Here is a 54,589-nt window from a genome sequence, read left to right on the forward strand (position 1 = left end):
GAAACTCACAATCATGGCAGAAGGGGAAGCAAATATATCCTTCTTCACATGGTGGCAGGAAGAAGTGCTTAGGAAAGGGTGAAAACTCCTTATCAAATCATCATATCTCATGAGAACTCGCTATCATGAGAACAGCATGGAGGTAACTGCCCCCATGATTCAATCACTTCCCACTGGGTCCCTCCCATGACATATGGGGATTATGGGAACTACAATTTAAGATTAGGTTTGGATGGAGACACAGCCAAACCATATTACCCTATCCCTGGCCCCTCCCAAATCTCATGTATTCACATTTTAGAATACAATCATGCTTTTCCAACAGTCCCCCAAAGTCTTAGCTCATTCCAGCATTAACCCAAAAGTCCAAATCCAAAGTCTCATCTGAGACAAGACAAGTCCCTTTTGCCTATGAGCCTGCAAAATCAAAAGCAAGTTAGTTACTTCCTAGATACAATGGAGGTACAGGCATTAGATAAATACACCCATTCCAAATGGGAGAAATTGGCCAAAACGAAGGTGCTACAGGCCCCATGCAAGTCCAAAATCCAATAGGACAGAGATTAAACCTTAAAGTTCCCAAATGATCTCATTTGACTCTATGTCTGACATCCATGTCACGCTGATCCAAGAGGTAAGCTCCCATAACCTTGGGTGGCTCCACCCCTGTGGCTTTGCAGGGTACAGCCCCCCTCCCAGCTGCTTTCATGGCTGGCACTGAGTGTTTGTGGCTTTTCCACTCATGTGTTGCAAGCTGTCAGTGGATCTACCATTCTGGGTCTGAAGGACGGTGGCCCTCTTCTCACAATTCTACTAGACAGTGCCCCAGTGGGGACTTTGTGTGGGGGCTCCAACCCCAAATTTCCCTTCTGCACTGCCCTAGCAGAGGTTCTCCATGAGGGCTCCTCCCCTGCAGCAAACTTCTGCCTGGACATCCAGGCATTTCTATACATCCTGTGAAATCTAAACAGAGGTTCCCAAACCTCAATTCTTGATTTCTACGCACATGCAGGCTCAACACCACATGGAAGCTGCCAAGGCTTGGGGCTTGCACCCTCTGAAACCACAGCCTAAGCTGTACCTTTACCCCATTTAGTCATAGTTGGAACAGCTGGGACATAGGGCACCAGATGCCAAGGCTGCACATAGCAGAGGGGCCCTAGAGACATTTTCCCCATTGTTCTGGTAATTAACATTTGGCTCCTCATTACTTATGCAAATTTCTGCAATAGGCTTGAATTTCTCCTCAGGAAGGGGGTTTTTCTTTTCTACTGCATCATCATGCCACAAATTTTCCAAACATTTATGCTCTGCTTCTGCTTGAACCCTTTGCTGCTTAGAAATTTCTTCCACCAGGCTGGGCACAGTGGCTCATGCCTGTAATCCCAACACTTTGGAAAGCCAAGGTAGGTGGATCACGTGAGGTCAGGAGTTTGATACCAGCCTGACCGACATGGTGAAATCCTATCTCTACTAAAAATACAAAATGGTGGCATATACCTGTAATCTCAGCTACTAGGGAGGCTAAGGCAGGAGAATCGCTTGAACCCGAGAGGTGGAGGTTGCAGTGAGCCAAGATCATGCGATTGCACTCCAGTCTGGGCAATAGAGTGAGACTCTGTCTCAAAAAAAAAAGGAAAAAAAGAAATTTGTTTCACCAGATATCCTAAATAATCTCTCTCAACTTCAAAGTAGTTCCACAGATCTCTAGGGCAGGGGCAAAATGCCACCAGTCTTATTATTAAAGCATAGCAAGAATCACTTTGTTCTGGTTCCAACAAATTCCTCATCTCCATCTGAGACAACCTCAACCGGGACTTTATTGTTCATATCTCTATCAGCATTTTGGTAAAAGCCATTCAACAAGTCTCTAGGAAGTTCCAAACTTTCCCACATCTTCCTGTCTTCTGAGCCCTCCAAGTCTCCAGGAAGTTCCAAATTTTCTCACATTTTTCTGTCTTCTTCTGAGCCCTCCAAACTGTTCCAATCTCTGCCTGTTATCCAGTTCTAAAGTTGCTTCCACATTTTGGGGTATCCTTATAGCAGCATTCCAATCTCTGCAGTACCAATTTACTGTATTAGTCCATTCTCACACTGCTATGCAGAAATACCCAAAACTGGGTGATTTATAAAGAAAATAGGTTTAATAGACTCACAGTTCAGCATGGCTGGGATGCCTAAGGAAACTTACAGTCATGGTGGAATGGGAAGCAAACATGTCCTTCATATGGCAGCAGCAAGGAGAATTGCTGAGCAAAAGGGGAAAAGTCCCTTATAAAACCATCAGATCTTGTGAGAACTCATTATCAAGCGAACAGCATGGAGGTCAGCATCCCTGTGATTAAATTACCTCTCACTGGGTCCCTCCCATGACATTTGGGGATTATGGGAACTACCATTCAAGGTGAGATTTGGGTGGGGACACAGCCAAAGAATATAAGTGTCCAAACTGAGACAGTCCAGGTGCTTCCTTTCTCCATCAGTTGGGCTTGATCAACCTGCAAACAAAAATTTCTTAGGAATTTCCCAAATTGAAAGGAGCCAGTCCCACTGTCTGGGACCCACAAAAGACACTCACTTGCCTGGACACACACACAACATGCAGTTACAAACAAGTCCCCAAGAGTTTTTATACTGAAACAGTCAGGGTGCATCCCTCTCTTAGTCAGTTGGATTAGTTCAGCCTACAAATGGAAATTCCTTTAAAAATGTCCCTAATTGAGTGGAGCAGATCCTGCTGTCTGGGTCCACAGAGGACATTCATCTATCCAGATGCAGATGTCATATTTCGAGGGTGGTCTTTCCTAGGCAATCAGGAACATGGTTGGGGCCAGCAATAGTGAAGCCAGAGAAAAATGGGAAGTTATCACCAGCCAAAATTGAGCAGACAGCTGCTTAAAAAGCCTTCTGAGACTGCTGACACACAGCAGCCCAGTCATGAGCAACACGGTCATGGTCAGGGAATTAAAATCTGTTACCAAAGCACCAGGGGTTCACTTAAGGTACTGTTCTCATTACACAGAAAGCCAATTACTGAGACAACAATTATTGCCAAGGAAGAAGGCTTTAATCGGGTGCGCCAAATGAGGAGATGGAAAATCAGTCTCAAGTCCATCTCCCTGACTGACTAAAATTAGGGGGCTATGCAGCAGGGAAGAAATGTAACTATGTATGGGAAAACAGGAGCCCAGGAGGGCTAAGGAAGCAATCATGATGTATGAGGGACCGTTATCTGGTGGGTTTCAGGTCTTTGATACCTTTTGAGAGGCCTAAACTCACTGTCTGGCTCTGCTTCAGAAGAAAAGCATCAATTTCTATGTTTATAAAAAGAAATAATAACTGACTATGGCAGATGTCCCAGACTTTTTGGCACCAGGGACTAGTTTCGTGGACTACAATTTTTCCACAAAGTGGGAGCAGGGGATGATATTGGGATGAAACTGTTCCACTTCAGATCATCAGACATTAGTTAGATTCTCACAGGGAGCACGTAACCTAGATCCCTCGCATGTGCAGTTCACAATAGGGTTCACACTCCTATAAGAATCTAAGGCTGCCGCTGATCTGACAGGAGTCAGATCACTTGCCCACTGCTCACGTCCTACTGTGTGTCCTGGCTCCTAACAGGTCACAGAGCAGTACCAGTCTGTGTCCCAGGGCATGGGGACCCCGGTCTATGGCACTATTAAAGCATGCGACAAAAGGATAGGAAGGAAATTCTTTAACCTGATAAAGGACGTCTAAGAAAACCCCATAGCTAAGGGTATGTTTAATGGCAAAAAAAATAAATAAATACTTTGTCACTGAAATCAGGAAAAAGACTCTGACAAATTATATTCTACATTGTCCTTGAGAGTCTAACCAGGACAATTAGCCAAGTGAAAGAAGTAAAAAGCCTCCAGACTGGAAGAAAGAAGTAAAACTATCACCATATACATAAACACGATTCTAGATATAGAAAATTGTCTACATTCACAAGAATCCACAAGGAAAAAAAAAAAAAGAAATCCACAAGAAAAAACACTATTAGAACAAATAAATTTGTTCAGAAAAATTGTAGGATATAAGATAAATATACTAAAAGCAACTGTATTTTTATAACAAGCAACTGACAGTATGAAAAGGAAATTCAGAAAACAAATCCATTTGCAATAGCATTCAAAAGAAAAATAAATACTTAGGATTACATTTAACAAAAGAAGTGAGAACTATGAAACACTATTGAAAGAAATGTTTTAAAACTTTAAGAATGGAAAAATATCCTGTGCTAATGAATTAGGAGGTTTGATATTATAATGGCAATGCTCTCTAAATTAACCTTCAGATTTAATGGAGTTCTGTCAAATTCCAGCAGCCTTTTTTTGGAAATTAGTAAATTAATCCTAAAATTTATATGAAAATGCAATAGACCTAAAATATGTAAAATAACCTTGAAAAAAAGGAAAAATAAAATTGGAGATCTTAATTTCCCAATTTCAGAACTTACTACAAAGTTATAGTAATGAGGACAGCTTAATGCCACAAAAAGAATAGATATATAGATGAATGGAATAGAATTGCAAATCTAAAAAAAAAAAAATCTGTATAATATGGTTAATTGATTTCAGACAAGAGTGGCAAGACAGCTGAAAGGAGAAAGAACTTCAATAAGTAGCTTTTCCATCAACTGGATGTACATATCCAAAATAATTAAGTTCCTATATAATTTTTTTTTGAGGTGAAGTATCACTCTGTAGCCCATGCTGGAGTGCAGTGGCATGATCTCCGTTCACTGCAACCTCCACCGCCCAGGTTGAAGAGATTCTTCTGACTCAGCCTCATGAGTAGCTAGGATTACAGGCGCCCACCACTATGCCTGGCTAATTTTTGTATTTTTAGTAGAGATGGGGTTTCACCATGTTGGCCAGGCTGGTCTTTATCTCCTGACCTCAAGTGATCCACCTGCCTTGGCCTCCCAAACTGCTGGGATTATAGGCGTGAGCCACTGCACCCAACCCAGCTCTATGTAATTTGTACATGATGTGATTCTTTCTAGAGAAATCATTAGGAGAACCTTGGGACTGCTGGTATGCTTCAGGTCTCCAGCAATAAGATTTTTCAGTAAGAAAGCCAAAGGCTGCCACCCGCCAGGCCTCAAATGAGGGTACAGCTGGTGAGAAGGCAATGGAAGGGGATGGATCAGCTACACAGCCAGGCAGTTGTTCTTAACATCTTGGAGGTCACAGACACATGAGAATTAGGAAAAGCTACAGATCTCTCTAGAAAAATGGACAGCAAGTTTTGCACACCACTGTGAGGGGTTTCCTGCCCCTCCTGCCCCAATCTGTGTTTAGGACCCAAGTTAGAGCACAGATGGACATGCCAGTAAGAACAACGCTCTGATCTGGTCTGGCTTCTACAGCAACAGAGCTTCAGGTAATTGCTAAGTCCTGAAGAAGAAATATATGCCTTTGACCATTCATATGGGGCTGGAAATAAAAAAAAAAAAAAAAAAAGAAGAAGAAGAAAATCTTTTCTCTTATCCTCACCACAAATTTGTACCTGAGGGGCTGAGGGAATCAACATGAGAGTGTTCAGTGAGGGGAATGGCAACCTCCCTCTGCTTAAATCTGTTTTATGTTGTGGTTCTCTGCATGGAATTTTGTTTGGAAAGAAAATGAGTTCTACTGCTTAAAAAACTCTGAATTCTAATAAATAGGGCATGAACTTAGAATTGTACTTGGGTTCCAATTCTATTCCTGCAAATGCGTCTCACCTACACTGTCCTAATCTGCAAAATGGGAGAATAACATTTACTTCAGAGAGTTACTCTGTGACCAATGAACATGGTTCAGTGCCTGTCACACAGGTATTGGGTGCATGTGAGTTTTCTTCACTGTCTGCTTTAATCAAGAAGATAGCAAATATGGCAAGTGATATTAGAAAATATTAAACCATGTTTCTCCTTCTCCCATTAAATTCACCCTTTGACCCTCTCCCACCAGTTACCTATTGCTCCAAGCAAAAATTGTCATACTGGAATACAGACTTTAAATTCCTGCCCATGGTCTTTGAGATGCATGCGTCTGCATAACCACTAAATATACAACCCTTTCAAGGGCTGCTGCTTCTCTCACCATCCATTCTCTCCTTCTTTCTTTAACTAATAGTACCTCCAATTTTAGTTGGGCATATAGCAACCCCCTCTTCAGACTCATTACCTTTTGTCCATTGCAGCTAAAGTGCCCACGGTGACTACTTTCTGGCCAAAATGTTATCAGCAGAAGTAACTTTCAGATCATGTCCTTAAAAAGGAACCCCGTCACTTTCTCCTTTTTATCTACTCTCCCAGAGATGAAATGGGATCATAGTGCTGGTAAGCTAACATCAAATACAATAGGTAGACATGGGCAGCCACCTAGGAAATGAAAGATAGACCGGGTACTTAATTGTATGAGTTCACAGAGCTGCCTGCCTACTGTGGATAATCCACTAATTGAGAGAGCAATAAATTTTCAGCCTTGCTAGAACCACTGTGTTTCTGGGTCTCCCTGTTTTGGCAGCATAGCTCAACTAACACATGTAACAAAAAAAAAAAATCCTTTATTGAATTCCAGAGTTTCCTAAGACCTACGATAAAGTGAAAGCAAAAGTTGGCAGTACATTACCATTTTCTTGGAAAGTATCTGGAAAGAATGATTGTATCTTAATCACTTAGCCCAGGGGTATGCAGTGTGACCAAAGACAGAGCCCTTGTTCCTGCTTTTTTAGGAACACCTGCTAATTCTCTGTGACAATTCCATGAGCAGTATCACTCAGGGTCACTTTTAAGGTTGACTGTACTTTCTTTTTTCTTGAGACAGGGTCTCACTCTGTCACACAGGCTGGAGTGCAGTGGTGCTATCTTGGCTCACTGCAGCCTCAACCTCCCAGACTCAGGTGATCCTCCCACCTCAGCCTCCTGAGTAGCTTACAGGTGCATGCCACCACACTTGATTAATTTTTTGTATTTTTGGTAGAGAAAGGGTTTCACCATATTGCCCAGGCTTGGACTTTGCACATTAAGTTTGGGAAATGATAGGCTAGCAGAGTTGTTCTTGGGGACTCAATTTGCACAGAGGACTGCATTCTAATAGAGCAGAGGAAGCTTCAGAGTAGAATTCAGGGCTCTTGCCAGCTTTCCCAGTGGTCTGGGTTTGGAAATGACCTGCAGGGTGTGGCCACCAACTGTGGTCCCTCAGGAACCACTCTGCAGGATAGGAGCTTACCCTGAGGCAAGTACTGTGTGCAGGGGCAAAGTCTGGATCTGCTTGATCCAGACTTTTCTCAGAAACACAGTGGGGCACTGTGTCTGACACTGAAGTGGGCAGCATGAGCTGCGTGAACTGTCTGTCTGCTGGGAAGGCCTGAGAGAGAGACACTGAGCTGCAGGGACACCACACTGGCTCCCCTGCCCAAAGGGGCGCCTTGACTCAGTCTTTGCCAGAAGGCATACCACTCTCCCCACTCTTCCCAGGGTCAGCCCTCTTGTTCACGGTTTTATCAAAATGTGGACATGTCCTGAATTTGAAATACCACTCCCTTTCTGGCAGAAATGTCATCAGCAAAGAGTGAAAGGTTGGTGCTCAAAGTTTCCATTTTTATTGCACCCAGAGACAGAGGCTAAAATCTCATAAAAGTGAAAAAAGTGTGACATTTCAAACTCTGCCCAGAAAGAACACAAATGGCAGCAAGACATGAGGCTGAAGACGTGGGGGAAGGAGGAAAGGGAAATGAAAGAAGAGCCACAACAAGGAAAATGTCATGCTCCTGGAAATGAAACTTCAAGATACTGGGACTCCCCCTCTGAACCCTAGGGACTGACTCAGCATATGTTGATCAAATGCTAGAAACTATTCTTTTAGGACTAGAGTGGCATTAGCTTTCCCTACAGCCATCTGCACCTTCTTGACACCCTTGGATGTTTTTATTTTTATTTTTATTTTTTATTTTTTTGTCCACAGCTCTTGGGGTCCCCAGCCTCTCTCTTGTGCAGGACTGGATTTTTTTTAAATAAGAAAACTGGTCCCCAGGATTGTTTTCCACCTTAAGGATAAAACCTGTTAAGAAAGGTAAGTTGACAGTAGATGGGGGCAGTTCATACAGATTTTATAGAATGTGTCATAGAATGTGTTTTCAATACTTTTCAAATATCAGATTTTGCCCAGGATATTCCTGTTGCAACATTTACTGCCTGTTATTATTGCTCTTTCACTTTATTGTCCTTCAATATACAGTCCCAAGGTGAGTGACTTTTAAATCATCCTTATTTAGGACAATTTACTAAATGCTTAAGGACTGTTTTATAAGCTTCATCTAAAAACTGAGTCAGAGGAATGCTTCTGTCCTTGAAACAGTTTGTTTCCCGGGGTTCTCATGATACACTGGTATCTGTCCATAAATAGAGTCAAAATTTCTGTTCCTTATAGATGGATCCAGATACTAAACATTAGCAATAAGACAAGATGCTCAGCCTGAATAATTTTCCCAGGAAAATCTTTGTCCTTACTAATTAGAAAATAAAAAAAGGAAGACCTGGGCTAGAATTTTATCCAGTTAACAAACAACAAACAACCAAATAATGCATACACCCCTCTAACAATTTAGGATCTCAATCTCACTGAAAGATCGGTTCTTTGAACTTGCTAGGACTCTACCGGTTGTATAGGAATACCACAGAACTTATTGCAATCTGAAGATAAAAGAAAGTCTTTTTGTGTTTTGCCTGTTGGGCAAATGGCCTGAACAATCACGAAAAAGGAAGAAAGGGAAACTTGGCCAATTGGTATCGGGAGTCTTAACAAGGTTAATGTATTCTGCTTGTGCATGAGAAAGAATCAAATGGCTTTTTTTTTTCTTTTTTTTTTTTTTCTTTTTTTTTTGAGACAGAGTGCTGCTCTGTCACCCAGGATAGAGTGCAGTAGCGCAATCTCAGTTCACTGCGCAATCTCGGTTTACTTACTGCAGCCCTAAGTAGCTGGGACTACAGGTGGGCCCCACCATGCCTGGCTAAGTTTTCTATTTTCTGTAGAGTCAGAGTCTCACTGTGTTTACCAGGGCTGGTCTTGAACTCCTGAGCTCAAGTGATCTGCCCACCTCAGCTTCCCAAGGTGTTGGGATTACAGGCATGAGCTGCTGAACCCAGCTGGCTTTCCTTTTTAATGATTCACTACATCATACAAACTCATTAAACGAAAGGAAGACAATGTACAAAACAGAGATGAGAAAATGTAGCCATGAAAGGAAGTGATGGATGAAGAGGAGGAAAAGAAATACGTCCAAGCCAGTTGCCACGCCAAACTGCTTGCTTTACCACAGCCCAATGCTTGCATCCTGATTTCACATTTGGAGGCTTGAGCGCCCCCAAATAGTCTTTCTCATCCTCTTCTTTCTGTGCTTGTCTCACGAAAGTAATGACAAAGTAATATAGTAAATGTGTGTTACCTGGGGGATAGGGTGAGCTAGGTGGTTCTTCCTCAGCTTTTCTAAGTCTCCAAAGGACTAGCAAGACCTGAGTGAGGAAAGAGAGAAGGCACTGTTGTTCCCCAACAATCTCTAGAAGGACTGGTGATGCATGTCATTTTTCTTTGAGCTCCCCACACTTTAGGCTTCTCTCTGAGGTCTTTTCAGCATCTCCTGCCCCACCCAGAAAGTAAGCACCCCTGTGGAAATCCCCAGAACAAACCAGCACATGCTGTACCAAAATATTGTGTCTTGGCTTTGTTCTTTTACATCTTCACAACTAAAGGAAAGAGATACAATCAAAATGATAGTCCACTTAAATGATAAACAAGAGAATTTAAAGAGACATGACCCAGTTACTCACCCATGAAGTGACAATCTGTTAGCCGTTTAGGAGATCTGTGTTGGTAGATAGATATAATTTGGGATTTTTCCTTGAACACTTGCTTAATTCATGGGAATTTATAATTATAGCTTTCTTGAACGGGTATTGAGCTCAGTGCACAAACCATACCAATTTTTGTGAATCAGGCTTACAATTTTCTAACCAAGCTTTCAAAACAAGATTAGAAATGAGGACACAAATTATTATCAATGCACAAAATTTTCACTCTTTATTTGACTTGGAAACTGCTTTCAAATGCCCAGAGAAGGCCCTGAAAAATGGAGAAGATGGGATATGTCCCCTTCAGTTGGATTCTTGCTCCGAAGTATTCCTTGAGCCTATAGTCCAAAGTGTGGCATTATAACTGGTGCAGACCGAGTGTCTTAACACTGAAAAGGAGAATCCAGAGACTGGTACAAATGTCCCACCGCCTTTTTTTCTTACTTCATTATTGTCAGATAATTGTAATGATGGGACAAGCTAAATCACATGTCTTTTTTTTTTTTTTTTTTTTTTTTTTGAGACTGAGTCTCGCTCTGTTGCCCAGGTTGGAGTGCAGTGGCGTGATCTTGGCTCACTGCAAGCTCCGCCTCCCAGGTTCACGCCATTCTCCTGCCTCAGCCTCCTGAGTAGCTGGGACTACAGGTGCCTGCCACCACGCCCGGCTAATTTTTTGTATTTTCAGTAGAGACGGGGTTTCACCGTGTTCGCCAGGATGGCCTCGATCTCCTGACCTTGTGATCCGCCTGCCTCGGCCTCCCACAGTGCTAGGATTAGAGGCGTGAGCCACCGCGCCTGGCCAGTTACGTGTCTTTTAAAGTCTCTCCGATTTGTTTTGCACCTGGGGGGATGTTGCTTTTCTCCGCTAATTTTAGCCATTTCACAAGCCCATAGGTGCAATTCTACCTAATGACAGTGAATCCAACAGAAGTTCATAACTCTGATCGCTTAGTTTCTCTGCACTCCTCACCTTATGATTGCAGTCTTATGGTGTCTTTCCAAAAGAGAGCCACTGTGAATCAAACATAGAGGTTTATGGCCTGAATCCAGGTTAGATTATTTTTTTCAAGAAAAAGAAAAAACAAAAATCCAACAGTTACCAAGAAGCAGTCAGGCTTTACAAATACCACCACTTTAACCATGAGGCCATATTAAGAAGGTTTTTGACTGGCATACAGGTTCGGGGGAGTCTGAGTTGTCTGTGCCATGGTCTCAGACTTCTGCCCTGTATACCTAGGCAGTAATATAGTTCATGTGTACTATATGTACCTGAAAAGTTGTGTGGCAATCAAATTTTCACAAATAGAATCCTGTTTTACATACACTAAGAAAGGACCTACTTTATTCTTTAAACAAGAGGTCAGCAGACTTTTTCTACAAAGGGATAGTAAAGATTTTATACCTTTTGTACCATACAATCTCTAACCCATCTACTCAGCTCTGCCATTGTAGCATAAAAGCAGCTGTAGATGATACACAGATGGGTGAGGCTATATTCCAATGAAACATTATTTGCAAAAACAGGTGGTAGACTAAATTTGGTCCCAAGGCTTACTTGGGGAAAAAATGATCTTTTGAAAAAGAAAAAAATAAATAAATAATTTTTAAAAAATTGGTCCCTAGGTCATAGTTTGCCAACTTCTGCATTACATTAAACAAATAATTCTTGAATGTCTACTATGATGCATAAGATATGAGTAAATACCAGGGATACACAGAGAACAAAAGAGAAAAACTGCTATTCTTGTGAAACTTGGAAGTTGGAGGTAAGCTATTTAAAATAGACCTACGATAAAGTACTTCATATAGTGCAGACTGTTTCTTTAAAGCAAAACTCACTCCAAACAACCAATTGATTCACTTTGTAAGTTTGAGTTTTTGTCTTCAGATTCTTTTAAAGTGGGCCCTTAGGCACGGTGGCTCACGCCTGTAATCCTAGCACTTTGGGAGACTGGGACAGGCAGATCACTTGAGGTCAGGAGTTCGAGACAAGCCGGCCAACATGGCGAAACCCCATCTCCATTGAAAATCCAAAAATTAGCCCAGCATGGTGGCATTTGCCTGTAGTCCCAGCTACTCAGGAGGCTGAGGCAGGAGAATTGCTTGAACCTGGGAGGTGGAGATTGCGGTGAGCCAAGATCATGCAGTTGTACCCCAGCCTGGGCAACAGAGCAAGACTCTGTCTCAAAAAAATAAAAATTAAAAAAATAAATAAAGTAGCCTCTAGCCTAAGATAGCTTGAGCCTAGGTGTGAATCTACTGCCTTACTTTAAAGTAAGCGCAGTAAGTGTGGGGGCTGCAGGGAATATCCAGGAGGAACAATAATTTCAGGGGCTCTCTCTCTTCATGTCCTTTACCTCTGCTTACAGCAGCAATATTTTTACTCAGACTTCCTGTTTCTGGAACTTGCCTTCTTTTTTGCTGTGTTTATACTTCCCTTGTCTGTGGTTAGATAAGTATAAAGCCCTAGATCTAAGCTTCTCTGTCTTCCTCCCTCCCTCCCTTCCTCTTCCTCTCATTCATTTCATACACACTGGCTCACACATCTCTCTCTCTCTTTCTCTCTCAGAATGACAATTCTAGGTACAACTTTTGGCATGGTTTTTTCTTTACTTCAAGTCGTTTCTGGAGAAAGTGGCTATGCGCAAAATGGTGAGTCATTTCTTACTTTTCTTATGGATTTTGGATTATCTGTAGCATGGTTTCAGGCTACTCAGTTCCGTAACAGACCTGAGTCAGGCACTGGGTTGGAGTGGAGTTTGAGAATTGACTACATATTCAGTCATTTTTTTAGATGTTCTAACCACCATGACAGGGGGCAGGGGGTCAATACTATGGGTGGTTTATAAGACCTCAGAATTCTCAAGAAGGAATGCATTTCACTCCCAAGTGTAGATCTTAAATGTTGAATGATTCCTCTGCTCTTACAAAAGGAACACTCATGTAGATGCTATGACTGTGCTTATAGGAAAATGTCCAAAGTCATTTTACTTTGTCAGGAGATCAAATTGGATTCATTTTGTTTGACTTTTTAAGAAATCCTGAAAGCATAACTTTCAGGATGAGATAATGTCCAGAAGCAATCAATAGCTTTGTCTGCATTGACCAGTGCTATATCCTCAACACCTAAATCAGTGGCTAGAATATAGTAGACATCCAATAACTTTTGAAAGTGTTTTCAAAGTACTTTAGTTTTGAGAGATTTATGTGAGATTTTAAGTAAATAACTGACTAGAGAAAGATCTAAATAAGTTTACTCATTGCAATACACTGAATTGCCTCTACACCAACAAATTGGCCATATGTAATGATTCTCTTTGGGATCTAAAAAACTTAGTACCGAGAAGCCAACCCTGCCCATATATAAACACATTGTAATTATAACAAAACTAGACAGAAGTGTCTAACAGCAGCAGGAGACATGTGGGAATTTAGACAATCAACTTGCTCCTGCAAATTAAGCCCTTTCACTTCAAGAGTTAAAGAGTATTTGCCTGTAGACAATATCAAACACATCAGCCTAATGACTCAGCTTATATATTTTGAGTCATGTTATTACGAAGGATGGAAATCCCTAGAATTTTCTCATTAAGGGAATTGTCAAAGAATTTGACATTTTTTACAGTGTATGACTCACTTTATGGGGGATGATCATTATTCTATGCTAAACATTGCCTTGGATTTCCACAAAGACTGATGTGTGGCAGGAAACATAAATCTTACTCTCTTTGGTGTCATCTATACTCACTATTTCACCATGGTGATCATACTATTTTTAAAATATATAAGAATTCTAGTTGAAAGCTGAGTTTCACTTCAACTTTTTAAGTTTCAGATTTTTTAGAAGATGTATAATTACCCTATTCACATGATTACATCAAAATACTTCCCAGTTTGGGGTATAAGGAATTCACATTCAGTTGCTGCTTGTCGAAAGCTGTCAATTTTCTGATCATCACAAGGATGATCAAGAGAAGAAAGGTACACTTTTTAAAAATCCAAATCATTTACACTATTAATCAACTAACTCCATTTCAGTAGGAAGAAGACTTCTAAATGACACTGGCTTGCCTATGATACATATTCCACAAAATTTAAATTTTTATGGATAAATATGTCTAGATACCTATTTAAATATGAATAATATTAATTATTGAGCATTTAAAGAATAATAGATTAACTCATTATTCAAAAGCTCCATGTAATTTCAAAACCATAGTGATTATAACACCTTCAATTGACATAAACTTTTTAAAGAGAAGCTCAAATGTTTCATGTACATTTTCAGAATTAGAATTCTTATTTTACCTTTTCATTACTTATTTCTCAGAAAATATTATACTCATAGCTAATCTCTATTAAATCCTTACTGTGTTCTAAGCTGCCTTTTTGTATATATCCATTCAGTGATTGCTCATAGCATGAGTTTACATATTAGAACACATGTTTTAGAGAAGTTGCCTACCTGACAGAGGACCACAGGTAGACTACACAGACTGAATTTAAATGCACATCTGTCCAGCTCTGACACCAGAGGTCTTAACCACTGTGTACATTAACTACTCTTAGCCAAGAATTTTTCAGCTCATGTCATGCAGAATATTCTCTTTGTAAAATGCCATCACATTTTATAAGTCATTGAAGGGAATTTTTCTGGGTTACAAAGGAACTCTGCCCAGTAATATCTACTGAAAAGTCAGTGAGCTGCTTCCTAAAACACAGCCATTTTAGGTGCAGGAAACAGGGTATAAATGGCTCTTTGTATATTGTATGCTTTGCCAGACTGAGTGGAAGTGGGAGTCCTTTGTTTTGTGATGTGGGTGCCGGCATCTGCTAGAGCGTGCCATCTCTATTGAACAATCGTGAAGACAAAGATGGCCCACAGGATGTCTGAATCCAAATAATAATCTATGTTCTGTGTATAGGATTGGTGGAAGAGAAAATGTCAGGACAGTGTGAGGAGTGCCATGTAAAGTCAGAACCACTGCGTTTAGAAAGCTATCACTGCACAGGGAAGAAATCTAAGTCTACAAAATTAGCGGGCTGCCTCTCATTATTTCATGCTGTCATCAGAAGGAGGGCCATACCCTGCTGAAATTACATAAAGAGTTTCGTTGGTGGCAGAGCTGTGAGCTGGATGGATTCTGGGAATGGCCAGAAAGATAAATGCCTGTGGCTGTGAGCAGCGCCCACACCTATGGTCTAGCTAGGACTGTTTGAGATTTGTTGCTTTGACTGAGCCAATCTGTCATTCAACTGGTTGGTCCATTCACAATCAGCTTTACTAACTTTCCCATTTTCCCTACTGAGTTATTTAAGTAAAGAAAGTGCTGTTCCAACAGCCCTTGGTCTCTGGGACACTCAACTGGGATTCGATTTTAGTATATTCTGTTTCCAGTGTAAAGCCTTGGAAGCATCTAATTTCTAGTACCAGTGAACCAAAAATACATGGACGCAGTCCTAGGCTCACACTTGAGCACTCTGAGAATGGCTTTGCTTGCTCTGGATTTTCTCAGGTCCCAGTGGTTGTACACTTTCTGACATATTTATTCCAGCCTCACTTTGCTATCATGTAAAACATACATACAAAACGCAGATTTCATTATAGGGTCTACAACTCAGCTTAAGAAACCAAATACTATGTGTGACAGATTACACTTTCCAAAAGTAATAGCAAAAAAAAAAGAAAATTTTTGGTTCCCCACTTTCTTCCAGAATCCTGCTAGAATCTATAAGATACTGTGTCTATAGAAGAATCTATAAGAGGAGAAGCAGTATGTACAATATTCACAGGAAGTTTCACCAAATCTGAGTCCTGCCAGATCTAATTTTTTTCCTAACCATATTTGTCTCAGTCAGTAGCTTAAGACAATGGAGATAATCAGTGCCACTTTTAGTTGGGATGCCTTTTTAGGCAAGGGAAAGTGATCTCTTAAAAAAGCAAAATTCTGACTGCAAGATAGCTATCATTGTCCTTCATTTAAGAAAAAAAGATACTAGGGAGGGAATAAATTATGATTTGTAATAAAGTCAAAAGTGAGATTAGGTAGCATGGGGATAATGGAAATAAAGTGTCTCTTCTTTGAAATATAGGGACAATCAATGTAACAAATGTAGTAGAAGAAACTCCAGTTTAAATACAGAAAAAAAATGTGTTCAGTGCCTCTGGTTCTTTAACTCAGAAATATTTGGAGGTTATTTACTCATTATGATGGATTTTTTTTCTATTGGGAAACTCTGTTAGCATTGAGCATTTTTGTTTTTTGTTTTTTGTTGGTTGGTTGGTTTTGAAGCATTTTTCTTGTCTTCACCCTTGGGCTTTCCTTCCTTAGATAATACATAATCCATTACTACTGCATGTCTGCCACGGAGTCTGCTATTTTATTAAGGTCATGCCATATTTCAAAAGGATGCATTTATTTGTTTCATTAACAGCTGCATGTTTGTTCCTCCCCAGGAGACTTGGAAGATGCAGAACTGGATGACTACTCATTCTCATGCTATAGCCAGTTGGAAGTGAATGGATCCCAGCACTCACTGACCTGTGCTTTTGAGGACCCAGATGTCAACACCACCAATCTGGAATTTGAAATATGGTGAGGGATGGTGGTTTTAATGGTTGCTTAGGCATCCTCTGTCTCTCTTTTCATGTGTTGTTTTTAATAGCTGCAAAAGAAAGAATATGTGGCCTAATTAACAAATGTTAACATCTAAGGAATTCCCAACAGCCTCCTGAAACTGCTTGTCCTTCACCAAAAACACTCGTGCAAAGCTACTCTCATGGTCCAACTTTCAGATCCTGAGGCTCAGTCAAATGACACTCTGGATCTTGGGGATCCCACATCCCTCCCAACTTCATGTCAGAATTTAAAACCTGCGTCTCCTTCAACATGCCTCACCAAAAATCTGTTTGCCCAACATGAGACAATCCAGTGTCTTCAAGTTGCATCTGAGAGTTAAACTGCGTTGTTTCCAATCCCAATACCAGTGCTTACTAGCTTTTTGACCAAGAGAAAGTTATGTGATATATCTATGCCTCAGTTTCCTCACCTGTAAAATGAGATAACCTGCCTCACAGGAAGGTTGTGATGGTTAAATAGTTTCATCATGTAAATCATTCCAAATAGCCAGTGAATAACGAGTAATGGGAAAGCAACATTAAATTATAATTCTGTGAATATTGACCTAACTTCTACCATCTTGACACAATTTGACTTCAGATGATCCTCTCAATGTATATTTTCCAAAAATCGACAGGAACAAGTTGGCATTTTTTTTCACAAGGTCTCACAGAAAAGGCAAAGAAAAAGAGTCTTTGATTTGAAAGTTTACTGAAGGTCTCAGGGAACTTTATCTTCTCCTTCCACCATAAGTCATCTCTTGTTGCCAAGGGTTACTATCTCTGGTGATTTGAGACACTACTCTAACTTGAAATTCTGATGTGAGGCTATCTCCAAATTCGTATCCGAATGACCTAATTTTTACTTAGTGTCCTAGTGAGCAAAGTAAATCAAGATCCACCAGTAGTAATAGAAGGCTTCCTACATTCCATAGACACTGAGACAATTCTCCACAGTCCATAGTCCAAACAAGCCCTGAATTCCTGTTTATGCTAATTTATGGGAGCTTCCTGCATCTATTCATTGCAGCGCTTCCTGCTGCAGTCCTTAGATAAACATGCTCTTGGACTTGAGTAGTGTACTGTGTTCTCCGTCTGCCTCTGTTCACTTCCCTAACACATTTTCCAGGAATAAAATATGTCAAAAGAACCGGAACCTGTTCACTGTCCACAATCTAGGCTGGAAATGGATTGCACTAAAATAGCCGAACAACTCATTCAAACAATGCACTCATTTTCATGGGCAAATCACTCTCCCACACAGAGGTTTGACTTTGGCTTTTTGACTGGTGGGCTGAGTGTTCATCCTGGTTTCTCTCGGCCAAGCTGAGGTTGACCTTTCTGTTCACTTTCATTCACATCATATTTGACCACTTCCTTGCCCACTTGAACACACTTACCCTTTAACATGTCTTTTGATTTTTCCTGTCATATTGTAATTGTAATCTGTCCAGAGCCTCCTCTATTTGGGTTTTCCAATTGGATTCAGGTATTTCAGTTGGAAAGGGACTGCCTTGAGAAATATTTTCAGCAGAAAATATAAGTATGAGTTCTTTAATAGATTAACTCCTGGAGTTCAGAGCCCTTAAAAGGATGCCCAGTTTCACAAGACAGCCATACAGTCATCCTTGATTGTCCATTGCTCATTAATTTCATTCTCAAAAACATGGGAATGAGCTGAGAATACCATTTTAGATCCCCCTTAAATTCCCAACAGTGCCAGAAACTTGCTACAGGTTGGGGCCTGTAATTGGATATTTCACACATACTTTCCTTACAAATATATTCTATACTCAAGGATTGAACTAAAAGTTTTGTCCTAGCTTCTCTACAACCCATGTTTACCTAAAATTCAGAAATGGGACCCCGCTCCCAGTCTCCCCTTCTAGATTTATTTATCAAATCGTGACATTGCCATCTTCAGATCTTTCCACCTGATGTTTGTCCTAAGCTTATTCCCTGGTATCTGTCTACCTTACCCAAAAATTCAGTTTTTATTTTTATCCTGTTCCAAATGGGAAAGCCCATCTACCCCAACAAGGAACACAACTCCCTAGTAACTTTGAAACACACACACATACACGCATACTCTTTAAAGCCTAAACAATTGCATACCCTAAAAGATAGCAGTTAACAAAACTAACGATTTGGGAGAACAGTTTTAAGGAATGTCCCCAAAGTAATCAATATATTTTGCCAGTTAACTAACTTAACATTTCTTCACCAATCTCTAGTTTTCATGACCATAGGAGCTTAACCAGTCACTCAGACCACAATAAACCAAAGGTGAAAGATTCTGTACCTGAAGCTGGGGCACTCTCCCCTGTGTTTAACCTCCTGGCCAGCTCACCCGAAGCTAGACAAACATGCTTCTCTTTTTCTGCTGAGTCCAGGAGCCGTTCTCGAAAGGACTCATTTGAGCACATTTAGAGAAGAGTGTACACACATCCAGTTCACCAAGGAAAACCAACACACATTGTGGGTTGTAGGTAGTAAAAGGCCTTCCTAGAACACACTCCTTAGGATTTAAACAAAATTACATCTGGTTAATGGAAAGAATTCTTTTATATACTCACACTTACCCAGAGGAACTTTTTTCTGCCCAGATCTTCACTTCCAATTTGACCCAGTTATGCCTCTTTAGAGCTATTTGGCTGAGCTTAAAGAGCACATAGGAAAAACAAATTGGTAACTGTGTTTATCACAGAAGAGGAAAATTAAATTTAGGGTTAGGAAAGGAAAATAACCCTAGGATTTTACTTTTATTCTATCTTTACAATGAGAATATATACCTTTGTTACTTCTTTAATTTTTACATTATTTATTTATTTTTGTTCACTTTCTTGTTTGATTACAATGGATTTTAGGGGTAAAATTTATGTGTGGTAAAATGCACAAAACTTTAGTGAATTTTGAGAAATGTCTAGGACGTGTAGCCATTCCAACAGTAAAGATATAGAACTTTTTTTTTTTCCCTAGAAGGACGCTTCATGTTCCCTTCCAGTCAATCTTCATATCCCAGGAGCAATCATAATTCTCAATTTTATTACCCTTTGGTTTTTGCCTGTTTCTGATAGTTCTTTTTAATAGAATACTCTTTATTCTTTTCTGTCTTCTTTCATTTAACACGGTGTTTGTGAGAGTTAGCCATGTTGATGTCCATCTCATAGCTCATCTTTTCAATTGCTGAATAGTAATTCCACTGTATGAATATACCACAAATTTTTAATTCTTTCTCCTCTTTATGAATATTTGTGTTTTTTCAAGTTTGAGACTATTCTTTTTTAGGTTGCTGTTCACATTCTTGGACAAATCAGTTTGTGAATATGTATTTTCATTTCTCTGGGGTATAAAACCTCAGAATGGAATTGCTGTGTCACAAAGTAAGAGGGTATCTAAGTTTATAGGAAACTGCCCAACAGTTTTTCAAAGTGGTTATACCATTCTACTCTCCTCCCCGCAATGCATGAGAGCTACACATCATTTGCAACATTTGAGTTTGGGATAGTATCTCACTAGGCTTTTAATTTGTATTTCTCAAATAACAAATGTTGAACATCTTTTCATATACTTGGTCATTTGCATGTCTTCTTTGGGTTAGAATCTGTTAAAATCATTGAGTTATTTGTCCTTTTATTATTGCTGGATATGAGTTCTTTATGTATTCTGTATACATTTCCTTTGTCAGATAGATGTATTGCATCTATTTTCTAGTCTGAAGTTTGCCATTTTATTTTCTTAACGGTGCATTTTAATAAGCAAGAGTTTTTTTTGTCTTGATGGAGTCTAATATATCATTCATTTTCTTTTATATGTAGTGCTTTTTGTATCCTTGCTAAGATACCTTTGCCTACTCCCAAAATTGGGAAGATATTTTCTTATGTTTTCTTTTAAATATTCTACAATTTTAGCCTTCATATTTAGGTTAATATCCGACATATAATTAACCCTATATAACTATATGGAACTAGGGTTTATATTTTCTATACATTTACTCAGCTGTTTCAAATAAATTGGTTGAAAATGATGTGCTATGACTCCATTGAATTTATTGGGTGCCTGCATTTAAAAATCCATCAACATTATATGTGAGTCTATTTCTGAATTCTCTGTTCTTTCTATTGGTCAATTTATTTATCCTTATGCCAGTACTAAATTGTTTTGATTATCATAGCTTTATACTAAGTTTGAAGTCGGGTTTCTGAGGCTTCCATTTTCCAGTGTTGTTTTGGCTATCATGAGTTCCTTGTATTTCCACATAAATTTTAGAATCAGCTTGTCAATTTCTTAAAAAATTCTACTGAGATTTTGAGTAATATTATATAGGCCATTTTGGGGAAAATTTCATGTTATCAATATTGAATTAGCTAGTCCATAAACATAGCTCTCTATTTATTTAGATTTCTTTTAAAACCTGTCAACAATGTTTTGTCGTTTCTAGTGCAAAGACCTTGAACATCTTTTATTTCTAAATATTTTATGTATTTATTTATATCATAAATTGAAATATCATTTTTAAATTTTATTTTCTAATTGTTTGATGCTAGCCTATAGACATATAAACTTACTTTTGTATAATAGCCTTGATAACTCACTTTATTCATTTCTGTAGTTGTATTGAATATTCTTTACCATTTTCCACGTGAATAAACACGTTGTCTGCAAATGCTGGAAGTATTTTTTCCTTCTTTCCAATCTGGATACATTTTATTTGTTTCTCTTGCCTTATGCATTGGCTAAAACCTCTTGTACATCACTGAATAGAAATGGTGAAAGTGGATATCCCGTCGTGTCGTGGTCTTAGGGAAACAATTCGTGTTCACAATTTCAGCATTAAATATGATATTAACTATAGGCTTTTGTAAATGCGCTCTATTGGGTTGAGGAAGTAACTTTCTATTTCTTATTTGCTGTGAGTTTTTAATATGAATAGATGCATTCATGTTACTAAGTTATGCTTTGAATGCATCAGTTGACTATAACCAGGTTATTTATGTCTTCTAGTCTGTTAATGTGGCAAATTATATTGATTAATTTTTGAATGTTTAACCTGCTTTGGTTTCCTGAGATATGCCCTACTTTGTCATTATGTATTAAAATTACTGTGTTAGTATTTTCTGGTAAAATTTTGCTTATACATTTTGAGGGATATTTGTCTATCAGCTTCTTTTCTGTAATATTTTGGCCAGGTTTGGGTACAAGGATTAAGCTAGCTTCAAAAAATAGGTTGACAAGGGTCATTCCTCCTCTAGTTTCCAAAAGAATTTGTGTCAGATTGGCATTATTTCTTTCCTTATACATTTGATAGAATTTACCCGAATATAACCATCAGGCATAGAGTTTTCTTTGTGGGAAAGTTTACTGATAATAAGTTTAATTTCTTTGAGAGAAATATAACTCTTGAAATATTCCATTTCTATGTGGGTCAGATTTACTAATTTGTGTTTACGAAAACATTTTCATTACATCTAAGTTATTATATACATTAAAATAACATTTAAAATTTCCTTATTGTACCTTTAACATCTGCATGTTCTATAGTGATATCTCCTCTTACATTCCACATATTAGTAATTTATCTCTTTTGTTTTCTTAACCGGTCTTGTTAGGGTTTATCAGCCAAAATTACCTATGAAAATCCCTTACGTTACCCATTAAGTATATGTGATACTATGTATATAACCCTTTATACTATGTTATCATTTTCTTTAACTCGTTTTTAATCAATGTTTTTACGGCTCTTATTTCTCACATATATTCCTATGGAACAGCAAAAAAAAAAAAAAAAAAAAAAAAAAAAAAAAAAAAAAAAGCAATTACCTTTTTACCTGAACAAAGCATTTGTGTTTCAATGATCAATTATAAAAAATACAGAAATTTCCTATAATTTTATAAACATGTTTTGACTATTTCAGGTTCAATTGCATCTAATTATAAGTAAATCATCAGTAAGTATCATAGCAGCAGAAAGCCATATGATTTTAATTCATTATCTCTCATTCCTGAACATGCCTCCACTCACCCACCCACATACCTATGAACAGAGTTAAAGTCTAACATACATCAATGTGCATATGATACTATTCCATAGTATACAGGAACTCCTACCTGAATCAAGACATATCCCCTTTTTATTCCTACAGTGGGGCCCTCGTGGAGGTAAAGTGCCTGAGTTTCAGGAAACTACAAGAGATATATTTCATTGAGACAAAGAAATTCTTACTGATTGGAAAGAGCAATATATGTGTGAAGGTTGGAGGAAAGAGTCTAACCTGCAAAAAAATAGACCTAACCACTATAGGTAAGAAGTTGTATATAAGGGTATGGTTGTCATTTTGGGGATGCCTGAAAACACTGTGTCTGGACATTCTGTAGGTTAAAAGTAGACAAGTAGTGGAAACAATTGGCAATAGACAATAGCTAATTCCCTACTGCAAATTTTTTTAATAAATGAAAATTTTGAAATTTATACTTTCCTGCCATGAAAGAATTCTGAGGATCTTCAAACCCACCTGTGAAAGAGAGTGTTTGTGCAAATCTACATGAAGTGTCTAACTGGAGCTGGGTTTCTTGTCATCCATCCACAGGTGTCCTTTCCTTCCTTACCTGTTCTTTCCTTCCTCACCTGTCCTTCTTCTGAATTCTTTGTGGTATTCTCCCCAAATCCCCGAATAAGCTTAGCTAACTTGTCAAGTTATTTTTAAAAGTATATATTCCTTCTCTATTAGTCAGAGTTTTCTAGGAAAAAAAAAGGGAATCAATAGGAGAATGGATAGATAGATGATAGATAGATAGATAGATAGATAGATAGATAGATAGATAGATAGACAGATCGATAGATAATTGACAGGAGAGATTTCTATTAAGAAACTGACTTTTGTAGTTGTGGGAACTGGCAATTGCAAAAATCCATAAGGCAAGCCAGTAGGCTAGAAATGCAGGAAAGAGTGCAGTACTGAGTCTAAATTCCGCAGGGCAAGAAACTCAAGCAGATTTTCTGTATTGTACTCTTGAGACAGACTTCCTTCTTCTTCAAGGAACCTCGGTCTTTGCTCTAGAGGCCTTCTACTGATGGGGTGATGCCCACCACATCATGGAAGGCAATCTACTTTACTCAAAGTCTACTGATTTAAATGTTAACCATGTCTAAAAAAATACCTTTAGCATTCCCTATTCGCACCCACTTCAGCACTCAAAAAGAAAATTAAAGGTAAGAGAGCAATACTCATTAAAGACAGGAAAGAGTGAGAAATCTAGCTCAGCTTTGTCTCAGTTTTGTTTCACTAAGATGGTAAAATAGAGAGTTAAAGCAGAAGTTCCATGTGTGAACAATTAACTTGTGAAAAAGCAAATGTAGTAGAAAAGAGACATTAGGCAGATGGCTGTGCATGTTGGCCACACAGAAGCAGTGTTGGCCATGACAAGTGTGGGTCCTGATTAGTGGCAAAGGACCAGGGATGACAACAACAGGGTATATCTGAGGTTCTGAAAAAGTTGGGTTCTGATCATTTGGAGATGAGGCCTCTATGGATAGAGCACCATATCTAAAGTTTCACCATTTACATTGCAAATATACATTCACTTCTCTGAGAGTGAGCAGAGAAGGCAGAGGTTCTGGAGCATCAGGGGAGAGCCCATTCTTACAAAACTCCACACCAGCATGCAAGCATTTACATGCACATAATCACTAACAACACACCAAGAGTCTCCAGGTGACACCTGCCACCTCCAAATCCCCATATCCCACATGCTTAATGCACTTACAGTCTCCATCCCCCAGAAGACTGTAAATCTGACATGCCTCATCCGAACGGCAATGGGGAGAGGTACGGTACACACACTGCTGATAGCACAGGTCCTTTGGAAGGGGTGGTGTGAGTCCCTTCGGGCTATAGAAAGCACTCCTGGACAAGCAGGATGAGAGGTGGTGGAGGCATGTCTCACAGTAGCATCTCCTAGGTCCTAATGGGACACTTCATTAATGGAACTACCATTTAAGTGAATTTAAACTGGATGCTTCTGATTGAGCCCCAGAGCTAGCGCTCCCCTGCCACCACCTGCACCCTCACTTCCCCTTGTTTAGGTGTCTCCCAACCCAGTAAGGCTGAAGAGGGAAGCTTCCTGCCTTCCCACTTCTCTGGGCAGAGTAGATTGATATGATTGTTCAGATTGTACAAGGATGTATTCCCTCTAAAATATTGCTTGACGAATGAGACCCTTTTTCTAATTTGCTCAAAGAAATCATTTGGGCTTGAGGCAGAACTGTCCAGAGGGCACCAGGACCAGCCATTGTGATATGTAACAAGGTAGAGAAACAAAAGCTAAATGAAGAAGAGTGAGCCTCAGAATCAAAGAAATGAATTTGAATCCCTTTAAACCATTTTACAGGGACCTGAACATAATTAACTTCTCTGAAATTCAGTTTCCTTATCAATATGCTGGTGATAAGTGACTGTTGTTTGAAGACAGCGTAAGCAAAGCATGCAGTACTCAGGAGATGGGTTCTCCCTTTAATTCCTCTATTATTAAAACATGGGCACGGGGCAGGGGCTTCAGCTCAGAAGGCCTTGTTGAGAATGGAATGGAGGGCAGGAACCGGGGAGAGGGGCAAAAGCATTGGCAGCATTCTCTGTTGGGCTGTTGTCCACCCACTGCCTTTCCTCCTGCTTCCCTCTAGGTCCAGGGCATCTTTCCTTTTGATAAACTTCCCTTTTATAACGGATCCAAGGGTGAAAAACGAAGTCACTGCTTTTTTTTCAGTACCTCTAAGGCAAAGCAGCAGAAACAGGCAGTCACCACTATGAACAAGTGACTACAACAAGAACTGGGCCAAACTCTGCGTTTTATTGGGCTGGCAAGCAGCTCTAAATCCCAGCTCACACTCTACTGAGTGAAAGTTTGATGAACCCACATCCTCTTGTGAACAACTGCGCCCGAGATCAGTCATGCAAAAAGTAGCACCCCCATCCCCAGACAGCTAACTTCCCAGGCTGTGATCAATGAGCAGCCAAGAGGCCAGGACAGGGAAGTCTCAGGACCTTTCTAGGAAATCAATACCTTTCTCTGGGTTTGTTCTACCTGAAGTAATACTGATCTCCCTCCAACAGCTTAGCATGTGTGGAGCATTTGATTCTAACAGCAACTCTGCAAGGCAGGAAGGCAGTAGGAGGAAGCCCAAGAGGAATTAAGACATTCCTTCAGCATTAAGTCAGTGAGACTGACAGAGGGGACCCCCTGAGGCCACTCTGGAAGGTCTTAGCCAGGGCCAGGATGCAGACCCTTCATGTCACTGTAGCTGAGATGAGGTGCAAGGTTCACAGCATATAACCTAATTTTATTACAAGAATGAAGACTCAGAGTTTAAATACTCCTGCTTTGGGGCTCATTAGTAACAAGTTCTCCAATATTCAAAAGCAAAGAGGATGTGTTTTAGTGTAAAATTAACACAAGCTGCTGTAACAAATAAGCCCCCAAACATATGATATCTCAAACACCGTAAGTTTATTTCTCACTCACATCAGAGTCAAAATGGATGTTTCTAACCTGCAACTGGAGCTTCTCCAAGCAGTATTCAGGGCCCTTTCCATCCTGTGGCTCCACCGTCTGTAATGCAGGACTCCAAGTAGTGGAAGAGGGCACAGCCGAGGAGTCACATATGAGTGTGTGTCTGGGCCAGGATGGAAGTGGGTGTGCATTTCTTCTGCCCACTTCATTCACAAGGCCACACCCCACTGCAAGGGAGGCTGGAGAATGTGGCCTGGATTTAAACCCAAGAAGAAATGGTTTTCTGAATAGTTGGCCATTTACTGACACAAAAAGCGTCAAAGTGATTTGCAGAGGGGATGAATTTTAAATACTAGAATTATTTCCTTGGCTGCCCTTTAGACAGAATTTATTTCTTTTTCTTTTCCAGTTAAACCTGAGGCTCCTTTTGACCTAAGTGTCATCTATCGTGAAGGAGCCAATGACTTTGTGGTGACATTTAATACATCACACTTGCAAAAGAAGTATGTAAAAGTTTTAATGCACGATGTAGCTTACCGCCAGGAAAAGGATGAAAACAAATGGATGGTATGTAGTTCATCTACATTAATAAAATAAAAACTTATTCATGTTTTCTATTTTGTTGGCCTACTGGTGCATTTCCCCTGGGAGGACCCAACAATTTTGCTTTCAAAACCTACCTTCTACTGAAAGAAGCTCCCAATATTGGCCCCACAAAAACCTGGATCTTCCCTGGTGCATACTCTTCTAGCTCTGGTTATTTTTTCTGCTCTAATTTTGGTCTTCAGAATGTTTCTACATTAGTGAGATGGATAACAATAAAGATTGAGGCCAAATTAATCCTCTGTATTCAGGGGCCTCAAAAAGTATCATGTTTAGTGCCGCTTTCATAGGCAAATCTGGCAAAAATGTTTATCTGGTTATGATCACCAAGTCATAGCCACATTCTGGCTTATGGGATTCATGGGACCAGCATGAGGTAAGGAAGAGAAGCATAATGTTTGTCTCTGCTTTGTTTTTATTTTAAAGCCCAAGGTCTTTGTTTTTGAAGTAACAGCTTAATTTTTCTTCATAATCAGGAGGGTTACTTAGATGCTCTCTTCATGATTTGTTGAGGTTGGAATGATTTGGCTGTCCCTGAAATTTATTTTGGGGAGGAGGTGGCAGAAGAGTGGAGTGTACCAGGTTATGAGATTTCTCTTAACCCACCAGTCTAACTTTTGTTCTTTCTGCACCTCAGAGACGAAGAGGAGAGATGATGATTTCTCTTTCTCAAGGCCTTCTTATTCTTGCTGTCCTCTTTTTTCCGGCCAAGATTGGCCTTGTTTGTTTGCAGTAAGATGCAAGATGCCACTTGCATAAATGTAACACCTGCCCCAAACCACCTGCTCCCTCCTTCTACTTACCCACCCCACCCTTGATCCTGCCATCTTTCATTATTCATCTGAAAATTGCACCAATGGAAAAGCAACTTACTGGAGAAAGGAAGGATTATGAATAAATGCTTCCAGGACAATTAGTTAACTAAAAAAAAAAAAAAATTTTTTTTTTTTTCTTTGAGACGAAATCTTGCTCGGTCATCCAGGCTGGAGTGCAATGGCGCGATCTTGGCTCACTGCAATCTCCGCCTCCCAGGTTCAAGCAATTCTCTTGTCTCAGCCTCCCAAGTACCTGGAATTACAGGCACCCACCATCATGCCTGGCTAATTTTTGTATTTTTGTAGAGCTGGGGTTTCACCATGTTGGCCAGACTGGTCTTGAACTCCTCACCTCAGGTGATCCACCCACCTTGGCCTCCCAAAGTGCTGGGGATTACAGGCATAAGCCACCACGCCAGCCAAAAATATTTTAATTAAAAAAAATTATGATAAATGCCTAGCCGCCTTCATATAACAACAACAAAATAACAGATGATTTAAGGAAATTATATAAAAGTGAAACTCTAAACAAACTAGAAAAAATATAGCCAAATGTTTACATAATCTTGACATGAAGAAGAACATTCTAAGCATCAAAGCTGTAGAAGGAAGGAAAGGATTGAGACATGTGACTACATAAAATGTAGAGGCTTACATATGTCAACACACATAATAATCAAAAATCAAAAATGCAAATTTAAAAGTAGGCTTAAATTGCCACATAAACAGCTGATAGATGGTTAGTATCATTAATAGATAACAAACTCTTATAATTCATTAAAAAAATCACAATAGAAAAATGAGCAAAAAATTTGGGAACAATCTCATGAAATATGGAATAAATTCAATAAATACATGAAATGAACTAATTACCAAATAAATACAGATATAAATAACAATGGACTACTTTTTATCTATCAAATTTATAGAGTTTTTTTATCTTAAAGATAATACACTGTGTGGGGGAGGCTTTTGTCTCTATATCACTATTCACAATGTAAAATGGCATCTTTCTGGAGAGAAATGATTCCTGCTCACTAACCTAACCTAACCTAACCTTTCTTCTCCCCTTGATATGCGAAAGGATAGAGAGAAAAGAAGAAGATATTGAAGTGTGGAAAGGGAGAGCCTGGGCAGTGCCTAACTCACCTGAATAAGACCCATCATTTCACTCTCCTCCTAGACTACTCACAACATCCTTTATCAGCTCAGATTCTGTCCCTAATTTTGCTGTTGACTCCTTTACATATCAGAGCTCCTTATTCTAACAAATATGAGACAACCTTGAGAGAATGCTTATGGGACTAAAGGAATCCCACTTGAAATAATGTGGGAGATTTAGACAACACCTCTTTTCCCATCCTAAGAATGTAACTGCCCTCTACTCTCTAGCATGTGAATTTATCCAGCACAAAGCTGACACTCCTGCAGAGAAACCTCCAACCTGAAGCAATGTATGAGATTAAAGTTCGATCCATCCCTGATCACTATTTTAAAGGCTTCTGGAGTGAATGGAGTCCAAGTTACTACTTCAGAACTCCAGAGATCAACAATAGCCCAGGTAAGGAATGGTGGTAGAGTTTTTGTTCCCCCAGAGTGCTTTGCATGTCAAAGTGTGGGAGCAAGTGAGAGGAAGATTGTTGAAACTAACCTGCAAAATAGGACACCCCTTGAGGACAGTCTTACACTTTGTTTGGAGAATGACTTGCCTGCTATCTTTGCCCCTTTTGTAAAGAACAAGGAAGCAGAGGGAGCGGGGTCCTTATTACCTGAGAATTAGTACAGGCCATCTGTGTTCCTGGAAGCTGCCATACATTTTGAACAAAATCCCCACCCACTACCTCCAGTTAACCAATCTAGCCTGGGACCCCAATGGTTGCAGTCTTTAAGGCCCCTCTAAGAAGCACCTTTATTGGTGTCAGGTATGTGGACAGGTGTGGCTGTCCTTTTCCAGAAGGATGAAGATGTCCTTGGGACTGGAACTGAGAATGTCTAGGAACTGAGACATCCCCTCCCTAGAATTTGCAACAGGGGTGAACATCTCTTTCATCATCTCCTGCTCTGGCTTCTTTCCATTGGTAGAAAGTTAAGAAGGGAAGAGAACATTGGTACCTTTGATGCTAGATCACGTTTACATTTCAAGTGGCAGATGCTCTAGGCCTGGTCACCCAAGTCAATGCCTTTTAAACCAAACTCCCTCTATAAAGCTGTCACATCTTTCTGTTAACTCAAAAGCAACTTTCAGGAAGTAGTAAGTCGGCCCACATTACTAAGTAAATGCAAAGCATCCTGAGACCCTACCCCCACTGCATGGCTACTGAATGCTCACTACGATCTATTCTTGCTTTCCAGGGGAGATGGATCCTATCTTACTAACCATCAGCCTTTTGAGTTTTTTCTCTGTGGCTCTGTTGGTCATCTTGGCCTGTGTGTTATGGAAAAAAAGGTGACCTTCTTCAACTAATAAAAAGGGTGATTGTGTGGGATCACAGACAGTCAGAGCTTGAGTCCCATTTATTGATGAGAAAACCACAAAGGGGATTAAGGCATTTCACAAATTTAGTGCCCAATATCCCTACCTATCCTCAGTGAATTTCCACAGTTAATTTCATAAGAGGCAAAAATGTATAAACTGGACGTTAGGCAAACCCTGTCCCCAAAGTAAGAATTCTGTAATGCAATGTTTCCCAAGCTTTTCTTCCAGTATCTCCTAAAGGTTGCAGAAGCCATCATTCATGGCAAATGCACAATGCACTTGAAGTCTTGACTTTAAACATATAAATTCATGGGATTTTGTGTTCTAATCCATGCTAAGGCTATGTTTGTTTCATCATAAAAATGATGTTTTAAACAGGCACTTGTTAAGTTACTTACTATACTAGGAGAATGCCCTTGGCAGAAGGCTATATATTCCCAGGATTACAAATACCTTAATTTGAAAAGTACTGCCTTGAAAGTACTAAGCAATTTCCCTGGGTAACTTGAAAAATATTCCCCCACTTCCACCAAAATTAGCTGCCAGAGTTGCTGTCAGTAAAGGGAAGGAATAAAAAGACAACACTTAAATTGGAAGTAAACAACGGGGTCGAAATGTACTTCCATAGCTCCACCAAAACTACCTCCTTGCAAGCCTTGGTGTTCCTTCCCTCTAGGGCTTTTTCCCAGAGGTATATTATTGTCATGTCTTATTCACGGAATGGATTGATAGCAGTGGTCTCTGGTCCAACCCCTCCTTGAATTGATAGGGCACCGAGGCCCACAGAAAACCAGTCCCTTGACCATGGTCACCCACCTAATTGTGATAGAGCCAAGACTAGAAATCTGTTCTTCTGATTCCAGGCTTAGAGTAAGTGGGAAGACTCAGTGTGCCTGTGCCCTCTGCCATTCACTTCATCTATCAATGTTCTCTGATTTCAGAATTAAGCCTATTGTATGGCCCAGTCTCCCTGATCATAAGAAGACTCTGGAACATCTTTGTAAGAAACCAAGAAAGGTGAGTGCTTTTGGTGCTTAAAAAGTATTGTGTTGGCAACATCCTGGTGGCCAAGAATGATATTCCAGGACAAGGAACAGTTGAACCTCACCTTTTGGTATTTGATGCATCCTGTAACTAGGGTCCCTCCTAAGACCCTAGCTGTAGTAGGGAACTGAAATAAGATACACATCTCAGAACTTCTGGGCTCCCTGGGGCTGGAGGTCACACCAGTGGTCACTTCAAGTCTTGAAGTGTCTCAGAAGTTCCAGAAGCAAAGAGTCCATTGAGGAATATGCAGGCAATTCTGTGACATTCCCTGTCAGAAAACTCTTTAGACCTACTCTGGAACTGAACATTTGGTGGTGTGTCTCTCTGGTGCCATCTTAATGCCTTTTCTGCTTTTTCCATGCAGAATTTAAATGTGAGTTTCAATCCCGAAAGTTTCCTGGACTGCCAGATTCATAGGGTGGATGACATTCAAGCTAGAGATGAAGTGGAAGGTTTTCTGCAAGATACGTTTCCTCAGCAACTAGAAGAATCTAAGAAGCAGAGGCTTGGAGGGGATGTGCAGAGCCCCAGCTGCCCATCTGAGGATGTGGTCATCACCCCAGAAAGTTTTGAAAGAGATTCATCCCTCAGATGCCTGGCTGGGAATGTCAGTGCATGTGATGCCCCTATACTCTCCTCTTCCAGGTCCCTAGACTGCAGGGAGAGTGGCAAGAATGGGCCTCATGTGTACCAGGACCTCCTGCTTAGCCTTGGGACTACAAACAGCACACTGCCCCCTCCATTTTCTCTCCCATCCGGAATCCTGACATTGAACCCAGTTGCTCAAGGGCAGCCCATTCTTACTTCGCTGGGATCAAATCAAGAAGAAGCGTATGTCACCATGTCCAGCTTCTACCAAAACCAGTGAAGTGTAAGAAACCCAGACTGAACTTACCGTGAGTGACAAAGATGATTTAAAGGGGAAGTCTAGAGTTCCTACTCTCCCTCACAGCAAAGAGAAGACAAAATTAGCAAAACCTCACTACACAGTCTACAGGATTCTGAAGCCTTGCTTTGACCACTCTTCCTGAGTTCAGTGGCACTCAACATGAGGCAAGAGCATCCTGCTTCTACCATGTGGATTTGGTCACAAGGTTTAAGGTGACTAAATGATTCAGCTGTTTTTTTTTTTAAGAGGAAGCAATGAAAGAGTAAAGAAAATGAATGAGGAGTGAGGAAGGCAGGAAGAGAGCATGAGGGAAAAGAAAGAAAGGAAAATAAAAAATTATAGTTGCCATTATTAGGATTTAATATATATCCAGTGCTTTGCAAGTGCTCTGTGCACCTTGTCTCACTCCATCCTGACAATAATACTGGGAGGTGTGTGCAATTACTATGACTACTCACTTTTTTATAGATCATTAAGTTCAGAACTAAGGAGTTAAGTAACTTGTCCAAGTTGTTCACACAGTGAAGGGTGGGGCCAAGATATGATGGCTGGGAGTCTAATTGCAGTTCCCTGAGCCATGCGCCTTTCTGTTCACTGAGGAATGCCCCATTCTTGAGTGCCAGGTCTCACTAGTAACAGAGTGTGCTTAGATAATTTATGATCCAAACTGAGTCACTTTGGAAAGTGAAAGGGGAACTTACATATAATCCCTCCAGGACAATGAGCAGAAACTAGGACTGCCCCCAGACAAGTGTGAACATACATATGGTCGCTTAAATTAAAATGATTATAAGAAAGAAAGAGGGGAAGAAATGGTCTTCTGGGTGTGAAGTCCCATGACCAGCCATGTCAAGAGAAGGTAAAGAAGGCAAGAAAAAGCCATGAAGCCCATTTGATTTCATTTTTCTGAAAATAAGCTCAAGAGGGAATAAATTAGAAACTCACAATTTCTCCTGTTTGTTACCAAGACTGTGATTCTTTTGCTGCTACCACCCAACCACATCCATCCATGATCTCAGAGGAACATGTCGCTGACCCTGGACAAGGGTACGTTTGATGAGTGAGAGGAGGCATGACCCCTCCCACGTGTATAGACACTACCCCAACCTAAATTCATCCCCAAATTGTCCCAAGTTCTCCAACAATAGATGCTGCCACAAACTTCAGGGAAAAAGAGTCACAAGTACATGCAATGAGTGAACTGACTGTGGCTACATTCTTGAAGATACACGGAAGAGACATATTAATGCTTGATATTTATCATCTTACCTTTCTTGGTCTAGATTGACTTACAATGACTAGCTCAAAGTCAAGGCAACTCAGTAATGTCAGCTCAGGGAAGTGCAGCAAACCCCTCTCCCACAGACCTCCAAACCCTGGCTGTTCACAGAACCACAAAGGGCAGATGCTGCACAGAAAACTAGAGAAGGGGTCATAGGTTTAGGGTTTTGTTTGAGATTTGTTGTTATTTTTTTTCTGTTTTGAATTTTCTTCTTTGTTCTGTTTTTACTTTATTTAGGGGGACTAGGTGTTTCTGATATTTTAGTTTTCTTGTTTGTTTTGTTTTGTGTTGTCTGTGAATGGGGTTTTAACTGCGGATGAATGGACCTTATCTGTTGGCTTAAAGGACTGGTAAAATCAGACCATCTTATTCTTCAGGTGAATATTTTACTTTCTGAAGTGCCCTCCTCTGCACCAGCAGTAATAAATACAATGCCATAATCCCTTAGGTTTGCCTAGTGCTTTTACAATTTTCAAAGCACTTCCATAAGCATTCCTTCCACCTCCTTGGTAGACATTTATGGAAAGCCTGCTATGTGTCAATCATAGTATTAGGCACAGGGGACCTAAAGACAAACAAAAGGATGGCATTCTGCCTCATAAATTACAAAACCTAATGAAAATGACAACTTGGTAAACAAATTATTGTTATATTATAAAATGCTATAAAAGAGGCATATTGAAAGTGCCCTGTTGGAGACAGGGCAAATGCCACAAAAATTATGTAAATTTCCATGGAGGAAAAGTAGAATCTGCCTGGTTTGCGGGCAGCAGAAGACATTTTTCATCAGTGGGCAGGTGTTCCTTTTGTAGAAATGGGAGTCAAATCTCAAATAGGAGGCTCTACAAAATCTCATGCCAAACCTAGGTCTCTGATACCTTATTCACAGAGGTTCTTTGAAGTATTTATTGTTACTTTCTTTGACTTACGGGAAAATTGGGACACAAGAAGACAGGTAAACTACCCAACCTCACACGTTAAGTCAGAACTGGGAGCCGTAATTTTGTATCCTTGGTATAAATAGACAATCTCTCGAAGAAATGAAGAGATGACCATAGAGAAACGTCGAGATATCTCCAGCTCTAAAATCCTTTGTCTCAATGTTGTTTGGCATATGTTTCATTGGAATTTAGTGTCTGAGCATCTGTCTGTTACTGCAGTATTTAAAATGCATGTGCTATAATCATATAATCATAACTGCTGTTAATTCTTGATTACATACCTAGGGACAATGTGTAATGTAAGATTACTAATTGATTCTGCCCAATCTCCTTTCAGATTTTATTAAGAAAAAAAATAAACCTCCTGATCAGAGACAATGTATTAATCAGAAGTGTAAACTGCCAGTTCTACATAGCATGAAATGAAAAGACAACTAATTTGGTCCAACAACGATGTCTGGGTCTAGGGCACCCTGGCTTATTTGGCTGATTTCCTACCAGCCTTTGCCTCTTCCTTCAGACAGTGGTTTCCATGGGAATTTGCTTCAGAAAAGCCAAGTATGGGCTGTTTCAGAGGTGCATACCTGTGTTTTCTTAGGTCTTCTAGAGGGGATACAAGACTTGGAACAGGTCAGGAAGAATATGTGGTAGAGCTCCTGGAAATGATGCAGATCAGGAGGCATTTTTGTCAGCTCCATGGTTTATTGTTGGGATTATTCTTTAAAATACCCATTGTTCACTACAGTGAAGATCTCTGATTTGACCATGTATTATCCACATGCATTACAAACATTTCACAGAGCTGCTTACTATATAGGTGTACAATGTATGTAACCATCTCATATTTAATTAAATGCCATGGAACTCTTTGTGGCTGTCTGTCTTCTCTGGAAACCGTGGCTAGAGGGATTCCCAGAATGGACCACACGTCTCTTCAGCCCCTGAAAACTCACCTCCCCATGTCCATGGAAAAAACTGTCTTCCGCAAAACCAGTCACTGGTCCCAAAAAGGTTGAGAACCACTGCACTAGAAGACAGCCTGCTAGTAGTTAAGTCTCAATGTGTCAATGTATTTAACAGAGAGAACAGAGTGTTGCTTCACTCAACAGGTGGTTCAATGGAAGCCCTGCATGGACACCTATTTCACTTGGTATACCTAGTCCCTACAGTCTGCAGAGTAGTGGCTGGAGATTAGGCTTGGAAGAATTGGTGGGGGCCAATGATTAAGCATTTGGCATGGCAGCCTAAGAAGTTGTCATCTATTCTGCAGAAAATAGAGGTGCTTGGCAGGATTTTAATCAGGAATGTGATGTGAAATATACATTTTCTGTGCATGTGTGTATCAGGTTTTAGGAAGGAATCTTAATTCAGTAGGATATAAATATAAAATAATTCTGACATTTCTTTAATTACTCATCTCCAAAGATGCTCCATTGAATATCCCTTTCTGAAGTAGATTACTTTAAGTGACCAAAGCTTAATTCATCTAGTTTTAAGATGCAGTCTTACATTCTTTTTTTTTTTTCTTTTTATTTTTGAGACCAAGTCTCTCTCTGTTGCCCAGGCTGGAGTGTGCAGTGGCATGATCTCGGCTCACTGCAAGCTCTGTCTCCTGGGTTCACACCATTCTCCTCCCTCAGCCTCCCAAGTACCTGGGAGTATGGGTGCCCACCACCATGCCCGGATAATTTTTTGTATTTTTAGTAGAGACAGGATTTCACCGTGTTAGCCAGGATGGTCTCTATGTCCTAACCTCGTGATCCACCCGCCTTGGCCTCCCAAACTACTGGGATTACAGACATAAGCCACTGCATCCGGCCACGCAGTCTTATATTCTAATTAAAGCCACACACACCCTATCATAGGCTTGTGATGAGGGGAACTTGGAAAGAAAGGAAGATAATAGCTTTTGTTCTCTTGACTCCTCCCCCTTCTTGGCCTTTTCCTCCTCCCTTCTTCCTCCTTTTTTCCTTTCCCCTCCCCCCTCCTACTTTTCTTGTTCTTGTTCTTCCTCTTCCTCCTTCTTTCTTTTTTTAACAGCTTAAAACACCACACATTTCCTCTCTCACAATCTCTGTGGGTCAGAAGTCTGGGCATGGCTTAGCTGAGTCCTCAGCAAGGCTGCAATCAAAATGTTGGCCCTGGCTTGCTTCTCTTTGGGAGGCTCCATTGGCAATGGGTCCATTTCCAAAGTTACTTAGGTTATGGCGGAATTTATTTTCTTGTGCTTGTAAAACTGAGCGCTGCAGCTTCCTGATAGCTCACTCTCGGCTCCTAAAGTTCACCCACAGCCTCTTGTCGTATGACCCTCTTCATAAGCTTTTTTTTTTTTTTTTTTGTGACAGAGTCTTGTTCAGTTGCCCAGGCTGTTGGAGTGCAGTGGCACGATCTCGGCTCACTGCAACCTCTGCCTCCCAGTTTCAAGAGATTCTCCTGCCTCAGCCTCCTGAGTAGCTGGAATGATAGGTACACGCCACCATGCCTGGCTAATTTTTGTATTTTTTGTAGTAGAGATGGGGTTTCGCCGTGTTGGTCAAGCTGGTCTCAAACTCCTGACCTCAGATGATCCACCCACCTTGGCCTCCCAAAGTGCTGGGATTACAGGTGTGAGCCACCGTGCCTGGCCCATAAACTTTCTTTCAACAAAAGCTTGCTTCTTCAAAGCCAGCAAGGGAGAGTGAGTCTACTAGCAAGATAGTGTCTTATATAAGTGATATAACCACAGTCATGACATTCCATCATATTGTCATATTCTTTTGTTTAGAAGCAAGTCAGAGGTCCCATCCATACTCAAGGGGAGGGGATTATACAAAGACAAGATTCTCAGGAGTTGGCCATCACAGGGGCCACATTAAAGCCTGGTTGACACACAAGCTAACTCAGTCATGCCATTTTTAGTTCAGTCTCTTGTTAAATCTTCAGTCAAATTCAGATGTCTTCTCCTTCCATTCTCCTGGGAGTTTTAGATACATGGTGGTATGAATTGAGTTCTGTCCCCCCAAAATTCGTATGTTGAATTCTTAACATGCAATAGCTCAGAATGTGACTTTCTTTGGAGATAGTTTCTTTAAATAGGTAATCAATTTAAAATGTCATAAGGGTGCAGCGTAATCCAGTATGACTGGCGTCCTCATAAAAGGAAAATTTAGAGACAGACATGCACAAGGGGAAAACATCATGTGAAAAATGAAGGCAGAGATCAGGGGTTATATTTTTAAAAGACAATAAGTATCAAAGATTGATAGAATATCATAGTAGCTAAGAAAGTGGCATGGGACAGATTCTCTCCCACAGCTCTCAAAAGGAACCAACCCTGCTGACACCTTGATCTCAAATTTCTAGGCTCCAGAACTGTGAGACAATAAATCTCTTGTTTAAGCCACTCAGTCTATGGTGCTTTGCTATCACCACCCTAGAAAATGAATGCACATGGTACTGGGAGAAGGAATCTGGGGCCATGTGACTTCTTTGGACTCCTCTGAGCTCTAGGCTTCTGTCTTGTCTGTGGATGGTATCCCCTGTGCTGTATCTACTGCTAATGTGTTAGGGCACATCATGTTCCTTTGAATGTGGATGATCCACATGCTGTCTATTAACTGGGTCTCCACGTGTTGTCGAGAAAGCTTCTTTCATCCTCTAGACCTCTCTGCCTCTTCAAGCATGGAAAGTAATTGGATCAAATGTCCTCTTTAGAATGATCCCCCTGGCAAAGGCAGAGAATAGGTCATATGACAGCCAGACTAGAGCCAGGACAGATGGACTTTTGTGACCTCTATACCCACTTAGGGGATGCCACAACCAGGTCCAAAGTGAGCCTGAGGCTAAGACCAAATTGGTCTTTGTGCCACCTTTTTCTCCTTGTCAGAAAAGCTCTTCCTTCTTCTCTCCCACCCTTCCATCTACCAGTACTTACTACTTACTAAATATCTGTTTCATTCCAAGAATAACAGATAGTAGAACCTGTGGGACTCCAGGGAAATCCCTAGGCCCCTGAAATAGAAGCTTATAGTTAATAGCTTTGTGAGTGTCTTGTTACTGATTGGCTGAGAGTTAGATAAGCTAGAGCTTGAGTGAAGGGCTTTTATCCTTTTCCTCCAGAACATCTTATAATAGGGAATCAGCCAGCCTGTCTGTCCCAAGGCCTTTGCTCTTGCTGCTCTCTCCATCTGAAATGTGGTTTCTCTGGATCTTTGTGTGGCTGGCTCCTTCTTACTCTCCAGGTCCTAGCTTCTATGTAACCTCCACAGAAGTGGTCTTTCTGATGAAAACAAGACCCTCCTCCTGATATTCTCTATCATACCTCCCTGTTTATTTCTTTCAAAACCCCTTCCTCAATATTAACTACCATTTATTAATCACTAATTCATTACTAATTATTAATATTAATTTATTTTTGCTGATTGTTCTTATTGCCTTTCTCTTATTCTAAAATTCAAGTTCCATGCAAGTTCCACTACCTATATTAATCTTGGAATAAAACAAATATTTAGTAAGTACTGGTAGATGGAAGGGAGGAAGAGAAGGAAGAGCTATTCTGACGAAAAGAAAGATGGCACAAAGATCCACTTGGTCTTAGCCTCAGACTCATCTTTAACCTGGTTGTGGTGTCCCCTAATCACAAAAGTCCATCTGACCCTGCCCTAGTCTGGCTGTCATATGACTTATCCCCCATGCCCACTGGGAGTATCTTTCTAAAGAGGAAATCTGATCAAGCTACCTCCCTAACTAAAATCCTTTAGTGACTTTCCAGCATGGCATGGGACATAGCTTGGATTCTTGTCCCCATCCAAATCTCATGATAAAATGCAATCCCCAGTATTGGAGGTGGAGCCTTGTGAGAGCACCATCCCCTTGGTGCTCTCCTCTCAAGAGTGAGTGAGATCTCACAAGACCCGGTTGTTTTTAAAGTGTGTAGCACCTCCACCCATCCTTGCTCCTGCTTTCACCATGTGACGTGCCTGCTCCCCCTTTGCATTCCACCATGACTGTAAATTTCCTGAGGCCTCCTCAGAAGCCAAGCAGATCTTAGCACCATGCTTCCTGTAAACCATACAGAACCGTGATCCAATTAAGCATCTTTTCTTTATAAATCATCCAGTCCCAGGCATTTCTTTATAGTAATGCCAGAACGAACTAACACAACATGGAAGGCTCTTGATGACCTAGTATATTACTTTCCTGTGGCTACTGAAATAAATTATCACAAACTTGGTGGCTTAAAACACACAAATTTACTTATTCGCCTGCAGATCAGGCATCAGAAGTCCAAAATGAGTCCTCTGGGGCAAAAACCCCAGTGTCAACAGGGCTGTGATACTTCTGAAGACTGCAGGGAGAATCCGTTTTCCAGCTTTTCTCATCTACAGAGGCCACCTGTATTCCGTATCCCACAACTCCCAGCCCCTTCCTCTATCTTTGAAGTGAATTATTTCATTCCCTGTTTCTATCATGACAATGCCTTCTCTCACATTGACCCTCTTGCCTTCTTCTTATAAGATTCCTTGTGATTACACTGGGTCCACCTGCATAATCAAGGCTAATCTCTCCATCTGGAGATTGTAACATAATCACATTTACAAAGTCCCTTTGGCCATTGAAGTAACATATTTATATGTTTTCATTATTAGGATGTGGGACACTTTTGTCGAGCACAGGGATTGTTCAGCCTACCTTTTTTTCTTCACTTTTTGCCACCACTCTCAGCCTGTGGTCTCAATCGCCAGCCTTTGCACTTGCTACCCCCACTGTCTAGGTAGTTCATACCAGTCCCTCAAGACTAGCCTCAGGCATTGCCTCTTCTGGGAAGACATCCTCTTACAGGCCAGGAAATGACTCATGTGTGCATTCCTAATAGCACCTCACTTGTTTATATTGTCACCACACTGATTCGTAGTTATATGGTTTGTCTGACTCTTGTGGGGGCTTGTAAGCATTCTGGCGCAGAGAACTATGACTTACTGGGGCTTACGTCTCTTGCTCAACACAGTACCTAAAATTTAGTAGGCATTCCCTCATAAACATTGAATGAATGAATCAAAGAATGAATAAACATTTAGAAAATGATGTTGTATTAGTCAACTTCTTTCCTCATCACTGTTAAAGATAAAAGAATGCCAAGCCAGGTTGTTCAGAAAGAAGCAAGCACCACATCCCTGAGAGAGGAGCACATCTGGGCAGCCGGGTGTGAGAAGTCGGTTGCATTCCCCATACACGGTTGCCTTTGCAGCTGTACTCTTAACCACTGTAACCACAGAAGTGGGGAAACAATAGGCTGGGGTGAAGTGAAAAGAACATTTTCCAAAGCTTCATTTATCTAATAAATATAGATATTTAATTTTGTTTTTTCAGTTATTTAGTTTATTTTAGATTCATATGAAAGTCTACCCTAATTTCTGAATTGTAATGGTTTGTGGCATTTGTGTGGGCATTTGTGTGTAGCTTGCAATGAAACAGCTGTTCAGACAAAGAAATTGTGATGTATAAAACCTATTGGGTCCAAGGAAGACATTCATGCTCCTCAAGACTCGGGTAAAAGCAGTGACGCAAACAACATACAAAGCCCCTGAGGACTGAAAAATAAGGCTTAGATACTGAATTGTGCTGAAACACTTGAGTTCATCTGGAGGGCCTCTCAACGGTGAATTATTAGAACTAATTTCCCTTTACCCTAAGTGAAGATTTTTCATCAAGAAGAGGTGGAGAACTTATAGAGACTGAAAAGGACCCTCTTTTTTATGACAAATTAGTTTCTGCAAAGTATGAACTGTACTAGTCATGAAACAAAAATGCAGAATAACCAGAAAACATTTTACTCTTAAGCTTATCCACTGATAGATTGAAATATTACTTTTAGAGCCTAATAAATCATTAATTTAATTAGAGCTTCAGTAAATGCTATAGTATCATACTGATAAACCTGTTTGTTACATAATTATAAACTTTCATGAATTTAAGTGTGAAGTTGCCAGTGTAGAATTAAAAGCTTTATTTTCAATTAAAGCTTAATTTTTTTTATTTTATTTTATTTTATTTTATTTTTTTTTTTTGGAGACGGAGTCTCGCTCTGTCGCCCAGCCTGGAGTGCAGTGGCCGGATCTCAGTTCACTGCAAGCTCCGCCTCCCGGGTTTATGCCATTCTCCTGGCTCAGCCTCCCGAGTAGCTGGGACTACAGGTGCCCGCCACCTCCCCAGGCTAGTTTTTTGTGTTTTTTAGTAGAGACAGGGTTTCACCGTGTTAGCCAGGATGGTCTCGATCTCCTGACCTCGTGATCCGCCCGTCTCGGCCTCCCAAAGTGCTGGGATTACAGGCTTGAGCCACCGCGCCCGGCCAAGCTTAATTTTTTTAAAGTTTTATTTTCTCAAGTAAAGAAATGCTATCGACACTTCATTTAACATGGTTCTAGAAATTCTAAGAAATACAATTAAACAAGAAAACAAAGTAAAAAGCGTAAATATTGAATAGGAGAAAATTAAATCGTCATTATTGGCAGATAAAATTATTGTACATATGGAAAACACAAGGGAATCAAGACACTACAAGACACAGATACTTTATTAAGGTCTCTGCTTACAATATTTTCATGTTTATTTATTTATTTAAATCCTTATTGAATCTTTACAATTATTATTTGCTTGCACCCCAAATTCAAAAAAGATAGACGTGTAATGTACCAAGTTGAAGATGCCACTTTCTAATCACACTCTTCAGGAATAATCATATTTAATAACTGACATTTAGGCTTCCAGATGCTCTTCTATGCATACACTATTATTCTAAATATCATGCAGAGAAATAAGTGTTGGAGAATAGCCTGCACAATTCCAGAGAAGAAAAGAATTGTGAATCGACTAACCATACACGTGGTTTTAAAATTTGTTTCAGCAGGAATTCACAGAACAATCAACGGCATAAAATAGAGAATCTGTCAGTCCAGATCTATGTAATTACAAAAAATTCATCCATTTCTAATCAATAGGGTTAAAGTGGATTATTTAGCAAATAAGATTGGAATAACACACTAACCATTTGCAAGCAAAGAAGAAAGGTAACTGACTTATTATTTCAAAACAAATTCCTTATAACTCAAATATATAAATAAATTTTAAAATAAAAACAAATGCTAGAAGACATGGATGACTCATTTCATATTTTTTGGATGTAAAAAGCATTTCTAGATAAAACATAAAAAAGCCATAAAAGTAAAAGAGTGATATGTATGACTAGATAAACTTTAGAATGCTGGTAATTTCTTTGCTTAATTTTAAAAAGTCATGACCAAAAGAAAGATAAAAATAAACTGGAGAAAGACAGTAACACTACGACAAGCAAACTTCTGTTATCCTTATAAGACCCCAGAGTCTTACAAGTCAGCAAGCAAAAGATGAAGAGTCCAAGAGGGAAATGAACACAGCACATTAACAGAAGGCTCACAGAAGAAATAAACTTTAAAAGTAGGAAAATGTGCTCAATCTCATTCAGAATAAACAATGCTGATAAAATGAATGAGATAAATGCTTTGCCCATTAAATTGTGAAAATTATAAAGATCACTAAATTTCAATGCTGAGAAGGGCATAGGAAAATAGGCTTTCTCATATACTGTTAATAGAAATGTAAATTAGTACATTTAAGAGGACAATTTGGAAATATATAACAAAAGTTGTAATGTATATACCTAGAAATTCTATGTATAAAATATCTATATATTACTTCTCATAACTAAGAAGAATTGTAGATCTAAAAAAACTGTAGTATATTCATACTATGGAATACTAACAAAACCATTAAAAAATTATTTTAATGTAAAAAAATACATTTCCTTCTTAGACTCTTCATCTTTTGCTTCCTGACTTATAAGACTCCGAGTTTTAAGGATAACAGAACTTTGCTTGTCATAATATTACTATCTTTTTCCAGTGTATTTTTATCTTTTGTTTTTCTTGTGACTTTTTAAAATTTAGTAAAGAAATTACCAGCATTCTAAAACTAGCATGGTAGTGCTACATATGCTGATAAAGAAAAATGTCTATGTTATTTTGTCAAAAGCTTCTAGGAAGAGAAAACTCTCCAAAAGTCTCCCTCTTTCTCTTACTCCTTCCCCTATCATTTCCATGAAAATTCTGAAATGTGCAGTGTATCTATCAGCTGTTGCTACATTGATGCTCAACAACAAATCACGCCAAAACTCAGAGGCTTTAAGCAATATTTATTTTCACAAATTGTGTGAGGGTTGAATGATCTAGATTGGGCTCTGCTGGGTGGTTCTATGGTACCATTATCCGCTAGGATGACTCAGGAATGTGAAACTTAAGGAAAGTTGGCTGGGTTCAGTTGGGAATGCCTCTGTTCCATAAGTTTCCCATCTTTCTCCTGAGACAAGCAGGCTAACCCAGCTGTCTCTTTTTACAGCAGGGACATAAGACGGCAAGCAGAAAAATGCAAGGCTCCCTACCCATCAATTCCACTTCATTTTATTGGCAAAGAAGGTCATATGACCAAACCCAGAATCAAGGAGTGAAGAAATCTATTTCCCTTGGGTAGAAACCTCAAATCACATGGCAAAATAGGTGGATAGGGGAAGGAGTGAAGAGTCAAGCCATTAATGCAATATCCTACAGTCGTACATGAGGACAGCCTGGGTTACATTTACAGAAAGACACAAATTTCATCTCTTATTTGAGGAAGCTCTTCTTATCTCATCCATATTGCAGCAGACCACAGCCACATGCTTTCCATTACTTTGTGAAATAAGTTTTGTCTATATGCGTATTGAAAAACTTTAGGGAAGAAAAAGTATTTGGGTCATGCAAGGACTTCAATATTCATGGATATCTTAATCTAATAGCAAAAAATATAATCATTTCTTATTGAAATTGTTAACGTTAAAAGAATACTCCTCTCTTAAGCATGAAATGGGAGCTTTTCCCTTTAATATGATTGATCCAGTTGAAATCATATGCACATCTTTGTGCCAATAAGAGTCACTAGGAAAATGTCATGAACTTATTGGCTTGGGAATAGCTCACCTTTTCCAGAACTGAGAATGAGATGGGTACCTGGTCAAAATAGGCGTGACAAAGAAGGAAGAAATTAAGAATGTTGGAGAAGAAAACAAGAATGTCTACTATCAGAAGAAGGGGTTTTTTTTTTAATTAGAGAGAAAAAGAAGGAATATTAGAATGAGAATATGCTTAGAAAAAAGTTTGGAAGCCAGTGCTCCAAAATGTTTTCAGTGGTTATTGGGGAAAAGAATGGGATGGTAGTGGATGCATGAAAGTTGGAAACTTCCACTTATTTCTTTTGTCATTTTTTTTGAGGGGGGGAGTATATAGAGGTATATATATGTATACATACATATATACATACATACATATGTATACATATATACATACATATATATGAGTGTATACATATCTACATACATATGTATATATACATAGATACATATATGGGAATATACATACATATATGCATGTATATATTATATAAAATAAAAGTATAAGTTATTTATTAATATAACTCTTATAATTAATATTCTCATTTTTTTCTGTAAAATCTAGACTATAATAACCTTGACTGCAAAATTTTCTATTCTAGAATCATAATCTGATTTGTCCCTTGTGAGATGGATAGTACAACAGTATATTTCAAGATTTCTTATCCTTCAATGTTTTAAGTAATTAATAAATTTCATCACAGTTTATCAAGCACTTCTTATTATACAAATTGCAGTGACAACTGCTATGGAACAAGATGATACAACATGTTCCTACAAGTCACGTCTCTGCTTCTGCGCTTTATCTGCTAAACTGTCTTAGTGAAAAAATCACACAATGCTGCCAAATGGGATCCATATAAATGTGTTTTCCTTTATTTGTGCTTGACAGCATTCTTTTCCAATGCCCTTGATGACTATTGTCAAATACACTCCATCTTTTACTTTAATTCCTCCAATGAACTTTGGCCTTTCTCATTCTCAGAAAATAAGTTTGCCTATACCTTGAAAAAATGTGGACCATAACTCATGTTTCCACTCTATTTCCTATCTCCATCTGCAAACTCCAAAACTGGGTAAATTCCTGCCTGCTATTCCGCTAGTCTAAGAATAAGCTAACCCTTCATCTGTAGAAGACCAAACCAACCATTCATACCCTTAACTCTATCCGTCTCTCTTCCTCCAGAACCTTGCTTCATCAGTCATTTGATCTCTCTTATTTCTTTGCTTCTATAGTTCTGTTTATTGGCTTTTTACCTTCAAGGTTTTTCCATTCCATCCAGACCTAAACTTCAGAATCATGTCTGCTAGATTGAACGTCCATGAAGAAGTATGCTATATTTATGTATTCAAGGCTAGATCCCCAGTGCTTAAAGAAGTACTCACTGGTAGGACCTAACATTTGAGATAGATATATATATATATATTCAATGAATCCAACTGCCTATTGGATTTCTGACTTAGACCACAGATATCTCAAAACTGAGCTCTTCACCTACCCCACTGGCAGCTTTTCAAAGTTGCCATTTTCCAGGTGTGGTAGAGAAGTTCCCAAAATTCAGTGGACTTAAGGGACTCTGAAAAGAAGAACAACCTGTGTGAACTGAGGTTACATACTTCCCACTCCTTCTGCATTGGCTTTGCTTCATGTCCAAGAACAACAGCACAGACTTAAGTTGGAATCCCAAGAAAGACAGCCTACGTTTCTGCCAGCAAGCTTGAATGGGAGAAGACTGCAAAATTTGAATGTCAGAGAAAATAAAGTAGTATTTCTTATCTGACGATGGACTGTGATATAAAGATGCATATACACTCAACAAAAGAGGCACAGAAATGAAAGAGCAAGTCAATTTTGCTGAAACGTCAAGGTAAGCTTTGTAAAGGCTTTAACTTTTCAATAGGACCTTGAAATATGAGCCAGTTTAGCAAATAGTGACTTAGCTTGTTATTCTATTTCAGCCCCAGCTAGGTGTACTGCAATTCAGTCCTGGCACTTACCACCCAGAGTTAGCAACACTCTTACAAGTTAAAGAAAATAATACCCAACAAGACTATTATTACTTTAGAAACTTTCCTCTTACGTTGGGATTCCCCAGGCTATCTATATTTCATCTAAATTAGTCAGTGTTCTGCAGAGAAGTAGAATCCAGAGTATGTGTGTAGTAGGGGAGAGAAAGAGATATTTATTTTAACAAATTGGCTCATGTGATTGTGAGGGCTGGCAAGTCTGAGATCTGTAGAGCAAGTCGGCCAGCTGGAAATTCAGGTAAGAGCTAATGTTGCAGTTTTGAGTCCAAATTCTGCAGAGCATGCCAGGCAAGCTGGAAACTCTGGTGGGGTTTCTATATTGCAGTCTTGAATTTAGAACCAGTTAGTAAGAAGTACAGGTTCTTACAACCACCTCATGTTCAGTAATTTGCTAGAACAACTCATAGAATTCAGGAAAATGCTATACTTAAAATTATGGCTTTATTTGAAGGATATAAAACAGGAAGATCAAACCAATAAAGAGACACATAAGTGAAGTTTAAGAAGCAATACATAGTGCTCTCCCCTCATGGAATCAAGGCATGTCACACTCCCAGCATGTCAATGTGTTCACCAACCAAGAAGTGACACTTAGCCTCAATGTTCATAGTTTTTATTACAGTTTCATTGCATAGTTACAAATGATTAAAAGGTTGTCTATGTGACTGAACTCAATCTTCCACACTGCTCCTCTCCCCAGAGGTTGGCTGGCCTAACCTTCTAACAACATGGTTATTATAACCTTCTAATAACATGGTTGGTCTTTCTGGTGACCAGCCACACATTCAAAACCTATCTAGGTGCTTACCTTGAGGCATCTCATTTGTATAAAAAAGACACTCTTATTACTAAAGAAATAAGAGAGTTTTAGAAGGTCTGCATCAGGAACTGAGGATGAAGACATGACAGATTGTTTATCACATCATTCTCATATAGCTGAAGCAAGAGAATGTAAAGAATGTCATGCAAAATTATATAGAAAGAAAGATCAGGGAAAATTATGGATGACATGAATGCCATACTAAGATGTCTGAATATTTTAATGAGGGTTAGGAGGCAATTGAATGTCCTCAGGAAATGAAATAATATGTGTAGACTTGAGGCTTAGGAAAAGTCATTCTGGAATTAGAGTGAGAGATGGATATAAAGGTATGACTCTAGTCAGGGAAAGTATACGGGGACTCTTTCTGTATTTGAGGTAAGATAAACTGAATCTGTACAATGGGAAGAGATAAAAAGCTTACTCAATAAAATGACATTAAAAAATGACTCTAGAAAATGACAGTAAATAAGAACAATCACTTCCACAGAGCTTATTTGGCTCCAGGTAAAATTCTAAAAACTTTTCATATATTAACTTTTTCAACCCTCATCCTATAAGGTAGTCACTATTATCTCCAGTTAACAGATAAAAAACTGAGACTTAAGAAGGCAAGTAATTTGCCCAAGGTCACACAAGAATCTAGGCAGACTGGCTTCAGCATCTCTACCCTTAACCATTAGGGAACAAAGGTCCTTGGGTTACAAGCCTGGGCAGTTCAAAGAGTAGTTCTTAGATACTCAGACCTAGAAGTATGCTGGGCATAAGTGGAAAATAGGATAGGGTTAGTAGAGAGAAAAGAATGATGACTTTTATTTTGGCTGTGCTAAATTTAAGTGAAACTGACCAACATATACAAATGTCTCTTGTCTGGGCTTCTACAACCAAGGAAAGTAAGCTCTTCCATGCTACATTTTTGGTAACCGATATTTAGTGTTAGATCTAATATCTTAATGATCTGATTTTTTACTCAACTTGATTCTAAATTTTTCCCTACAGTTTCCACCTTTAATTATATTCAACTTTAATGATCAGTTTACTATGTGTGGAAGCCTATGCCTCTAGTGCCTTATGAAATCCTATTGATTAGTTACTTTTTCCCACTACTATGGCAATGTGAAAGCATCTGATTTCTGCAGTCAGTTGAGTGGTGCTACATTAAGTTTACTCCAAATATTAATAACATGGAAATAACATGGCCCTAGAGAAACATTAAAAATTATTGTCATAATTTGTATATGATAAATTAGAATAGAACTGTCTTAGTCTGTCCAGCTGCTATAATAAAATATCACAGGATGAGTGGTTTACAAACAATAGAAATTTATTTTTCACAATTTGGAGGCTGGAAAATCCGCGATCAAGGAATTGGTAGATTTGGTGTCTAGCAAAGGCCTGTTTCCTTCTTGACACTTTCTTGCTGTGTCCTCAACATGATGGAACAAGTTCCTTTGGGCATATTTTATAAAGGTACTAATCCTATTAATGAGGGCTCTGCCCTCATCACCTAATCCCATCCTCAAAGGCCCCACCTCTTAATACTATAACCTTGGAGGTTAGGAGTTTATCATATTAAGTTTTGTGGGGAAACAAACATTTCAACCATAGCAAGAGGTATATAAAACCACCTAAGGAGACAAACATCACCCTTAGGCAGGCAAGACAGGCCAGATCCTGAGTTGTTACAGGTAGTTTGACAGGCATGAGTAGGGCAGGAGAGGACTGTCCCTCACCCAGTAGAAACATCAGGTGATAGTTTGGCAATTATCACGTTGCCTCTTTGAAAGTGATAAATTGAGAGCTGGCATCAGGGAGAGGTCATTTCCTGATGGTTTACACCCGTTGCTCTAAAGTGTTAATTGAATGCAGACACCAAGGAGAAGCAACTTCCTGGGCTTGCACAGTAAGAGACAAAATGGTGGAGTATGACATTCCAGGGACACAACACCAGAAAAGGGAAGAAAGCCTCAGATGGTCATGCGTACAACTTCCTAAACACACTGTGCGTGCTCAGCTCCCAAGGGTAAGAAGGGCACTGTGTTTGTGGGCAGCCCATCCTAAGGGAAGACTCGTGGGAAAAAGGCCAGCCTGCAAAGTCCTAGGATCAAGGTTAAACACAGTACTTGACCTTTAGGTACCCACTTGGATCTCTTCCAAGTGAACTTTCCTTTCTTTCCTGTTCTAAAGACTTTCTAAATAAACTTCCACTCCTGCTCTGAAACTTGTCTTGGTCTCTTTTTCTGCCTTACGCCCCTCGGTTGAGTTCCACCTCCTAAGAAGGCAAGAACTGAAGTTGCTACAGACCCCTAAGGATTCGCCACAGGTGACTCGGATACCTTCCACTGGTAACATACTGATTTGATTAATATGTATAATCAATGAATCTAAAGTAAAGTGTCCCTCCCACAGGTAGTTACTCAGCTTTGAAATGTTGAAAAAGAAAGGTCAGGGAGGACATGTTTATTAGTCCCCTCTAGGAATTTCGTGAAAAGAGTGTTATGGTCTCACTGGCAAGATGAATGCATTAAACTGTCTGTCTAGTTTCATTAAATATTTAGTCTTCATACCCCTTGTTATGATTCCAATGACCAAAGAACCTCATAACTATAACTTGTCTTCCAAGAAGAGGTCTCCCTGTAGGACAAAAATGTTATCATTTACCATGTGAATAAATAACTTAGTCCTGACTTGTACAATAAGACATAGCTTCAACTCCCCCCAGAAAGCCTTTATGTGGACATAGGTAGAAAATTCCTAGGACCCATATTATAGAGGCAATAAAGGACGAGTTGCCTTTGTGTTGTAGCATAAATTTCAAGGCCTTCAATAAAGTCTTGAGGCCCAGGTGACAGGGTTTCTGATTGGAGAGTTGTTACTTTATATGGTTATATAAGTTATTTTCTTGGTTGCTAACATGGCTGAGGATGGAGAGACTTGTTTTTCACTCCTCCAAACTGACAAATATCTCACTCCACATGAACTACTGAGATCACCAAACATGAACTATAGGCAGTGAAGACTACTACTTCAAGTGGCAGAGATAGCTAGATGTTGACCAAAATAGTACTTTCTTTGCATGAAGTACATTTTCTCTGGCAAGAAGTTTTCCTGCAAGGACTATTTCTTAGCCACACCTTCCCCGACCCCCACAGTTAGATGTAATCATGTGACTAGCTACCATCAAATGAAATTCAAGCATAAGTGACGTGTGTCACTTCCAGGTCAAAGCTTTTCAGAAAGCTTTTCAGCATTCTCAACTCCCTGTTCCTCCTCAGTCACATGGACTCAGTTACTATAAGGTCCTAGAAAACAACAGAATCACAAGATGGAGAAAGCCTGGAACTGAAAACCACTGCACAGAGGTACTGTTTTATGAATGAAAAATAAATATATATTGTGTTTGAACTTTTATAAATTGAAATATTTATTTGTTATAGCCATAGCATTACTCTAACATACCATGAATATATCCTCTGTACTGCTTTGTAGTATCTGAGAATAAACTATTAAAAGCATCCCTGAACTGAGAGCTATGCTGTCATTCTCTCACATCCTCAATCCAGATGAAATTCTTTGATCTTATCAGCAAACGTGAGAAGTATATCCTCATTATAGTTGATCAGTGGCTTGGCATTCTAGTTTTTGCATAAATTGCTATGAGCTTGCTCAATGTAGGTCTTAAAGAGATGATCTACTCTTGGATGACTGACAGATTCGAATCTTTGATGCTGGAAAACTGCAGGACTGCATCCTAGACTATGAGAAATTCTTCAACTGCAAATGTTATCTCTCATTTCCCTCCTACACATACCTGGGAGGTACTTTTTTTTTTTTTTTCTATTTCTTTCATAAGTTCCTAACTTTAAAGACAAAGGGATAGCCCAGCAGTCAAAAAGCACAAACTATTATGGCCAACCAGAGGTGGGCAAATAATAAGAAAAACACACTGGAAATATATACTGTTCCCCTCACTACTCAAAAGTGTTTTCTGAAGACCAAAGGCATCAACATCATAGAGAAGTTTGTTAGAGGTTGGCCGGGCATGGTGACTCACGTCTGTAATCCCAGCACTTTGAGAGGCAGAGGCAGGTGGATCACAAGGTCAGGAGATCGAGACTATCCTGGCTAACACGGTGAAACCCCATTTCTACTAAATATACAAAAAAAAAAAAATTAGCCAGGCATGGTAGTGGGCACCTGTAGTCCCAGCTATTTGGGAGGCTGAGGCAGGAGAATGGTGTGAACCCAGGAGGCAGAGCTTGCAGTGAGTGGAGATCGCATCACTGCACTCCAGCCTGGGTGACAGAGCGAGACTACATCTCAAAAAAATAAAATAAAAAAAATAAGTTTCTTAGAGGCAAAAGTTCAGTCCCCCACGCAGACTTCTAAAAAACAATGGGCAGGGTAACAAGACCCCCAGGTGATCTATGTGCTCATTAAAGCCTGAGAAGCACAGGTTTCCCCTTCCAACCCTTTTCCCATACTTCTACCCCTTTTCCAAGGTGAAGGGTTTATAGGTGTGTGCAATCCACTCAGAGCTGCTTTTGCTACCTAAGAAGCCATTAATGGAGGAGAGAAATCAGTCAAAAAAAACCTGACATCACCTGTCTGGCGAAGGAGCCTAAAAGTGGGTTCAAAAAGATGAATTCCCCAAAACAGGCTTAAAGTCCTCCTCTCCAATCTAACCTAAAGCTCCAAAAAGCCTCTGAAGTTTGCAATAGGCACTTCCTTTTTACCTTGCACTCTTTTTCCTCCTAATAGGTTGACCCAGTAAGTGAGATCACTCCATGAAAGCCCAGCCTTCAACCAAGTGGGCCAGCTGAGCTCACCTTCCTTTTCCTACCAGAGGCACTTATGTCCCCTGTTTAAGCACGTGTGGAAATTTGCATTAAAATCTGAAAATCAAAAAAGACTCATACATTTCAGAATAAAATAAATGTTCTTTTATTTGTATTCACCAAGATTAAAATAAATAAGTTCAGGACATTTTACACAGTTAGAGGTTCTTCTAATCCCTGTATTATCACCTTCTGCTATGGAGTTCCAAGACTGTAAAGTGAAAGTGTGAGGAAGCAGCTACATTTACACCTATAAGAGGAACATCTATAACAACAAGCAGATTGTTTTACCTGGGAGCCACTTCCCAATATCACTTCATGGTTTTCTTCCTTCCTTTCTCTCTCCTTCCTTTCTCCCTTCTTCCTTCCTTCATGACTTAAAAATGTAATCTCAGACATTTATAAAAATGAACACATTCCAGATAATTAAGATGACCAAAGATCTATTTATTGCTTTTAAAATTCCAGATCTTTTAGGAAATTTAGTTTACACCTGATCCAAATCCATAGCTTGGAATTCTTTCAAACTCATTCCACTCTGGGAGTCCCTGATTTCCAAAAGAATTAATAGGCAAAAGTTATAATCTCCAAGATTTTGTCATCATCAAAATGAAATAGGCATCAGTGTCAACAGAAGCACTGACACCTGCATAATAATTCACAAAGTCTTCTTTTGAAACCTGAAGAAAAGAAAAAGGCAAGAAAAGAAAGAAGGAAATGGTGTCAAAATATGTGAGTCATGAAAGAGCATTTTACATTCTCCAAGATATCTTCTATTGAGTGTCATTTGCCACTGTCAATCAAGCAGGTTCGAGTTAGGCAAGGAGAGCCTGGCTTGCCTGTCCCTGCTGAGATGGCTCACTGAGATGGGACATGTGCAAGGGTAGCCAAAGATTCACCTGCTCACTGGCCACATACAGTTCCCTCATGGCCAGCACTTTGTACATTAAGATAAGATTTCTAGATCTCTACTGTACTATCCAATATGGTAGCCACTGGCCGCATGTGGCTATTTAAATTTACACTGATTAAAATATACACATTTACCAATATATATTTTATAATATATGTTTTATGAATATATTCATAATATAGATTATAAAATATATTTTATATTAATATTAACATACTAATTAATATATTAATTAAATTATTTATTTAATGATTATCAAATTAATAATTATTTATTAAATTTAAATATTAGTATATTTTATAATTGATATTATGAACATATTTATATTTTATGAATGTATTCATATTTTATATTTTATGAATACATTCATAAAATGAATATGAATGTGAATGTATTCATAAAATATAATGAAAAATTCAGCTTCTCAGTTGCACTAGCCATATGTGGCTAGTGGCTGTCATATTGGAGAGCACAGATATAGAACAATTCCACCGTTTTAGAAAGTTCTGTGGGACAGTAGTGCTCTAGAATGGACATTGTATAACCACTCTCATGACTATTAATAGCATTTTAGGGTGTAGAAATTTACAGCATAAATGAACAGATAAAAAGTGCTTTAGTGAAAGGGAGTCTACACAAAACACACAGTAGGAATAGAACTAGAGAATGGGTACTCCCAGAATCCTTGTGCACCCAGAAGTACATGATGCCTGACATTCAGTGGCAGAGTACAGAGGTACTAGCCCTATAGGAGGCACTGGAAGGTCAACTCTACCCACTTCTCAATTTGGCCAGGATGCATGTTAACATTTTATGGTTGGACTTGTGCTTCCTATGCTGGGCAATGAAGTTAAGAGCAAAGATGCAAAGAGTAGGAATCAGCCTCTAAATTCCATCTCTCTCTCCTCCCTCTTAACCTCCCCAATTTCTTAATACCAGCATATACAGTCTTACTATTCCTACAGTCCTAGAAGCACCACTCAAAGACTGGGCATTCTGGAAACTTGCTCGGTCTGCTAGATGGAAGTAGTTCATCCCTGCAAGAAAGTAATATTAACATCAAGTGTTCAAACTTTCATTCTTGGCTGTCAAAATAATAGTTTTATGAGTAATTATGTTTTGCTCTTTTAAGAACATGAGCGAGTGTGAACTCATGAGCGAATGTGAACAGGCCTGAATGATTTTCAAAGAAGAAATGTCATCACCTGTAACTGAAATATCACACAAATAACGTTTTTAAATGATCCAAAAGCACTGTCAAGGAAATATAATACTTTTAAAGAAGTATGATACGTTATGTGTTTGCTAATAAGAAGAAATATTTTTTGGAAACACTTTAAAACTGAAATACAAATCAAAACCACAATGACATACCACCTTACTGCTGCAAGAATGGCCATAATCAAAAAATGAAAAAAAAAATAGATGTTGGCGGGGATGCAGTGAAAGGGGCACATTTTTACACTGCTAGTGGGAATGTAAACTAGTACAATCACTATGGAAAACACTATGGAAATTCCTTAAAGAACTGAAAGTAGAATTACCATTTGATCCAGCAATCCCACTACTGGGTATCTACCCAGAGGAAAGAAGTCATTATACAAAAAAGACACATGCACACACATGTTTATAGCAGCACAATTCACAACTGCAAAAATATGGAACCAGCCCAAATGCCCATTGATTAATGAGTGGATAAAGGACACACACACACACACACACACACACACACACACACACACACACCACAGAATACTATTCAGCCATAAAAGGGAATGAAATAATGGCATTCACAGCAACCTGGATGGAATTGGAGACCATTATTCCAAGTGAAGTAACTCAGGAATGGAAAACCAAACATCATATGTTCTCACTCATAAGTGGGAGCTAAGCTATGAGGATGCAAAGACATAAGAATGATACAGCGGACTTTGGGGACTCAGGGAAAAAGGTGG

General features: G+C 39.4%; 1 protein-coding gene and 1 long non-coding RNA gene across 3 annotated transcripts; one reads left to right on the forward strand and one right to left on the reverse strand.

Annotated features, from left to right (window-relative positions):
* The first annotated feature begins 12,150 nt into the window (after positions 1-12,150).
* On the forward strand, positions 12,151-34,910 carry IL7R (interleukin 7 receptor). 2 transcript variants are annotated; one of them, XM_001092582.5, is made up of 8 exons: positions 12,163-12,517; positions 16,323-16,461; positions 22,628-22,785; positions 26,398-26,555; positions 28,799-28,967; positions 29,759-29,852; positions 30,824-30,899; positions 31,294-34,910. In XM_001092582.5, the coding sequence occupies exons 1-8, from the start codon at positions 12,436-12,438 to the stop codon at positions 31,795-31,797; spliced, it is 1,380 nt and encodes a 459-aa protein (XP_001092582.1). In that variant the 5' UTR covers positions 12,163-12,435; the 3' UTR covers positions 31,798-34,910. The 2 variants fall into 2 exon arrangements, with proteins under 2 accessions (XP_077860784.1, XP_001092582.1); XM_078004658.1 differs by lacking the exon at positions 29,759-29,852 and having other exon boundaries at positions 12,151-12,517.
* On the reverse strand, positions 16,398-26,152 carry LOC144341394 (uncharacterized). The gene is made up of 3 exons (XR_013418299.1): positions 26,028-26,152; positions 19,067-19,143; positions 16,398-16,531 (listed from the first exon to the last, which is right to left on the reverse strand). It is a non-coding gene; the product is annotated as an uncharacterized LOC144341394 (long non-coding RNA).
* Positions 34,911-54,589: the final 19,679 nt, after the last annotated feature.

Source organism: Macaca mulatta, chromosome 6 (assembly GCF_049350105.2).
Source record: "Macaca mulatta isolate MMU2019108-1 chromosome 6, T2T-MMU8v2.0, whole genome shotgun sequence".
Classification (NCBI taxonomy): domain Eukaryota; kingdom Metazoa; phylum Chordata; class Mammalia; order Primates; family Cercopithecidae; genus Macaca; species Macaca mulatta.

Coding starts and splice junctions, on each gene's coding strand:
- IL7R (XM_001092582.5), top strand. CDS start 12,436: ATGACAATTCTAGGTACAACTTTTGGCATGGTTTTTTCTTTACTTCAA. Junction 16,462..22,627: donor AATCTGGAATTTGAAATATG/GTGAGGGATGGT, acceptor TTATTCCTACAG/TGGGGCCCTCGTGGAGGTAA. Junction 29,853..30,823: donor TGTGTGTTATGGAAAAAAAG/GTGACCTTCTTC, acceptor CTCTGATTTCAG/AATTAAGCCTATTGTATGGC.